This window comes from Xenopus laevis, chromosome 5S (genome assembly GCF_017654675.1).
Source record: "Xenopus laevis strain J_2021 chromosome 5S, Xenopus_laevis_v10.1, whole genome shotgun sequence".
NCBI classification, from domain to species: domain Eukaryota; kingdom Metazoa; phylum Chordata; class Amphibia; order Anura; family Pipidae; genus Xenopus; species Xenopus laevis.
The window spans coordinates 125,675,023-125,747,111 of NC_054380.1; the positions used below are offsets into that span (position 1 = coordinate 125,675,023).

Consider the following 72,089-nt stretch of genomic DNA (forward strand, 5'->3'; position numbering starts at 1 on the left):
AAACCCCGGGCCGGTGCTCCGATCAGCAGAAAACCGCACCGGCCCAGAGAGAGATCCTCTTCCTGCTTTATCCATTCCAAAATCAATTCTACAATTCCATACTTTGTTCAGATTCTGTTCCAAAGGCAATTCTGCAATTCCATACTTTGTTCTGATTCTCTTCCAAAGTCAATTCTGCAATTCCATACTTTGTTATGATTCTCCTCTAAAGTGAATTCTACAATTCCATACTTTGTTCTGATTCTCTTGTGATCATTGAAAAGTAGTTTGTAATTACGTGTCCATCATCCATATTTTTTATGGATACAATAGAGAGGTGGTTCTCTAATGCTTAATTTCAAACCCCACTTGAAGGTCCAAACTTTAATCAAAGACCTACTTGAAGATCAGTGTTTCCCCTTAGCTAATGAAGAGTAAAGATACAGAAAATTCAATCATTCAACCAAGGTTTCAAGAATAAAAGACTAAAAGGAGACTGGACATTGTCCCTAATTCACACCCTTAACTTGCTCTCAGGCTGGTTCCCCCTGCCACTGATCCAAGCCTTCCTAATTAACCATCCCCACAGTTTGGGAACCAGGGCAGTAATGGACTGATCTACTGGACTCAGTGGGTCCCGCCAATCCAGATCTACACCCCATGTCAAAAACTGTGGGTGCTTTTCATGCTCCTCCCCACAAATGTAAAATGTATACATAGTGCGGGAGGAGCTTTCAGATGAGCTCAAGACTGAGGCTGCTGCCCCTGAGTTGGCAAACCCAGTGGGCCCCCAGCCTCCCAGTCTGACCATTTTGGGAACTACTGCATTACAGGTGCCTCAGTCACTCACTCAATATATATTCATACTTCATGATTTAGGAATAAAACCATCTAATGAATTAAGGAAGCCCATATTTTCCATTATTTCATAATAGATGATCAGACATCTGCTGGGCTATATTATGTTTTAAAACTGTATTTCTCAAGATAGCTGCTGAGATTTACAGAATGCAATGCATTTTGATTTTTATAGAGTTATAAATGAGTTGCTTAGATTGTCAGGAATATCATACAATACAGTAGAGATGGCGCTGGGCATCTTCAACTACACTGTTTCTGCTGGGCTGTTTCCATAAAAAGTAAATTGATTTAAGGGTTGAGGTATAACATGTATGTATATTGCAATGCAATGCTTTCCATTATAGGAACACAAGCCCATTACAGTTGGAATTTGTGCTACAGGGATGATTATTGATTATAAGTTTTCTAATTATGATTTTCAGCACTGTATCAACCTAAAACCAGCTGTATACCTATTAGACTAGTGGGTCTATAAGAATTTTCTAAGAATACTCATTTAATCTTCTACATAATCCATTTTGAAGGTAAATTAGGGGGAGATGGGGTTAATCATTAATATGCTATAGGGCCCCTCACCAAATTGTTCAACTTGTGGGGGATGGAACCAAAAAAACACTGCTCTAAAGGAGAATTCAGCACGTAGTTTAAAAAACTAATTTTTTTTCGGAAATTTCATGACTTTTGGTGCATGTGCAGTGGTTCGGGTCTGGAAATTTACTGCGCATGTCCCGAAAATGCCGTCAATGCACGAAGATTACCGGAGAAGAAGAAGATGGCTGCCATGAACTGGCCAGAATCTGCACGGAGGGGTGAGTAAAAAATTCGGAGCATTTGCCAGGGGGGGGGGGGCAGGTAGGCTGCGGGGGGTCTACCCAGGGTGGGGGGGAGGGTTTTTTAACTACGGGTTGAATTCTCCTTTAAGGTGGCCATAGACGATGCCGCCAAACGAGCGGATCTCTCCCCCATATGCCCACATTGAAGAATGATTGGATCAGAATGGATCCGATACCGGCAGTTAGTTTGCGGGACCACATAGATGCACAGATGCGGCCACGATCCGATGGAATTTTTTAACCTGCGCGATAGAGATGATATCGATCGGGGAAGCCCGTCAGATGGCCCCATACACAGGCCAATAAGCTGCTGACTCGGTGTGTCGGCAGCTTTTATCGGCCTTAAGTCTCACAGATCTAAAGGAAGTCTCAGTAAACTGACTTCCAGACTGCCACATACAAATTTTATTGTCCCACCCATATTTTCCTAACTGCCACCCTTTCTATTTAACACTACCGTTTGTCAGCCATTCTATACTTAGAATTGTTTACTTATCCCTCCGTTACTCCATCCTCTGCCCAAGATCAACATCCTTTTCCCAGAGTTTCTGCCACATGGATACCCTTCCTCAGTCTCTTGTCTGTGTCAGGTTGAACGATCATGTCACTAACCTCCATTTATTCCTTCTCCTCACTCACTATTTGTGTGAACTACTCTGAGCCACCACTAAACTGTCACTATTTCATCCCCAGCTGCCAGACAAGATGTAACTTTTTACCTGTGGATTATTTAAATTAACGTGTTAGGATGCAATGCTTTTAGTACTTGCCTGGGTAAGGTAAGGTAACTGCAAAATGTTTAAGAAAGTGTAATTAACATGAAGACACATCTCTTTTTACCTACTCTTCCAGTCCAGTAGACACTCTCCATGGTGGCATTTTAGTTTACCATTACCAGCCCTAGACAAGCCAGAAGGTTCACTGCAGAAATGTATTATGACGACATGCCAGTACGTTCACTACAGAAAATGGACAAGAAACACATTAACCCTAGACATGTCAATAAGATCATTGCAGAAATGTATAGATTGAAAGCATTACCTGACTCACTATAAACCTAGTGCAATGATGAGATTACTCCAAGTGTATATCTGCTATGATAAAGACAAAACTCCAAGCTTTCTATTGGTGCAATGAAGACATTATGTCTAGTCTGTCACTGGTACAATGCAGAATGCTAAAGGACAAGAAAGTGAGTACTACAAGCATGTCACTGTTGCAATGATTTTTCTGATTACATTGTTTGCTAGTTGATACACACATACGCCTTTGGATTTCATGAGTCTGTAAGTTTCACTCCCCCATAGATTGTAAGCTCTGTGACCTCTATCCTCTTGTTTCCTTGACACTAAGCTCTTAATTTTTATTGTAACTGTTTTATTTGTATTTATTCTTGTAATGACCCCCATTTGTTCTATTATTTATTGTTCTGCTGTACAGTGTCTGGCTCTCAAGTAGTGATATATAAATTAGAATATTCACACATAAATACATTGTGACACCCACATGGCCTCAGCCCACCGTCTGCAAAAACACTAGAGCATTCAGACTAAATGAACGCAAAATAATTCAGCCTTCAGTGAAACCCACCCAGCATGTGCTCATTACTGAATCTGAGAGACATTAAAACTATGGGAACAATCCATAAGAATCTAAGGAAGGGAGTTTGTGATGAATTCAGATAGTTAGCATGGGGCTAATTATGAAATGTTACATAATGATATCTGGCTTTCTATATCTCAGCGCTGCACGTCTGCTCACAGTTACGCCTTCTGCATGGTCTGCAGTCATTTCCTGCAACAGTACCCTCCACACTAAAGACCTCGCTAACTGCCAGATGCACAGAGTACATGTTACTTCTTACAATTCCATAAACTGTCAATTCAGTGGTGAACCATAAAAGCACATGTGACAGAATGTAGTGACATTCTGTTCTCCCATACAACTGATTCATTCTGTAGCCTAGCAGCATCTGAGCCGGTCACTTACTGTAATGACCAGGGGGACTGACTGCTAAACCAAATGGCAACCAGATGCTAGCCTTAAAGGAAAACGACAGTGTCTGGACCCCAGTCACAAAGTCCTTAGTCTCTGCATTCCTCACCTTCTGCGCGCACCTCTCTTTCTAGTGCAGGAAGCGTGCACAACTCTTTCTATCAAGCGTCAGCATCAAGGGGGTTAAAGCAAAACTATACCCCCAAAATGAATACTTAAGCAACAGATAGTTTATATCAAATTGAATGACATATTAAAGAATCTTACCAAACTGGAATATATATTTACATAAATATTGCCCTTTTACATCTCTTGCCTTGAACCACCATTTTGTGACTCTATCTGTGCTGCCTCAGAGATCACCTGACCAGAAATACTACAACTCTAACTGTAACAGGAAGAAGTGAGGAAGCAAAAGGCAGAACACTGTCTGTTAATTGGCTCATGTGACCTTACATGTGGTTTGTATGTGTGCACAGTGAATCTTATGATCGCAGGGGGCGGCCCTTATTTTTTAAAATGGCAATTTTCTATTTATGATTACCCAATGGCACATACTACTAAAAAAGTATATTATTATGATAATGGTTCATTTACATGAAGCTGGGTTTTACACATGAGCTGTTTTACTCAGTATATTTTAATAGAGACCTACATTGTTTGGGGGGTATAGTTTTCCTTTAAGGAGAGGGAGTGGCAGGGAGGGGGTCTGCGTCGGCAGGGCCCAAAAGAGCAGGGACCCACTGGGTTTTTTCCCAAAGTCTCACCGGCCCAGTCCAACCCACTATACCCCCAAAATAAATACTAAAGTAACATATTATTATTAGGAGGCCTGTTCAAGAATCTTACCAAGCTGGTATATCGATATCTGCAAATCTTGCCCTTTTACATCTTTTACATTGAGCCGCCATTTTGTGATGGTCTGTGTGCTGCCTCAGAGATCACCTGACCAGAAATACTGCAGCTCTAACTGTAACAGGAAGAAGTGTGGGAGTAAAAGACTTTGGGGTTCATTTAGAAACTTTGCACAGGGCAGATTTGTTTGCACCGTGGATATATTTGCCCTGCGCATGGTTATATTTATAAAGCTGGATAAGAGTGGGGTATTAAATGTGCAAACAGAATTGCAATTTTTTTTTTTCGCACTGCGAATGTCCATGAGAGCTTTTTTAAATATGGCAAAAATCTTTGGTGGCGGACAAAATATTCGCAAAACAGTTTCGCATATTGCAAATTTAAATTGCTGTCGACACTATTTCCGCGCACAACAATCTCGCACAGTGGCCGCACTCACGCAAACACTCATCTCATTTGAGAGCCATTTGCGAAAATCTGTTCTCAATGCGTATTCGCAACAAGCGGAAAGATGGGCACAGCAGTGCAATATTTTAGCGGTCAGGAAATGTGCAATACAACCATTTGTGAATAAATATGCTCAGTGCGAACTTTATAAATTACCCCCTTTGTCCTTTAATTGGCTCATGTGACCTAACATGTATGTAAATCCTTGGTCTGTTTGTGTGCACCGTGAATCGTAAGATGCCAAGGGGGCAGCCATATGTTCTTAAAATGGCAAAATTTTATTTAGGATATGGCACATACAGGTAGGGGATCAATCTGGAAACCCATTATCCAGAAAACTCAGAATTATGGGAAGGCCATCACCCATAGACTCCATTTTAATAAAATCATTTATATTTTTAAAAATGATTTATTTTTCTCTGTTATAATAAAACAGCACGTTGTACTTGATCCAAAACAAGATATCATTAATCCTTATAGAGTTTAATTAAAGGGGAACTCTGGCTTCCAAACTAAAATTTGATAAGTGTGTACCCTGGCCTTTAGGACAGAGCCACCTGTTCTCCACATCTTACAGACAGCATGCAGGAACTACATAACCCACAATGCATTGCACATTGATGTTCCATTCATTATTGAAATCCCGTGTGCAGGGAATTGTAGAATTTGGAGGATACAGGCTGAGGAAAGCTGACTGCGGATACAGGGATACAAAGTAACAGTAGTCAGCCAGCTCAGCAAAGTAGTAAGACAGATCAGCAGGAGAGCAGGGGGCTAGGCTTAGGGAACTTTTCTAAACCATTTAAATCATGAAAAGTCTGCATATTTTTTAATTGATGTATATTGCAAAATTGCTTGAAATTATGTTTACTTTTCAAAAAGCTCAAGTTATGTTTTTGTGGAGTTCCCTTTAATGTTTAAATAATGTTTTAGTAGACTTAAGGTATGGAGATGCAAATTACAGAAAGATCCAATAAAATGGAAAGATCATGGAAAACCCCAGGTCCTGAGCATTCTGGATAATGGGTCCCATACCTGTACTATTAGAAATGTATATTTCTGTGAAAATGATTTACAGGAAGCAGAGTTTTACACATGAGGGTATTGCCACGTGGCATACAGTTTGCTGCATGGCGGCATATTTTAGCACAGTACTAGAGGTGGAAAGTAGATGAGCTGACATTCCTGAAAGGCTTATAGTGATTGGCTGCTTGTGACTAGATCCCAGGCAGTTTAGCGAGTCTCCTCTATGGACAACCAACATCGTCTCCTTGTGGGGAGAATGTGGGGTTCATTTATAAAGATAGCGTAGCACTTATTTATTCACATTTGTGTGTTGAAGGCCACGACTTGCGACTATTGTGGAAATTTAATTACGAGAGATAAAGAGGTAAAAATCAAAGTTTATTTGACACAAGCTCCGTGGATACTGAACTCACAAAGAGACAGAATCTTGACGTCTGGAATCACAAAGTTTTTATAAACTCGTATAAAGGGGTTGACCAGTGACAGAGCATAGAGGTATTGCTCCACAGCACAAAAAACAAAGAGCTGCTCTTACAGTCAAACAGGTGGCTCTGTCCTCATGGCAAGTGACAAGTGACCAAGGCTAGCTTGAGAACAGAATCCATCCAAGTCAGGGAGCTCATGTAGGGGATCTGCATACACAGAATTGTATTCTCTCTCGCTACACAATAACACAAGGGATGAAACAAAGGGCAAATGTAAACAGTGTTCTCTTGTTATAACTATAAAGTGCGACTGTGTGAAGAACTATTTTCTCATGAGTCGGAAGCAGCAGTGCTAATGGGGGACAGGGTTATGGATGTATTTGTGTGGCACAATGTACAAAAGAGAATGTACAGAAAAGTCAGGCGGGGGAGGCGCCTATGGATTGCAGCACTATGGATTGGATTAAGCACTATATTTTGCAGCACTATGGGTTGGATTCAGCACTATAGGTTGCAGCACTATAGGTTGGATTCAGCACTATAGGTTGCAGAACTATAGGTTGGATTCGGCACTATAGGTTGCAGCACTATCGGTTGGATTCAGCACTATAGGTTGCAGCACTATCGGTTGGATTCAGCATTATAGGTTGTATTCAGAACTATAGGTTGGATTCAGCACTATAGGTTGCAGCACTATCGGTTGGATTCAGCACTATAGGTTGCAGCACTATCGGTTGGATTCAGCATTATAGGTTGTATTCAGAACTATAGGTTGGATTCAGCACTATAGGTTGCAGCACTATGGGTTGCAGCACTATAGGTTGGATTCAGCATTATAGGTTGCAGAACTATAGGTTGGATTCAGAACTATAGGTTGCAGCACTATCGGTTGGATTCAGCACTATAGGTTGCAGCACTATCGGTTGGATTCAGCATTTGGCACTATAGGTTGAATTCAGCACTATGGGTTGGATTCAGCATTATAGGTTGAATTCAGAACTTTAGGTTGCAGCACTATAGGTTGGATTCAGTACTATAGGTTGCAGCACTATCAGTTGGATTCAGCATTATAGGTTGGAAGATTCAGCACTATAAGTTGCAGCACTATAGGTTGGATTCAGCACTATAGGTTGCAGAACTATAGGTTGGATTCAGCACTATAGGTTGCAGCACTATGTTTGGAGAGCGGAACGTTACTAGTAGTAGGGTCACTCAGTTCCATTGGCCACGCTAAAGGCTCTGGTTTAAAGTCCTAATAAACCTGAGAACTTTGTCCTGGGTCACTGAGTTCGTCCCTCCCCGGCTGACACGCTACAAGCCATATATGGCGGCGGCCCTGCAGCTACACACAGAGGACAAACACAACGCTACTACTGACTCGTGTGTGTGAGTAGGATTATTTTGAGGAATGTGGGCGGGTCCCTAAGTGACAGGCAGGCCCCTGTCCCGGACTCTCCTCCAGACGCTCCTCCCTTTCTCATGAGCACGACCTTTCCCCTACTTTCCAGCTCTCTCCGTTCACCCCGGCTCTGGCAGACACGTCCCGCCCTGGGTGCATGTCTCCTGCACGAGCTGATCACGCTCCACTATTTGCTGCCATTGGCTGGAGCGGAGGCCGGCTGCGCTCTCATTGGCTGTCGTCTCCCTTTCCTCTTAGAGCCGCGTTGTGTCCTCGCTTTGCTTCCTCCGCCCCCTCCTCCTCCCACGGTGCGGCTGTGAGTGAGTGCTGGAGCCGGCCCTCCCATGCAACATGACGAGATACATCCCCAATGCAAAGAAGGGGAAGCTTGTTATTGCTCATCAGCAGCCTGGCTCTGGCGGGTGGTACCGGGACCTGCAGCTCCATTGCCAGCCTTTGTTATACAATAGGAGCATCTGAACCTTGGCTTTTGCTCTGGCAGAGCCCACAATGCTGACTGTGTCCAGTGCCGACATGAACGACTCGGTAAGTCCTCTCTGTGTGTCCCATTGCCTCTGTGTCTCTCAAACTACACACTAGGGTGGGCTCTGTGTCATCTGGGGTCTACCTGTGTATTCTTTGTCTTACCCTATATATGTGTGTATGAGCGCCTTCCTTACTGTCTTACCCTATATATGTGTGTATGAGCGCCTTCCTATTGTTAGTCTTACCCTATATATGTGTGTGTATGAGCACCTTCCTTACTGTTAGTCTTAACCCATATATGTGTGTATGAGTGCCTTCCTTACTGTCGTACCCCATATATGTGTGTATGAGCACCTTCCTTACTGTCTTACCCTATATATGTGTGTATGAGCGCCTTACTTACTGTCTTACCCTATATATGTGTGTATGAGCGCCTTCCTTACTGTCTTACCCTGTATATGTGTGTATGAGCACCTTCCTTACTGTTAGTCTTACCCCATATATGTGTGTATGAGTGCCTTCCTTACTGTCGTACCCCATATATGTGTGTATGAGCGCCTTACTTACTGTCTTACCCTATATATGTGTGTATGAGCGCCTTCCTTACCGTCTTACCCTATATATGTGTGTATGAGCACCTTCCTTACTGTTAGTCTTACCCTATATATGTGTGTATGAGCACCTTCCTTACCGTCTTACCCTATATATGTGTGTATGAGCACCTTCCTTACCGTTACTCTTACCCTATATATGTGTGTATGACCACCCTCCCTACTGTCTTACCCTATATATGTGTGTATGAGCACCTTCCTTACTGTTAGTCTTACCCTATATATGTGTGTATGAGCACCTTCCTTACTGTTAGTCTTACCCTATAGATGTGTGTATGAGCACCTTTTAGTATGAGCACTGTTAGTCTTACCCTATGGGGGCCCTGCTCATGTTTAGTGTTACCTTATATATGTATGTATGTGTGTGTATGGGCACCCTATGTATTGTTTGTGTTACCCTATATATGTGTTTATGGGCACCCTTCTTAATATTATTGTTATCACATATACATGTATAGTGGGGCCCTGCTTATTGTTATCTTATATATGTGTCTATGGGCACCCTGCTTATATATAGTGTTGCCCTATGTGTGTATATGGACCCCCTGCTTATGGTTAGGGGTATAGGTGCATGGGTGTGTATATGTAATATATATGTTACAGTGAGTAGGTAGAGGAAGGGTTCTAATGCATTGGTAGATGTTACCAGTGTACATCATCAGTGTAGGAGAAGTCACCCAGCACAGTTGTTCAACTACAAATCCCTGCATCCCCCCTCCCTGACAGCTGAAGGGAGTTAAGCAAAGAAAGGGGCCACAGGTTGGGCTGTACAGGGCCCTTTGTGTGTGCCCCATTCATAGCACTGTTGTTGTTGCACTGGCTGCATGCAGATGTGCATTGGTGGAGCTGCTGGGACCTGGGGATGCTGTTTCTGTTGAGAGGCAGCTGAGAGGGATGCACTCGGTATTGTTGCTCGGTGCCTATAATATGACATAAGATGGTGGGTTGGGGGGTTGGAATCGCTTAAATCATGTTCAGATCTTTCATACATAGTGTTCGAGGCTTGTGCCCTATAATGACAGTCTGGGCTGTTTCCTACTCCTGACACCAAAATATCAGCTAAAGGGTTCGGCCAAATTGCCCTGCTTCTCTGTTATCCCCTCCAACCGCTTTCAGATGATTTTTGACTTGAGTTCCAGCCCCTCTGCCGCTTCTGACACGCCCAGTCCGCCTCATTTCCCCGCCCCTATTTGCATGGGCCCGCCCGCTTCACATGGCTATTTAAATGCATGACGTCTTTCGGATCTATATTTGGACTCCAAGGCCACGCCCCTTGGGAGGCCGGGCAGAAGTGGTGGGTGGGATTAGCATTGCCTGGAGCATCTTATTGTTTGTGCGAGCTGCTGTATGTGACAAAGAGAGAAAAAGGCGCGCTTATCAGTGTCTGATAAGCGCGGGATGGTATCAGTGATAGCCGGCTTGTGTAGCTGCTGTGGGAATAAAATATCCCTTTGGTACAGTCTCCTGCACACAATACACAGCAACCCAGTGGCCCTCAGCGCATACAGAAAGTGAAAAACATCCTGTGAGGAGAGGGGGCGGCAGTCAGCTGACTTGTACCGAAACTGAACAGGGTGTGGCTTCAGCAAACGGCATCTCCTCACTTGTTTGTCACAATTATGGTCTTGTGACTGGGGAGCAGGGTTGGCAGTTCTCCAGCCAAATTGGGCTACTAAATTAAAGCCCAGGCTGGTTTGTACTTTGGAAACAAGCCAAAGTTGTTCCAATCCTGTGTCTCCCAATGCATGTTGGGTAATGTAGTTTTTGTTTAACAATTTGCCAAGTTTTATGTAAGACTACAATACCCAGCATGCAATGGGACAGACTTGTGTAGAAGTCAGGAGTTACCAGATTTTGGGCTGTATCCCAGTCTCCCGTCCCTCCTAAGCGTTTTTGCATTTTCCGGTGACTTTCCTAAATTTTAGACAACTTTGGGGCAAAAATCTGCTGGCCACCAAAATGTCTTGAGGTTGACCTCTTCTACCAATATTTATTGAAATTGTATATGTATAAGGGCCCTATGGGGCCCCTATACATCCTGGGCCCCCCTCTGTAGTTCCGCCCCTGGTGGCGGTTGAATCTGTTCCATTTTGCTTCATGGAAAAATTTTAAAAAGCCATTTTTTTCATATATATTTATTTAATTTTTAGACTTTTTTCACTGCACATATAGTAAAAAAAAAAGTAGCCCAAAAATTGCACAATGAGTTATATTCACATATGGCAGAAGCCAGACATGGCACAAAGAACGTGAGCCTGGTCAAGTACTACAACTCCCAACATGCCTCTGCCAGCAGAGAGTTTTCGTTTAAAAATAAACCTGTCTGCAAGGCCAACATTCCTTTCCCAATGTATATAAAAACAATCACGGTTACACACGTCATGGAGGAGCCAAGAGCTTTAGTCAGGGGTTGTGGAACAATAGGGTAAGTCAATGTGCAATGGCTGAAGTTATCATTTGAGAACTCCCAACATCCCATAGGGACAGAAGGGCTGAAAGGGTGGCACTTGGGGAGAAAATGTGGCCTCTCTCCTACACACAAGAATCACAGGGCTGGAAAACCTCTGCTTTCATATTTATTCCTGGGGTTTCCGTGTCTTCCAGCTGGAATAAAGTGCAGACACAGCCTGACAAGAGCATTAGCCAGAGACTAGACATTCCTGTTGGAAGCAAATCCCTGCGTCTGGAAAGGTATCAAAGGTCAGGGGTTGGCCCTTTCTCTGCTGCCATAGACTACGTGCCAGTAGAAGGGATGGGGGGGAGGGTCACATGACTTTGTTCCCTCAGTAACAAGCAGTGTTTTTTTAGGTAGAAATCGTGCCTCTCGTTCTAATCTAGTCTGCCGGCAGCTCACGTAGGGACAGACCTCTGGAGGATACATCGGCTCAGTGCAGGAGACAAGGCGGCCATCATGGTGAATGCAGTTATTATGGTGGCAGGGAGCTGAAGGGACAATGATTGGTGCAGGTTATAGATACAAGACTTGTTAATTGGGAAGGGGGGTGCTTTTTCCTTCGTATACTGTCAGTGAGAGAGAGAGAGGCACGGGCTCCGGGGGGCAGAGACAGGCGCTTATACTGACACGGGTCATTTGAGGACAGAGCGACCTACTGCGGCAGCCCCACATGTTACGGACCAGAAGCAGCTCCCGACACCGTCCTGGTTACTTCTGTCCGTTCTTAACCTAGTGCCTTGCCCAAACTGCCATTAGCAAGAAACACAATTTTATGAAAAATTGAGGATTAACGAGGTGTTTGGCTTCAGTGCAAGGAGTCCCCCCCCCCATCATAAACACAATTCTACCCATATAATTAGCACCTATCATCTTCTTTTTGGTTTATATTCAGAATAACCACATCATAAAGGAGCTGGTGATGTCATTCACAATTGCAAATGTCGTGCTTAAAGGGACAGGAGGGCTTGTTCACACACATTAGAGACTAACCGGTCGCTTCTGGTTCATTTTGAATCGCTCTTAAATTGATCAAAGGTAGCTGTTGATTTTTTGCTATAGTTCATATTTAGATTATTAGGGTTGGTTTAATTGAATCATGCTGCAGAGGCATTGGGAAGGTAAGTAAGGATGGGGGAGCTGCCATATTGCTTTTCCAGACTTCACCTATAGAACATATATATCAGCCGGCTACAGTGGAGAACTCTATACTAATAACCCTTTCAGTTGGCTATTTGTAACTAATATCCGTTAACTCTTAAAGGGGAAGGAAACCTACTTGGCGCAACCCCCCCCTCCCGTTTGTTGCCCACCCTCCCTCCTCCCCCCTGGCCTACCCGTCCCGCTGGGCAAATGCCCCTAACTTGTTACTTACCCTTCTGCGCAGTTCCAGTCCAGGGAGTTCACAGACGACATCTTCCAGCGATCTTCTTCCTGCTTTGAACGGCGCATGCGCAGTAGGATCATTTCGCCGGTACGCTCTACTGCGCATTCGCGTGACTTTTGGCGCATGTGCAGTAGATCCGTACCGGCGAAATGATCCTACTGCGCATGCGCCAAAACGCCGTTCACAGCAGGAAGAAGATGGCGTCGGTGAACAAACCCTCAAACAAAGTGGTTTCCTTCCACTTTAAAGGAAAACTGTACCCCTCAAACAATGTAGGTCTCTATATACAGCTCATATGTAAAACCCTGTTTCATGTAAATAAACCATTTTCATAATAATATACATTTCGAGGAGAATGTGCCATTGGGTAATTATAAATAGAAAATTGCTATTTTAAAAAAAAAAAAAATAAGGGCCGCCCCCTGGGATTATATGATTCACGGTGCACACAAAGATACCAAACAAACTATATTTGTTAGGTCACATGAACCAATTAACAGACAGTTCTGTCTTTTGCTTCCACACTTCTTCCTGTTACGGTTAGAGCTGCAGTATTTCTGGTCAGGTGATCTCTGAGGCAGCACACAGACTATCACAAAATGGTGGTTCAAGGCAAGAGATGTAAAAGGACACTATTTACTTAAATATATATTCCAGTTTTGTAAGATTCTTTAATATGCCACTTAATTTGATATAAACTGTAATCTGTTGCTTAAGTATTCATTTTGGTGGTAAAGTTGTCCTTTAACAAAGCAAATGTGTGCAACAGGCTAAGTCTTAACTCCTTACAGGAGTGGGGTTCTAGGATTAGAGAACCTCAGACTTTGTGACTGCCCTCTGTAGGGAATTAGGAATACTAAATTGCACTGTTGGCCAGTGTATGAACATGTAATTACTGATAGTAGCCACATGGGATCGGGCTAAATATCAGAGGCCTAACTCTTTCTCCTCTTGCACAGGTGGACTTCATGGATATCTGTGAATCCATACTTGAAAGGAAGAGGCATGACAGCGAGAGGTCCACGTGCAGCACTTTAGAGCAGAATGATTTTGAAGCGGTGGAAGCGCTGGTGTGCATGAGTTCTTGGGGACAGCGATCACATAAAGGAGAGGTGCTCAAGATGAGGCCTTTAACTCCTGCTTCAGACTCGTCCGACTTCATCATGCATTGCGACTCTGCACAGCAGCTGGCCAAAGATTATCATTCCATCTCTATGCTGGTAAGTGCCCCATATTTGTCCATTTTGTGGAACACTTTTTAGTGTGTATGGTTTAAAACCTTATATCACCCAGAGGAAACCCACACAAACTTAAAGTGATACTGACGCTAAACATTTTCTTTTCAAAATATTGATCTACATTAAAAGTAAGAAAGGTGATGTAAAAGCATCCGGCAAATACTTTTATGGCAAAATTATAAATACCATTCAAAGAGAATGTTATGATTTATAATAAAAAAGGTTATTTTCTGATGTCAGTATCTCTTAAGAGTAAGGGGAGATTAGTCACCCCAGTGACAAATCTCCTCTAGTTCGGGGCAACAATCTCCCCGAACTGCCTTACCGCCGGCTAGAATTAAAAATCGCCAGCGGGATGGCACTTGCGGCACTTCGTGAGGCAACTTCGGGCGACGTCGGAAAACGAAGCAACATGAGTGCCATCCCGCTGGCTATTGCTTCCTCGTGAGGCGACTTCGGAAAACGAAGCACCACAAGTGCGATCCTGCTGCTGATTTTTCATTCTAGCCGGCAGGAAGGCAGTTCGGGGAGATTGTCGCCCTGAAGAAGAGGAGATTTGTTGCCGGGGCGACTAATCTCCCCTAATCTGCCCGTGTGCCCTTACCCTTAAGGGAGAATGAAACGCTACACAAATAATGCCTTGGGCAGAATTAGTCCTGCACTGCGAGTCAGCAATGCTTACCTTTTCTAACAGCTTTTTTCTGGTTGCCAGGGTCAAGGACCTTAGCAGCGAGACAGCATAGTAAGATTAGTTAGAAGAATTAGAATACAAGGAATATGAAACCGTTGAGGTTAAGCAGGGTGACAGTGATTGCTACTGGAAAGTTAATCTTTAGGGAAACTTGTTTTTAGCCAAGGCTATAAACCCATAGTATTTTATGTGGGTGTGAAGGAAGCATTATTCACGCTGAGCTGGCAGCATTATCTTGTTTTTGTTACTGGGCTGTTTACTTCCTCTCTACACTTTGATAATTCCATTTATTCCAGGTACAGCCTCCCCAGAGCCTGGCATTATCGTGCCATTATATCAAAGCTTTCCTAAACCCACAGGTGTATCTGTGCCTTTGTGTGCTAAGCCCTTGGCAAGCTATTCCAGAGATGACTCCCTTGTGGCTCTGGGAGCTGTAGTTCAGCAATGGAGTTAGATTCTATGATGAAGAATTTTAGTTCTATATGCAAATTTATTTAGTAAAGTTGATCTTGATGGGGCTCTACCTTTTACATTCTTTTTTTAATCTGAATACCCATGCTTCACTCCAAGGGATCCCTCTAATGCCCAAGTCAAATTCCCTTTCTGGCCAAAGCTAAAGCAATTTCCTCAGAAAAAGGAAACCATTAATATTATTATAGTAACTATTTAATATATACTAAAAAAAAAAATCTAACATACCCCAGTGTGCATTTTGCTTTGGCGAGCGGACTTCCACAATAGGCAGCAATACCTTTTAACTTTGTTAATCCTCCAAAGGACAAGTAAAGCCCCAGGATATCTCCTCACTAATATAGAAGTTGCATGAGGCTCTATATACATATTTTCCGGCCATAAAATAACCATATCAGGAGCAAGTTTTTCTGGGGTTTTAACTGATGAACAAAATGCATAACTTGTAAAATCTGCTTTCTTCCTGCATGCACCCACAAAGCTGTTATATATTCTTCCCAGTCTAGCAGCTTCATGAGAGACCCCCCCCCCCCACTTAACACCCACTTTTTACACCTTAAAGGAGAACTAAAGCTTAACTAAAGAAGTAGCTAGAAATGTTTTACTTGTGCTTCTGTACCAGCCCAAGGTAATCAGCACTTTAGCAGTAAAGATCTGTGTCTCCAAAGATGCCCCAGTAGCTCCCCATCTTCTTTTCTGCTGATTCACTGCACATGCTCTGTGCTGCTGTCACTTACTGAGCTTAGGGACCCACTCACAATATACAGTACACATAGAATAGAAATGTCACAATATAAGGCTGATTAGTAATTAATACAGATAATTACTACATGGCAGCTCAGAAACCAGTGCAATTAGCATCATAATTTAATGATGAGCCCTGTAGCATCAGCTTATATTACAGACCAACCTCATTATCTGCTGGATAATTAGTGACGACCCCTAAGCTTAGCTTCTCAACAGCTGCTCAGAGCCCACTGAGCATGTGAGTGTCACAGACACTTTCCAAGATGGTGACCCCCTGTGACAAGTTTGAAGTCCTGGATCATTGCTGCTATTGACAAGCTGAAACTTTAGGCTGGTGCAATAAGTTCATTATATAAAATAAGTAATTTTTAGCCATATTTATTTTTAGGGTTTAGTTCTCCTTTAATCTGGCCACTTGGCTGTTACCACCATACAGCTCGTGGTCTGCCTCCAGTAAAGCTCGCTAGCTCTTCGACTCTATTGGGTAACATGGTTCCCTCTGCTTGTGTGGGTGTTGCTGTACTGGAACAAATGTACAGCTGTACAAGCAGAAGGCAAAATGCATTTGAAAATAGACAATTTCCTCTTTGCACAAACGTGGAATACACATGTCTAATACAGCTATATCTAGTTGTTATTACATGCTATAAAATCATGTTTTGTTTCTTTTTTGCAGTGCATGACCCCACCACGCAGCCCTGAGTTTGCAGAACCTTGCATTACACTCCCACCTGCCTCCCAAGTGACGTATTGCAAGCCAGTAACTGTCATGTCAAGCAGTTCTGCCTGTTCAGTTAGCTCTTCGAGTGTGGACAAGCCACTGGTTTCAAGCATCCCCAAACTACCTTCTCCGGTGGTGGAAGTATCTACGCCATGCAGAGCAATGGCCACCAGCGTGATACGCCACACAGCCGACAGCTCTCCTTTCCGTTATGTACCTGAGGCACCAGCACAAGCAAAAGTACCAGCATCTAAATGCACTGCCGCAAATAAACACAAGTCTGATCATTCCAAACCTCCTGAAGAAGCACCAGCCCCCCAGAACCCTTTCCACATGCTGCATCGCCCTCAGCCCAAACACCCGTGTACTGACAATACAGATGCAGGCAGCCAGCAGTCATTTGAAAGTGATCAGTCTAAAGACATCAACCAGTTTCTTCCTATTTCTGTTCCTGTCTCCAGCCCCCCAGTGCTCTGTCAGATGATTCCAGTTACTGGCCAGGCAGGCGTTATTTCTGCCTTTATTAAGCCTCATTCCCAGCCCAGTTCTAATTTAGTAAAACCTATTCTCCCCCAGTCTTCCCCTGTTTCCCAGCCAGTGCTCATGGGAGCTCCAGTGTCTCAGGGTGCTTTAATGCTTGTGCTTCCTCAGGCTCCCATCCCACAGTCCCCGCATCAGTGTCCACAGACTCTCATGGCTGTAGGTAACACCAAGCTACTCCCTCTTGCTCCTGCCCCTGTGTTTATCGCTTCAGGACAGAGCAGCCCCCCCCAAATGGACTTCTCTAGAAGGCGCAACTATGTCTGCAACTTTTCTGGGTGCAGGAAGACCTACTTCAAAAGCTCCCACCTAAAGGCACACCTTCGCACACACACAGGTGAGTCCGGTGCCTCCAAAATGGAAGAAGTGGTAAAGGGAATTCACGCTTGCCTCATATTTCAAACTGACATTCAAAATGCTTTTTACAGTCATTTGGCCTCATTTTTGATCACTAAACAAAGCAGCACCAGCGCAGAAACCCATAGCAACCAATTGTTGATATAATGTCATTATGTAAATTGCAGTTGACTGAGCAATGCTGATTGGTAGCAACTGGCAGATATAACTGCATTGGTGCAAATCACTGGCGAACTAAGCAACCACACAGTGGTTTAAATTCTCTTTAGACGAGTTATAGCTGAGTTGCAAAATGTCTTAAAGCGGTTGGTCTGTTTCTGAGACATTTTTTTATTATTTGTGATTTTTCAGTTATTTAGCTTTTTATTCAGCAGCAATCTGGTTGCTAGGGTCCAAGCTACGCTAGCCTTGATTTGAATAAGAGACTGGAATATGAATAGGAGAATCCCGAATAGAAAGATAAGTAATAAAATGTAGAAATAATAATACATTTGTAGCCTTACAGAGCATTTGTTTTTAGATGGGGTCAGTGACCCCCTTTTCAAAGCTAGAAAGAGAAGAAAAAGGCAAATAATTCAATAAATAAATAAGACCAATTGAAAAGTTGACGATTCTATAACATACTAAAAGTTAACTTGACGGTGAACCACTCCTTTAATTTGTTATGGGGTAATGTAAACCAAATCAGTCAGCAGCGGCAAGCAGTTTCAAAACATAAACCTGATTGTTTGGTATAGGTAACTAGTTTTATGATATGACCCTGCCAGGGTTTGCAGTAGGCTGAATGTAGGCCACGATGAGCCTTACTGCAACAGCCACCCTGATTGATGTCCTGATATGGATGGTTGCTATGGAGCTAAGCGTTTGTTACAGGTTTAGGAGCTACAGTCCTCCCGATAACCACAAAAGTTGCAGCACTCGGTCATAATAGTAGTGATGTGCTTTATTCGCTCAGCTCAAAAAACAAGGCATTATTTCAGGCCCCTATCACTGAATACAGGATCAATAAACTATTAATCAATCTACTGCATGGAACAGATAGAGCCCACCCTGTGTGATAAGACCACAAGCTTTATGTTTTGTCCCAGGACCACAAGGCAGGGCACTCATTTCAGAAGTGACTCCACATAATATGTATCTAAGAAAGTCACTTAGGGCAGAGACACATGATGTGTCGGGCGACAAATCTCCTCTTCTTTGGGGCGACTAATCTCCCTGAACTGCGTTCCCGCCGGCTAGAATGTAAATCGCCGGTGGGATGGCACTCAGAGAGCGACTCGTGAGGCAACTTCAGGTGACTTCGGAAAACGAAGCACTCTGAGTGCCATCCCACCGATGATTTACATTCTAGGCAGGGAAAGGCAATTTGGGGAGTTTAGTTGCCCCGAAGAAGAGGAGATTTGTCGCCGGGTGACTAATCTCCCCGAATCTGACAGTATGTCTCTGCCCCAGTGGGAGTAAAGTTTGTTGCATGGCCACTGAGCACTAAGTCACAGCAACCCACTAGCCATATTCACAAGTCTATGACAAATCAAATAAAGGAATACTTGATTGGTTGCTGAAGGTTACTGGACCAGGGTATTACTATCTAATCCTTAAATCAAAACAGTTTTCTATAAGGCATATTCATACAAAATCACGGGGAAAGTTTCAGCTCATCAGCAAAAATGTATTTTTAATTCTATTTTGCAGGGGAAAAGCCGTTCAGCTGTAACTGGGAAGGCTGCGATAAGAAATTTGCTCGCTCCGATGAACTTTCCAGGCACAGAAGAACTCACACTGGGGAAAAGAAATTTGCCTGCCCCGTGTGCGAACGCAGATTTATGCGCAGCGATCACCTCACAAAACATGCCCGGCGGCACCTGACTACAAAGAAAGTGCCCACCTGGCAAACAGAAGTTGGGAAGCTGAACAGAATCTCAGACAAAATACAAAGCTCCGGGCCATCACTCAGCATGTTAGTGTCTATGCCCGCTCCTGTCTAAAACTGTGTGAGCCAATTGAAAGCTCTGAAACTCTCTGAAGCTCCAAAGACTTCAGCTTTACCCACCAATGTCCCTTCCAGTGTAACGCTGTGTGACACAACTTCTAAACAATGCAAGTTTTTTGTTTTGCTAACCTCACTTACAATGGCACCGCATCTTGTTCTGGCAATAAGCAAAGACTTTACTTCCAGCAAGCCTGCTGCATTTTGAGCAGACACTGCTTCCTTGACTTTCTACGTTATGAGCAGAAACCATATATATGTATGTATGTATATATATATATATCTCTGCATTTCAGGCTTTGTAGCAACTTCAGGGCATGTTTATATGGGAAGCAAAATAAAGATCCTGATCAATATTCATTGTGGCAAAATGCATCTGTGCACAGAATTCAAGGAAGTACTAGGCAAGCTTTAAGGAGGAAATGGTTGGCTTGGACCATAGGATTTCATTAAATAAAGTTTATACTAAGGCCCCTTGCACAAGCGATTTCAGGTGTTCTGGCAATCCAGTTTATTTCTCATTCCAAACACCAGAAATTCCACCCCGGATTGCTGGTAATAGAGGTGGTTGAACGACCAGAACTAGCAATTTCGAATAGGAAAATCCCAAAAAAGCTACATGTGTTAAAGCCCTAAGGTAAGTTCACGTAAGCACAGCAAGGACTAGTCTGTGTTGCTTATGGGAACCTGCATTAAATGAAAATTCAACCCAAAAAAAAAAAAAAAACCCTACCCTGGGTAGACCCTCCTCCCACCAGCCACCCTGGGCAAATGCCCCCAAAAGCCCTAATTTTCCATGAAATCACTCGAAACCTGTTTTTTTTTTTTTTTTTTTTTTTTTTGCCCTAAACTCAGCACAGACCATGATATCTTCAAATTTGAAACGGGACCTTTGCCATTGACTACCCCGACAGCTTGGAGATGGAGTATTTTTAAGATTCAGACTTTTAGCAGCCTTGTGGTATAATAAATCACCAAAAAATTTAGTTTTTTTTTTATTCCTCTAAAAATTTGTGTTTTCTAGTGAAAAAAACTAAAATTCGGGTTTTTTCATTCGGACTTTAATAAATAACCCCCTATGTGTTTAGCTCCATATCCTTTAACTTGGGCAACATTTGGAATTGCCATAAGTAGATCCTGGAGCCAATTCATATGTATAAATGGGGAAAATAAATGCTTCTACAGGATGTTTTTCCCCTTTAATATTTGGACAATCTATGACTGCTGCTTTGACCTTTTGGGTTTTTTTTATTTCCAATTCTGTCACTGTACAGTTCAATTTATTATATTAAAAAAATAAAATCTAATACCGGCCAGACAGTTAACTTTATTTTTAACTCCAGACAGAAGTTACAAGTTACTTTGTACGTTTATCAAAGGGAATTTGATACTGCTTGTTTAAGTATATTGCACTATTCTTTATATGTAATGTTCCAATGTATGTTATTGTCCTGTATGTATTAAATTGGGTTTCTTTTTTTTTAACACAGTCTTTGTGTGTGCGTGTGTTGTGCTGTACAGCTGTAAGAGGGTTGAATTGAATGACACAGCTTGTGTTAGTGGTGGGCTGCTCAGCATACTGAGTGGGGATGGCAAATACAAGTATGAGATCCGTTATCCAGAAAGCTCCGAATTATGGAAAAGCCGTCTCCCATAGACTCAGTTTTAACTAAATAATCCATTTTTTTTTAATTACCTTTTTCTCTATAATAATAAAACAGTAGCTTATACTTGATCCCAACTAAGATATAATTAATCCTTATTGGAAGTAACACCAACCTATTGGGTTTATTTAATGTTTACATGATTTTCTAGTAGACTTAAAGGAGCTCTAAACTCTAAAAATGAATGTGGCTAAAAATGACATATTTAATGTACTGAACTTATTGAAGCAGCCTAAAGTTTCAGCTTGTCAATAGAAGCAATGATCCAGGACTTCAAACTTGTCACAGGGGGTCACCATCTTGGAAAGTGTCTGTGACACTCACATGCTCAGTGGGCTCTGAGCAGCTGTTGAGAAGCTAAGCTTAGGGGTCGTCACTAATTATTTAGCAGAAAATGAGTTTCCCCTGTAATATAAGCTGATGCTACAGGGCTGATTATTAAATTCTGATGCTAATTGCACTGGTTTCTGTGCTGCCATGTAGTAATTATCTGTATTAATTACTAATCAGCCTTATATTGTGACATTTCTATTCTATGTGTACTGTATATTGTGAGTGGGTCCCTAAGCTCAGTAAGTGACAGCAGCACAGAGCATGTACAGTGAATCAGCAGAAAAGAAGATGGGGAGCTACTGGGGCATCTTTGGAGACACAGATCTTTCCTGCTAAAGGGCTGATTACCTTGGGCTGGTAAAGAAGCACAAGTAAAACATTTCTAGCTACTTCTTTAGTGTAAGCTTTAGTTCTCCTTTAAGGTATGAAGGTCCAAATTACGGAAAGATCCCTTATCCGGAAAACCCCAGGTCCCGAGCATTCTGGATAACAGGTCCCACACCTGTACTGTGATGGGGAAAGTAAAGCATTTACTTATAGGAGGCATTCCAGAAGGGATGGAATGAATGTCATTTTCTTTCACATCTGCATTTTCCTGTATCACTGCACCTGTGCTGGTACAATAGGGCTCCTTCATGAAGTTTGGACTGGTGCAAATAGCAATGTTTTTGCCTACACTGATTCTTGCTCTCCCAACCCCCCACACACATACACACAAATATTTATGGCACATAGTGTTTTTAGGTTCAACTCTTTGCTCCTGTGGTGGAGGGGTTATACCTGAATGCCGTGCTGGTAGGTGTTATTTGAGCCACCATGGAAAGGGTAATATGTGTGGGACATAGGGATACTCAGGGGGTTATTATATTAAGTCCGAATTTATCTCAATATTTTCTGCTACAAACTCCGATCAAATTGCTTGGGTTTTTTACAGTAATTAATATTACCGTACATTTTCCCAAAAAATTTGCTTTGTGGAAAAAAATCAGATTTTCGCGAATTTTTCGGACTTTTTCATCCTATTTTCACGATATTGCCCGAAACCCAGTGCATATCGAAAAAACATTGGGACTTCTCCCATTGACTTTTATGCAACCTCGACAGGTCTGAGATGCCGGATTTTCAGATCCATACTTTTACATCCTTGGGGTTTGATAAATTCCGAAAATGATTTTTTTAAAAAGTCAGATTTTATACAAAAAAACACGGATTTTTCGTGATTCTGCATTCGGAGTTTAGTAAATAACCCCTTCAGTCTTTGCACATCATTTAGGAAAGAGTGCCGGTAGAAAGGTCTACTTACTGCCTGCTCAGGTTAGGAATTAAATACAGGGATCCCTTACTCCACTGAGTACTGAGTTATGAGCAAGTACAATTACTGTATAATAACTAAAGGGTTTTTTTATGAAAGTCTGAATTTATCTCAATATTTTCTGCTACAAACTCCAATCAAATCCACTTGGGTTTTTTACACTTATTTATTGTTACATTTTCCAAAAAATTTGCTTTGCGGGAAAAAATCAGATTTTCACAAATTTTTCAGTCTTTCTTATCCAATTTAAACGATTTTCGAAATTTTCACCCAAAAACTCAGAAAATCATTGGGACTTCTATTGATTTCTATGCAACCTCGACAGGTCTGAGATGCCGGATTTTCAGATTCTGACTTTTCCATTCTCGTGGTTTAATATATTCTGAAAAATTCGTGATTTTTTTTAAAAGTCTGATTTTATAATAAAAAAAAAAGCATTCAGAGTTTAGTAAATAACACCCTCAGGGTTCAGTTTTGTTGCTCTTAGCTCTTTCAACGTTTTTTACCAGTTGGCTGTCTTCTTAAAGGGTCGTTCACCTTTGAGTTAACTTTTAGTATGATGTAGAGAGTGATATTCTGAGACACAATAGGTTTTCATTTTTATTATTTGTGTTTTTTTAGCTGTTTATTCAACAGCTCTCCAGTTTGCAATTTCAGCTATCTGGTTGCTATTATCTGACCCCTAGCAACCATGCACTGATTTGAATAAGAGATAGGAATAGGAGAGGCCTGACTAGAAGGACAAGTAATTAAAAGTAGCGATAACACTTACTGAGCATTTGCTTTTTAAATGGGGTCAGTGACCCCCCCCCCCCCATTGAAAAGCTGGAAAGAAGAAAATATATTTTCCATGGTTTGAGCCAATGATTCATGCTGTGAATTAGTTGGTGGAACAACATGACTCATACTGAATGGATCAGCATTTTCCTGCAAGATTTTGCTTAGGGGGCTGTTCCTGTTCTAGCATTGCCTGTGTGATTCCATTGCTGGATATTTACTGCTGGCTACAAAGCAATGACCACAGACTCACCACCCCTCCATTACTAGACCTTGCCCCTCACTGCAGTTATTTTGCTTTGCCCAACATTAGATCCAACATTAGATTACAGCCCCTTTTAGCTCATCACAAGTTTACAGAACAGCGGAAGCTTTGCCATATCAGGCAGCCAGCCTTCAATATATATTATTAACCTTCAGTCTGGATTCCCAGGACTTTCTACCAGAACAAATTCACTATCTCACCTTAAGTGCCATTGGGTGGGACCCCGACCCATCACTCTGGACCCCCACGGAGTAAACAGAAAAATGTGAAAGCATAAAGGGTGTTTAAAGGGTAAGGCATTTTTCAGTAGCAGTCTGCACAAAATGTCTCAATGTCTTAAATATATTGATAATAGGTTGAGTGCAGAGGACTCTTGTATTTGTCTATATGTATTTTGTGGTCACAGCCTCATTGCACCCCCGCCTAATGTTTTTAAAAATTAGTGGTGAGCACAACTTTCCCTTGTTTGTTATAGTTATACAGGAGCAGTGACCAGCTCCATGTTGTAGCTCCCACCCTTCCCAGCTATAGTCAGGTGATCCCACTGGTGTCTAATAAAAGGGCAGCCAAGTTTGGGAGTTTTACTTTGAAAGCAGCAACTAAGTTGCAGGTAAAACTTAGTCCCTTTGTAAAATGTTTAATGAAGCAATAGAATTCTTAATGAATCAGATGCAATTTGAGTGTAGGACTGCCAGACTTTGACGTAGTTGGCAGCTTAAATATATTGCAATATATGGACAAACAATCCCTGTTTTGTTTAAATGGTAAGGTAGGGTTGCCACCTGTCCGGTTTTGACCCGGACAGCCCGGTATTTTGAGGGGCTGCCCGGGTCTATACTTCCTGCCCGGTTTTCCAAATAAGGAAAACTGGGCGGGATTCCCTTGATTGACACGGCGATTGGCCAATCGCTGATCGCCACGTCATAGCCCACCCACTGACCCGGTCTCAGCCAGACATAAAGGTGGCAACCATAGGTTAAGGCATTTTTCAGTAGCTGTATGCACAAAATGTCTCAATGTCTTAAATATATTGATATTGGGTTGAGTGCAGAGGACCTCTTGTATTTGTGTGTGTGTATATATATATATATATATATATATATATATATATATATATATATATATATATATATATATATATATATATATATATATATATATATATATATATATACATATATATAAGCAGTGTATGGCACACACAGGGAGCATAGGGCAGGCAGAGTATGGCACACACAGGGAGCATAGGGCAGGCAGAGTATGACACACACAGGGAGCATAGGGAAGGCAGAGTATGCAACACACAGGGAGCATAGGGCAGGCAGAGTATGGCACACACAGGGAGCATAGGGCAGGCAGAGTATGGCACACACAGGGAGCATAGGGCAGGCAGAGTATGACACACACAGGGAGCATAGGGCAGGCAGAGTATGGCACACACAGGGAGCATAGGGCAGGCAGAGTATGGCACACACAGGGAGCATAGGGCAGGCAGAGTATGGCACACACAGGGAGCATAGGGCAGGCAGAGTATGGCACACACAGAGAGGATAGGGCAGGCAGAGTATGACACACAGGGAGGATAGGGCAGGCAGAGTATGGCACACACAGGGAGGATAGGGCAGGTAGAGTATGGCACACACAGGAAGAATAGAGTAGGAGACAGATGAACAGTTCATACTGTGCTACATACAGTGACACAGAGCTGGTGCCACTCCAGCACTCCTTGTTGTGAACAGGCGAACAATTTGGGCACTTTCAGTCTGGGTCTGAGATGGGAACAGAACAGGGCTTTAGGGGTGTGAACAATAGCAGTGTTACACATGTGATCAATACAGGAGTTTTTAGTCTGAATTTGAGGTGTAAATAATGCAGGGCCCAGTTAATCTCAGTGCTGACACCTTTTAAAGCTTACACAAGGTAAGAAATCACAGCAGGCAGGACATCATACTAAAAGTTAATGTAAAGGTGAACAACTATTTTAAGTGCTGGATATATAATTATTTCCCTCTTGCTTTACTACCCCTACCTCCTATTTTGGTGTTACAGGTATGGGACCTGTTATCCAGAATGCTCGGGACCTGGGGTTTTTCCGGATAACGGATCTTTCTGTAATTTGGGCCTTAATGCCTTAAGTCTACTAGAAATTATTTTAAACAATAAATAAACCCAATAGGCTGGTTTTGCTTCCAATAAGGATTAATTATATCTTAGTTGGGATCAAGTACAAGATACTGTTTTATTATTACAGAGAAAAAGGAAATAATTTTTAAAGATTTGGATTATTTGGATAAAATGGAGCCTATGGGAGACAGCCATTCTGTGATTCGGAGCTTTCTGGATATCGGGTTTCCGGATAAGGGATCCTATACCTGTACTAAACTAATCAGCAGTTTCAGTCTTGCCCAAGCTGCCATTGTCTTTCAGGCTGAATGCTCATCCCTTCTTTATCTGTTCTAATTCTCATATGGGATGCCTAATGGACATGTCCTAACATGTTTTCTCTGTGTTAGTGTGGGTTTAGTTTGGCTACTCTGGTTTCCCCCCACACTCAAAGAAATACAGGGGTCCCTGAGGAAAGCAACCCAATGGTAGTATGACAGAAGCCCCCAGTATGCTGTGTTTGACTAACGTATCCATGCTGGTCCAGAAAAGTCATGTTTGATAACATTTTGTCTACAGCTATTACAATATTAAATATTATAATATATAGCATTGTATGCAAACTGACCAGGAGTAAATTCCGAATCCTTCATGAAAAATTTGGCCAAATCCCATACCAAAACAGAACCCTAATTAGCATATGCAAATGAGGGCTAGGAAAGGTTAAAAATATTAACTTCCATGTTTGTGTGACGTGATTTTAAGGATAAGTGACTGACAGAGGCACCAAGTGGCACAGCCAGGTACTGCAAGAATCTCTAGTTTATTGAGTGAAGCATATGTTTGAATATTCAGCTATGAAAAAACCCAAAATAAGTCACTATGTTCCTATGCATGAGCTCCTTCTGCAATATCTTACATGGTAATTTCCACCACCTGGGTAGAGCTATATTCAAACTGGCTTACAATAAGTTGGTTTATATCTTTATTTATAATGTAACCCCTCCCAATAGAAATTGAACCTCTCCACCAACCTCAACAGCACAGTTGTTACTGGAAAGTAATTCGGCAAAAGCTAAAGGACTGTAATTCAAACATTCTTGCCTTTGCATAAATAGAACCAGCCTTTGGCTGTTAGGGGATGATGGGAGTTGGAGTTGAACAAATCAGGACTGCAGGTTGCCCAGCCTAGATCTAAATACTATAAATCACCAGCTTCGCACCCATTGGTTCACTGACTACTATATATATATATATATATATATATATATATATATATATATATATATATATATATATATATATATATATATATATAAAATAAGGCATTTACTTATTTCATCTGTATAAAAACAGAATTAAATCATTAGTGATCTTTCTAAAGACAAGTGTTTCCATGTGAGCAATGGAAAATATGCTGCTGTTGTTGTGTTGGATAAAGTGCATTTCCCCTATTGGTTTCTCAGTTGCTTTGGTTGCCCTTTTAACTGCGAGAGAAAGTCTCACTGGGAATACTGCCGTGCAATAATATCCATGAGCACTTCTTCAGATTTATTGTACTTCAGAGTTGGCTTTTCCTCTTCAGCCTCTTGTGCACATTGGAATCTGAGGAAATAGACTAATAATAGATAAGAACCAGAGGAAATTGTGATTTTAAATGAATATTAAAATATGGAAGGGGGTTTTTAAATATGTATAAAATCCGTGTTCATGAATAATAATTATCTAAAACAATTTGCATGAGTTTAAAAGCTATTCACATCCATCAAAATATAAAAGCAAAACTGTGTTCCCATAACCCTCCTAGACGTCCTCCTACTTTTGATCTGTTCAGGTCCCACAACCCTCCTAAATGTCCTTCCACTTTTGGTCTGTTCAGGTCCAACAACCCACAACTTTTGGTCCATTCCACAAACATCCTAGATGTCCTCCCACTTTTGGTCCATTCATGTCCCACAATCCTCCCACTTTTGGACCGTTCAGGCCTCACAACCCTTCTAGATGTGCTCTCACTTTTGGTCTGTTATGGTCCATCAACCCTCCCTCTTTTGGATTGTTCAGGTCCCACAACCCTCCCACTTTTTGTCCCACAACCCTCTCACTTTTGGTCCGTTCCACAAACCTCCTAGATGTCCTCCCACATTTGGTCCATTCAGGTCCCACAACATTCCCACTTTTGGTCCGTTCAGGTCTCACATCCTTTCTAGATGTCCTACCACTTTTGGTCTGTTCTGGTCCCTCAACCCTCCCACTTTTGGATTGTTCAGGTCCAACAACCCTCCTAGACATCTGAGTGGTTGTTGTTGGTTACTAGACTAGAAGCAGATTATCCCATTTGGCTACATTCCTCCAATTGATTTTATAGATCTAGACAGATCTTATTTATAACCATAGACAGACAAACTGGCCAATCGTAGGCAAATTTTCAGGGTTTTTTTATCACTCACTAGGACTAGGACAGCTGTAGATCTGCTCTTTTGGCAATGGTGCTACAGACAAGTGTATCTTTTACCCAGTTTGGACATCCATGTACTAGACCAGTGGAAGCCTATCAGGAAATGACCTCATAAATAAGCGCATGAGAATTTGAAAACTTGCTTGATAGCTATCTGAACAGCCTATAGATTTACCCCCATACCTGAGCCATACCTGCAGCTAATATCAGCCTATATACAGTAGAGTATTTTGGTCTGGCGTTGCCCTAGGCTCTGGACCTCTGCAGATCATCGGTTCATGTTCGATGACATCAGCAGATGCGACTATCTGCAACAGACCTGCACGTGACATCATTTCTGGCCCCAAAAGTTACCCCCTACCCTACTTCTCTGTTGACAGATTTCATTGGAAAGTTTTCATTTGCAGCAAAATAGTTTTTTTTTTTGCAAGAGTTTTATTTACAATATTGGCATCTGAGGGCCAGCCACCAAAGCTGCTATCCTAGGCATGGGCGCTCGAGTGCCTTTATGGTAAATACACCATGGATCCCACCTTTACACTTTACTGATAGGGAAGATTGTTGTTCTCTGCATCCTGGGTATTTCTGGTTTTCAGAACCTTCAAAATATAAATCAAATCATGAAATTAATAGCCAACTATAGAAGGTATTATATGGCAGATTCTGTACACTCAGTACATTAACTGGATCACCCCATTATGCAAGGTAAGTAAGACCCAGTATTACTGCTAAAGCTGCTAAAAAATACTTTTTCCTAATAGCTATAGTTTTTATTGTTTTTGCACTAATTAGGACAACATCTAAAACCGAAAATAAAGTTGCATTCTTGTCTGTACGAGCACAAATCAAAACAAATCACTAGTCCACTGTAAACCTTTATCATGAACTGCTTCTTATTTTAAAGGAACAGGAACAACAAAAAATAAAAGTATTTAAGGTAATTAAAATATTATGTACTTAATTATATATTCATATAGTATATTTCTTGCAAAATCTGAAATTGAAAGTACAGTCACATTCTATTTCTGGTTCCTGTGAGCTCAATCCAAACAAATGAACCATCCACTGAAAAACCCTCTATGTAAACAAACCCCTCCCTTCCCCCAGACTTGGGTTTGCTTTAAAGGCACAGTAACACCAAAAAGTGAAAGTGCTTTAATAAATTATAATGTGTCAAGCTTACCAGTATAATCCAGTCGTAGAAGGAGCAGGAGCCGTAGATAGTGAACCCACAAGCGCCTCACACAACCGCAACCCACCTGGAGTGGAACAGGGAGCAGGGTTGTTGAGAGTAGCCAATGAGACGATCAGCGAAGTACAAAAGGATTAAGGCAAAGTCGTAGTCAGGAAGTCCGAGGTCAAAAGGCAGGCAGCGAGATTCGTAATCGATGAGACAGGCCGAAGAGTCGAGACAGGCAGAAGAAATCGTAGTCCGGGAACAGGCAATGGTCAACAACAGGAATTCAGGAGTATAGAGACGCTAGGGTTTCAGTCAAACAACCTAATAACCAGGCAATGCATCTCTATCAGAACCAGGTTTAAATATTGTCAGTTTGGCGCCAACTGGCGTCTTTTCGCCGGCGTCGCCGTACTGACGTCACGTCCATCTTAGTCATTTTCGCCCGCGTCCTTGCGCCAGCGACCGCCGCCGGCGCCTTCGCGCCCGTCACCGGCGTCACGCGCTGGCGCGCATTCACGGACCCGAATCCTCACAATAATGTACTGTTTCCCTGCACTGGTAAAGTTGTGTGTTTACTTACACACAAAGATTGCTTTGGCTTATATAAATAGGCTGCTGTATAGCCATGGGGGCAGCCACTGAGGCTGAAAAAGGAGAAAAGGCACTGGTTACTTAGCAGATATCAGATACGTTTTGTAATAGAATACAATGGTATTCTCTAGAATGCATCTGTTATCTACTATATAACTTGAGCCTTAAATGGCTGCCCCCATGCTACACAGCAACTTGTTTATATAAACTATAGTAGTCTTTCTGAAGGAAACACACCCTTTTTACCAGTGCAGGGAAACAGTACATTATAATTTATTAAAGCACTTTCACTTTTTGGTGTTACTGTGCCTTTAAAGCAAACCTAAGTCTGGGGGAAGGGAGGCGTTTGTTTATATAGAGGGTTTTTCAGTGGACGGTTCATTTGTTTGGATTGAGCTCACAGGAACCAGAAATAGAATGTGACTGTACTTTCAATTTCAGATTTTGCAAGAAATATACTATATTAATATATAATTAAATATTAAATAAAACTAGAGGCACAACGTATGTTAAGCACAAGCCCTCATGTTAATAAAGGGGTTATATTGCCCCTTTAATTTCAGAGGGGAAAAGGGTGCAACCAAAAGTGCCATTGAGGTATCCATCCTTTTATTTTGGATATAAAAATGTTGCATTTGGGTCACCAACCCACCACCATATTTGTACATTTCACTGCAGGACTTTTTAACTTTGCTGAACTCTGGTTGGAGGTGAACTTTGTTTCTCAGCCTTTATCCATTGATGACTGCTGAGTTATCAGGTTCAACACCAGCTGGAGGCCTCAGGTCAGACATACCAACTCTAATGACTTATGTGTATTGACTTGTGTTTGTTTCAAAAGATCAACTTTCTTAGAATTGTCCTGCAGACACTGTCCACATGATTTACTGACAGAGGAAAAATGTGCTTCCTAAAATAGGTGTGGCAAATAGAAGTATGACACTTCTGCATTTCTACACAATGGAGTTAGTACTTCAAGAGAAATATCTTATGAGCATGACATGAGTGGAGAAGAAACCCTGGGCTTCACATATGGTTAAAAGCTTAGATTTAGTTTGATGGTAGCATGGTTCTAAGTTTTTTTTGTATGGCATTTTACTGAATAAATTGCACAAGGGTTTAACAATGGGATTAACAACAACAGCAGCAGATCCAATGGCTCTTGGGAGGCCTAAAGTGCAAAGGGTTTAACAGGGCTCCTGACCAGTAATGAATAGTGATGAGCGAAGTTTTTCGCCAAGTTTCGCCACAAAAATAATGCCCATAGACTCCAATGGGTGAAAAATATTGTCGCGTGTCAAAAAAAAATTGTTGTGCGTCCAAAAAAAATCTTTACACCCATAGACTTCAATGCATTTCGGCGAACTTTCGCTGCTGTGCGAATTTTCGGCAAAGAGAAATGGGTCAGATTCGCCCATCACTACTCCTGACTGAATTCCAAATAAAAATAACAAAAACATGGAATAAAGGGGATACCTTTATTGGTTAACTAAAATAATCATAGCAAAGCTTTCCAAACCTTTAGTTACTTTTTCAAGTTGAGTTCAGGTATGGGACCTGTTATCCAGAATGCTTGGGACCTGGGACTTTCCGGATAATGGATCTTTCTGTATTCTGGATTTTCATTCCTTACATCTACTAGAAAGCATGTAAACAATAAATAAACTCAAATGGGCTGGTTCTGCTTTCAATAAGTATTAATTATATTTTTGTTTGGATGGAGTACAAGCTACTGTTTTATTATTACGGGAAAAAAGGAAATCGTTTTTAAAAATTTGGATTATTTGGATAAAATGGAGCCTATGGAAGACAGCCTTTCCATAATTCTGAACTTTCTGGATAATGGGTTTCCTCATAACGGATCCCATACCTATGGGTGTTCTCTGATATATATACAACAGGAGTGTCCAAACTTTACTAACTACTTTTAGTGATGATGTCCCATTATGATCTACATCCATAAAAGCATTGTTAGCATTCTGTTCCATGGAAAATACTACTTAAATATTGATTTATGAGAAAATGTATATTGCTATATTTAACAAACAACTATTTCTTATGTAACCTTAACATAATAAATATCTGAATGAAAAGAATAAAACAGGAGGGTGATTGAGACAAGCTGTTTGTTGACAGTGTCTTGAGATCTACTGATCACCAGCTAAAGGTCTAATAGTAGATCCCCATCTACCTTTTGGGCACCCCTGATGTACAACATTCAGCTCATAGATCTAACGACCAACAAAAAGGAATGTCTATCTCTGTGTGACGTGTTAACAAAGTCACATACAAGGGGACATGGAAGGGACACACACACACATACACACACAAGTGTGCACTTATATATACAACTTTACTTTTCCTTCATTATAGTCTCTTCACGATCACATTTTTTTTTTTTTTTTTTTAAATGGGTGTTGGTCTGGGCAGTCTCCCCTTCAAAAGCCGCATGTGCAGGTGGCGGGGGAGGATCTATTCCAGATCGAAACCAAGGTTTTAAATTTTGATCACAGGTTATCAGGTTAGGGACCGCCGTATGGGGTTTACCTTGACGTGGTATGGCGGCTTACCAATTTTATGATCATAACTTTGTAACAAAAAACCCTGTTTTTCTTTTTTTTTAGACAGGGGATTATTGTATTTAAATATGTTTTTATATGGCCTTAGGAGTGCACCCACAACCCCCCTCTTGTACCTGAAATGTAGCCGGAAGCTGTGGCTGAGCTTCATGTGGTTAGTGCACCCTCATACCCACCCCTTTAAATTAACGGTGGCCCTATCTCCTTGTTGTTTTTTATTAATCCTTGGTTTGGGCAATTTCTCTCCCTTAAAAGCCACAAATGCTAGTGGCTGGGGAGGCTTTGGCCTTTTTATTATCAACGCCTGTGAGACACCCATTATATTTACTGCACTTATCACTAGGTAACACTTGCACAGACCCACACACATTACACCTATTACACTCCACATTTAGCTTTTCCTTTTTCATCTCCCTCTAAATCTATACTCACACCTGTACTTATACTCACACACATACACACACAAGTGTGCACTTATATATACAACTTTACTTTTCCTTCATTATAGTCTCTTCACAATCACATTTTTTTTTTTTTTAAATGGGTGTTGGTCTGGGCAGTCTCCCCTTCAAAAGCCGCATATGCAGGTGGCGGGGGAGGATCTAGTCCAGATCGAAACCAAGGTTTTAAATTTTGATCACAGGTAAACAGGTTAGGGACCGCCGTATGGGGTTTACCTTGATGTGGTATGGCGGCTTACCAATTTTATGATCATAACTTTGAAACAAAAAACCCTGTTTTTCTTTTTTTTTTAGGCAGGGGATTATTGTATTTAAATATTTTTTTATATGGCCTTAGGAGTGCACCCACAACCCCCCTCTTGTACCTGACATGGAAGGGACAACCCGATAAGATACAAGATAATGTGGATCAAAGTGAATGAAAAAAATTATGGTTAAATGAATGGAGTGTGAAATAAAAGGAATTCCACAACTGTGTTTCTGACTTAACCCTCAATCAACATAATTAGCCATAAATCCAAGGCCCAGGTTCAGTCCCTTTTCCAGAGATTTGAAAGTTTTCATTCATTTGTAAAAATAATGGCTGATCCCAATTAATAGGGAAAAAAGATAAATATATAGGAAGGCCGGTATTTTTTTCCAGAAAAGGTGGCAACCCTAGGGCCACCATCAGAAACTTTGGAGGTCCAATAAAACAACAGTGTCCCCCATGAACACAAACATTCAGTACCAACATTTCTGGTTACACCCCTTGTGTGTCCTATTCATATGCTCAACAATCAGTTAGGTAGGTTTTGTTAGGCAAAGGGTTGAACTTGTTGGATGTATTTTTTTGCAGTCACAGCTATTATGATACAAATCCACAAATCATTGTAAGGAAATGCAGTGGTGTAACTATAGAGGAAGCAGACCCTGAAACTGCTTGGGGCCAGTGGGACTGATCCGTTGCAACAATACATGTTAATGGAAAATGTTTTGTTCCCAAAGTTTAGGGGCCTAATTATTTTGCTGTAGGGCCCAATAACTAGTCAGTTATAGTTTGTATAAATAGTTAAAATAATTAATTAATGTGCTAATAAGTCAGTCAGTTTATTGGGGGGAAGTGGAATTTAGAGTCCAGCAAGCGGGTAAGGTACCTGTGGGTAACCTGCAAAAAAAGTGAGTTGCGGGTAGGATTTTAGGTATGTGGGTCGCAGGTCTCATCTATATTTCTTATCTTATTTACTGTATATTTTACTCCTTTTAACATTATAAAAACGTTTCTTCTGATGATGATGTCACTTCCCATTTGCAGCAATATTATGGGGTGCCGTTTGTCCCAAATACATTCTGTATAGAAAACTATCCCTAATACACAGAATGAATGTCTCTCATGTTATATAAGTATTTGTGACCACACACAGAGAAAAAAAATATACAAAAGACTTATTTCTATTAAAGAATGAAAGCAAAATCTGGTTAGTGCACAAAAGGATGTCATTATATCACAAACTCCATTCTGTACAGTTTAACAAGCAATCTGTCTCACAAATGTATAACCTCCATGTAACGAACGCACTTATGTGCAAAGTTACTTACAGAATGAATTATGTAAAAACAAAGTTGGACATAATATATAATAGTGTAACTAACTAGTGCTTGTCAAGCTAGATTTGACTGACAAAATAGATATCTGTGACAGAAAGCAAGATTTTATAGTACAGGATCCATTCTTTCCACAAAATGACAGTTTTGTTTCACAAAACAGATAAAATAACCATTCTGTGAAGCAACACTGTCAGTCACATTCCTGAACCAATAAGAACAAAGCTTATTGCCATATACAAACAAGATGAGAAGTGGCCAGCTCTGTTCCACATGGCCAAGGCATAGTATCTGACCTGCTATAGAGGGCGCCCTCTAATGTCCCCTGTGCTGCTGTGCTGCTGTTAAACACTACAGGTTCATAAATGGAAGTTTTTACAAATGGCTGAGAAATATAATGCTGCACTTATAATGAAAGAAAAGTATGCAAAACTTATATAAATATGATCATTTTAGGTGATATGGCTATTCTTATTGTTGTAAACTGCTTTGTGTGGCCATTTTGGTTAAGGGCATTCCTGCTGTTTTGCCATTATCTTATGACTCACTCCTGTTCTTCTTCCTGTCTAAGCTGAGAGTAATAATGGGACAGGCCACACCCACCTGCGATGTTGTAGCATGTAGTAGTCTCTTAATAATGTACTTAGCTATAGTTCAACTACTACATAATAGCTTTAGCCAGAGACTTGGGACTGATCATGTGCACACATACCTCCCAACTGTCCATTTTTCAGAGGGACAGTCCCTCTTTTGACAGCTCAACCTGAGGTCCCTCATTTGTACTGGAAAGTCGCTCTTTTCTCTGCACTGAACAGCCAGAAAAATAAACAAAATTTCTGACTTAATTGGCTTTTGGCAGAGAGGCCAGTACAGCTAACAGGTGCAACTAAGATGCTTTATAACAATTTTGAGATAAGAAAATAAGTAATTTTAACAGTTTAGATAAGGAGAAATATTTTCACATTTTTATAACCTGCCAAACTTTGTAAAATGAACATGGTAATTAGGGGGTGCGGCCACAAAATGGGTGTGGTCCAAAAAATTGCTGCACTACATGCAAAAGAATTTTTTGTCTCTCCTTTTATTTCCAAAATGTTGAAAGGTATGGTTCAACTACTACATAATAGCTTTAGCCAGAGACTGATCATGTGCACAGTGCATACCTCTCAGCTGTCCCTTTTTTGGAGGGACAGTTCCTCTTTTAACAGCTCAGCCTGCAGTCCCTCATTTGTACTGGAAAGTCCCTCTTTTCTCTGCACTGAACAGCCAGAAAAAGAAACAAAATTTCTAACTTACAAGAAGTCATCTGTAGTATGGGTACTTCAATGTGGTAAACAAATTACTCACCACGTAAGGGAAGTGGCCCAGGTGCAATGCCCTGAGCCCTCAGCATAGGGGGCGGATGAACAAAAATGTAAAAAGGAGCAGGCACTCAATGAACGCAGACTTCCAGCAGGCACCAATTCAAAGTGTAAAGATCTTTATTGTGTCCAAAATTTCTAACTTAATTGGCTTTTGGCAGAGAGGCCAGTACAGCTAACAGGTGCAACTAAGATACTTTGTAACAATTTTGAGATAAGAAAATAAGTAATTTTAACAGTTTAGATAAGGAGAAATATTTTCAAATTTTTATAACCTGCCAAACTTTGTAAAATGAACATGGTAATTACAGGGTGTGGCCACAAAAATGGGTGTGGTCAAAAAAATTCGCCGCGCTACATTACAAAAATTTTTTTGCCCCTTTTTACTTCCAAAATGTTGATAGGTATGACCATGCATTCTGTATAGTATGATGTGTAGGTTATATGAGCAGCCACTCCTGAGTACTGTGTGTAAACAAAAGGGTGTCATTTAGGCAGGGGCAATTTTAGGGGATCATAATCTATTTATATAGAAGCAACAAGCTGCACAATGCTTTATATTTATTTATAAGAAAAGACTCTAATCATGCCGTCCCTTACCTGCCCAGTGCTTAACCCTTTCACATCAGAGTGGGTCAAGGGGGGCACAACACTAGAGCAGAGAGCACAACTGTGCCCATGTCACATGCATGTCCAGGGCCGCCAGCAGGGGGGACAAGTGTTCCGGGCCTGAAGGGGGGCCCAGAAGTGCTGCATTTTTCAAAGAGCAGGGTCCCCTTTACGAGCGCCCGAGCCATGTGGCCATTTTGCATATTACAGAATGCGGAAGTGCCGAAAAGACGAAGCTGAAGTCCTGAAGCGGCGAAAAGACCCGAATTCACGAAAGGAGGTGAAGTTGAAGTCCTGAAGCCTTTTGTTTACACACAGTACTCAAGAGTGGCTGCTCATATAACCAACACATCATACTAAACACAATGTGTGTGCACATGATCAGTCCCAAGTCTCTGGCTAAAGCTATTATGTAGTAGTTGAACTATAGCTAAGCACATTATTAAGAGACTACTACAAGATAATTGGTGCAAGATTACAGCCAGGAGGAGACATTGGAGTCTAACTATCATATACAAAACTTATAACTGACTCTGAGAGTCAGGCAAAGCAGCCAGACAAGCACAGTAACTTGTGGTACATTTAATACAACATCACAGGTGGGTGTGGCCTGTCCCATAATTACTCTCAGCTTAGACAGGAAGAGGAACAGGAGTGAGTCATAAGATAATGGCAAAACAGCAGGAATGCCCTTAACCAAAATGGCCACACAAGCAGGTTACTACAATAAGAATAGCCATATCACCTAAAATGATCATATTTATATAAGTTTTGCATTATATATTATATATTGCAGCATTATATTTCTCAGCCATTTGTAAAAACTTCCATTTATGAACCTGTAGTGTTTAACAGCAGCACTTTTAGGAAAGGTTTGTTCATGTTTATTACTATGCAGCACAGGGGACATTAGAGGGCGCCCTCTATAGCAGGTCAGATACTTTGCCTTAGCCATGTGGAGCAGAGCTGGCCACTTCTCATCTTGTTTGTATATGGCAATAAGCTTTGTTCTTATTGGTTCAGGAATGTGACTGACCGTGTTGCTTCACACAATGGTTATTTTATCTGTTTTGTGAAACAAAACTGTCATTTTGTGGAAAGAATGAATCCTGTACTATAAAATCTTGCTTTCTGTCACAGATATCTATTTTGTCAGTCAAATCTAGCTTGACAAGCACTAGTTAGTTACACTATTATATATTATGTCCAACTTTGTTTTTACATAATTCATTCTGTAAGTAACTTTGCACATAAGTGCGTCCGTTACATGGAGGTTATACATTTGTGAGACAGATTGCTTGTTAAACTGTACAGAATGGAGTTTGTGATATAATGACATCCTTTTGTGCACTAACCAGATTTTGTTTTCATTCTTTAATAGAAATAAGTCTTTTGTATATATTTTTTCTCTATGTGTGGTCACAAATACTTATATAACATGAGAGACATTCATTCTGTGTATTAGGGATAGTTTTGTATACAGAATGTATTTGGGACAAACGGCACCCCATACAATATCACTTGTTATTTAATAGTGGTTGGCAGGTTGGGGATCTGGTTGGATCGGGTCAGGTAGCGGATCTAAGCAGGTAAAAATGTGGGTTGTGGGTCAAGGTATTGTTCCGGCAGGACTCTAGTGGAATTTACTTTAAGTATTTTTACTTCATTAGGGGGCAGCAGAGTTAAACCCTACCCACCTGGAAGGAGAAAACAAGATTAAAGGGCATGTAAAGTCTAAAATAGAATAAGGCTATAAATGCTGTATTTTGTATACTACATATAAACATGAACTTACTGCACCACAAGCCTAATCAAACAAATAATTTATGGTTTCACAGTTGGCTACAGGGGGTCACCATCTTGTAACTTTGTTAAACATCTTTGCAAGACTAAGACTGTGCACATGCTCAGTGTGGTCTGCTTAGGGATCGTCATAAACAAAGCTGCTTGAGTTCTGCATGGCTGCGAAGTAAGGCGGGGGGCTCCCCCTGCTGTTCATAAGTATGATTGTTTCCCTGCCCAGCAGTTAGGGACCATCTGACAATTCCTATCCACAGCAGTAAATGAAGGGAGAATTTCACTGCATACAATCAGGTTTCTTATAAAAATGGTACACTTTTTTTTAATTAAAGTATATTGGAGATAGGTTTCTTTTTTATTAAAGAAAGTAAAAATGGGATTTTATTTTTTTGCCTTTACATGCCCTTTAAGGACCAACAAGCAGGGTCGGACTGGACAAGGAATGGACACAGTAATTCAGATGCTGGGGCCCTGGGTTTGATTTCAGCCAGAGCACTATATATTTATATGTTCTACCAGTGCCGTCATGGGTTTCCCCATACAATCCAAAAACATACAGGCAGGTTAATTAGTTGCGTGTCAATGTGAGAGGGACAAAATCTGGCCATAGATGTAAAGATTTGTAAAAGATCTTTTCATTATCGTTAGACCAAGCTTATCTTGAAACGATCGTTTAAATGTATGATTTGTCCATCAACTAAAAAGACCATTTCAAGCGATATCGTCTAGTTGAAGCCAGGAAAACCGAGGGAAGCTGCCTGCTTGGCCCTGCAAACAATTGGACAATAGATACATAGAGCTATATAAAGAAAGCATAATGATATTAAAATAATAATTCACAATAAAGTAACATGGTGTTGCAAATAAGCTGGTGACAGTTTTTAGCAGAAATGCCAGTTGGCAGCTAACATGAACTACAATGTCCATCCCAGCAGCAGAAGTTTGTGGTTGTTTTTTTACAAAAGTACTAGCCTGACACTGCTGGTTTATGACAAATGCCAAATCTTTAAGGTTGTGGACAAACAGGAACATAAAACCGCAGAAACTGTGCTGCAAGGTTTTTTTTTATTCACAACATGTTTCGAGCTAGTGGCTCTTTTTCAAGTGCCTTGAAAAAGAGCCACTAGCTCGAAACATGTTGTGAATAAAAAAAACCTTGCAGCACAGTTTCTGCGGTTTTATGTTCCTGTTTGTCCACAACCTTAAAGATTTGGCATTTGCATTGCTTCTTATTTAGGACAGAAGCTGTGGCGCAGGAGCTTTATCGTGACACTGGTACAAACTTTTTCTTCTTTCTGCTGGTTTATGACCTTGTGAAATGGTTGACAGATGTGAAGCATGGGTCTCGTCTGAAGCAGGACAGAAAGAATTTGCTGTTGGAAAAAAGTGCAGTAAAACAGGTCCCCGACAGAGGTGAATGGGTTCCGAAAACACAGTGGAGTGCTTGACTGGCCATTGTTTATTGGATCTGAGGTATGTGCTCACATCCCCCAGGGATCAGAGATGAAGAATGAAGCTTCGGAAGAGAACAAAAGTGTTTGGGCCACTTAACTAGGTGACTGACGGACAGCCTCAGCAAGTGTATGAACCTGTTGCACCCTTAGTTTATGTAGGAAAGTCTTTGCTAAGTTCCAGATTTCATTAACTGAAACATCAGAAACCAGGTTAAGATACAAAAATGTAGTATACAGTATGTACCGTATATACTCGAGTATAAGCCGACCCGAGTATAAGCCGAGGTACCTAATTTTACCTACGAAAACTGGGAAAACTTATTGACTCTAGTATAAGCCTAGACACAACTACAGCCCTGTCTCCCAGCAGCTCACATTCTGCCAAAGCGACCCCCCAGCGATCAACCAGACTTCTTTGCAAAGTTGATGGTGACAGAGAATTGCCAAAAGGATTACTGTGTGCATTGTCCCACTGTCCCACTACCATGTGCAGAGGGTGCTGTTTGATATTGCCATCACTGTTAATCTTTCATATAACCAACAGAGGGCGCTGTGTGATATTGCAGTCACTGTTAATCTTTCATATAACCAACAGAGGGCGCTGTGTGATATTGCAGTCACTGTTAATCTTTCATATAACCAACAGAGGGCGCTGTGTGATATTGCAGTCACTGTTATTCTTCCATATAACCAACAGATGGCGCTGTGTGATATTGCAGTCACTGTTATTCTTTCATATAACCAACAGATGGCGCTGTGTGATATTGCAGTCACTGTTATTCTTTCATATAACCAACAGAGGGCGCACTATTATTCTTTCATATAACCAACAGAGGGCATTGTGGGATATTGCAGTCTCTCCCCAAGTGTACTGTTGGTATAGGAATGATTAAAAGTGACTGCAATCTCAGCTACTGGGGTCAGGTACTGCTGACCCGAGTATAAGCCGAGGTAGACTTTTTCAGCACATTTTGGATGCTGAAAAACTCGGCTTATACTCGGGTGTATATATATTGGTAGAGATACACAGGAGAACGTGGGCCCTAAAGGAGGCCATAGACACACATATAATATCATACAAAACTAATTTTTGAACGATGTTCGGTGCATGTAGGGTGGGAAAAAAGTCGACTCGTCGTTCGGGCTGGATGGAAAATTTTGATTGGGTGTCTTTGAAGGCACCCAAACATCGCCCATTGTTATTGCTGAATCATCAGATACAGGTAGAATTCTATTGTTTCTACCTGTTTATCTGATGATTCAGCTCCTCACGTGTGTATTGAAACAATCTTTCTTGTAGAGATGTTTTCCAAGAAAGATCGTAATTGTTACATCTATGGCCACATTAAGTGGAAAATAAAGGGAACTTTTATCCAGCTTTAAACAACAGTAATATTCAGGCCCGGATTTGTGGCGAGGCCACAAAGGCCCGGGCCTATGGCGGCAGAATCGTAGGGGCGATAAATTGGACATACTGTACCACCAGAGATTACATTTACCCGGAAATTTGTCACCCGCAGCCGCATCAAAAAAAAAAAATCACGCCCGACAAATCTTCCCGTGTGCCTCTATCCTGCTGCCTACACATCCAATATTACAACAACAAGAAAATACAGGAAGGAATTAAAATACAGGTAGGAATTAAATCTTACATAGTAGAGTCAATTATTTGCAGTGTAAACAATGTAATTTAGAAATTAAATCTACACCATAAAAATCACAACAGAGGTGCTATAAAGACATTGAGGGGTTATTATCCTCATCTTAAAGGCACAGTAACTCCAAAAAAGTGTTTTAATAAATGACAATATTATGTATCACCCTGTTCTGATAAAACTGGTATATTTGCTTCAAAAACTCTACTGTAGTTTATATAAACAAACTGCTTGTGTAGCCATGGGGGCAGTCATTCAATCACAGGATACACAGTAGATAACAGATAAGTATGACTATAGTTTATATAAACAAACTGCTGTGTAGCCATGGGGGCAGCCATTCAAGCACAGGATACACAGTAGATAACATATAAGTACTACTATAGTTTATATAAACAAGCTGATGTGTAGCCATGGGGGCAGCCAATCAAGCACAGGGTACACAGTAGATAACAGATAAGTACTACTATAGTTTATATAAACAAGCTGCTGTGTAGCCATGGGGGCAGCCATTCAAGCACAGGATACACAGTAGATAACAGATAAGTACTACTATAGTTTATATAAACAAGCTGATGTGTAGCCATGGGGGCAGCCAATCAAGCACAGGATACACAGTAGATAACAGATAAGTACGACTATAGTTTATATAAACAAACTGCTGTGTAGCCATGGGGGCAGCCATTCAAGCACAGGGTACACAGAAGATAACAGATAAGTACTACTATAGTTTATATAAACAAGCTGCTGTGTAGCCATGGGGGCAGCCATTCAAGCACAGGATACACAGTAGATAACAGATAAATTCTGAAGAACAGGGCCGGAACTAGGGGTAGGCAGAAGAGGCAGCTGCCTAGGGCGCAACAATTGAGGGGCGCTGGGCAGCTACCTCTAGACCAGACTCTACTACTCGCCAGACTTAACTCTCACTTATGCGAGCGTCTGCATCACGCAGCGCATATGCTTGTGTAGTCTGCGCGCATTTGCATCACGGCGCCCCATCAACGCGCTTGCATGTGACGTCACTGCGCAAGCGACGGGGGAAGTGAGGGAGAGCTACCCGGCTCTGTCGTCTAGGGCGCCCGGCTAGCCTGGCCCGCATCTGCTGAAGAATTCCATTGTATACTACAGAGCTTATCTGTTATCTGCTGTGTATCCTGTGCCTTTTCTCCTTTTTCAGCTTGATCCACTAGAGATATGTAAAGAGAATATTGTTAAGGTATTGGAAAAGGCATTTTCAGAAGGATATGTTACAGAAGATGAAAAGTTGTTTTTGGTGCAGCAATATCCCATTTGTCCTGTGCTGTACTGTCTTTCTAAGGTGCATAAAAATGTGAGCAATCCACCTCGGTAGGGCAATCGTTTCATCAAGGGGTAGTTTGTTACATCCAAATGGTCTATATTTAGACTTTCACTTACCAATCGATTCAATAAAGATTAATTTTCCCCCTGTGTGTACCAGCATCTACCTGATTATATACAGTGTATATATATATATATATATATATATATATATATATATATATATATATATATTATTTTTGATTTTTGGCTTTTGGCAGAGAGCCCAGAATATGTGGCAAGTGCACTTAGATACTTTTGTAAAATTTAAGATAAGCAAAGAAACAATTGTAACTATTTAAGATAGGTAGGTCTCTTGGAGAAACTGTGACTTGCAGCTTAAAGGGCAATTCACCTTCATTAGCAAAACTGTAATAACACATAAAAACCACAGAAATGTGTTCAAACTTGCCAAATTTTATAATAAGAACATGGTGATTAGGGGGTGTGGCCACAAAAATGGTCTCCACGCGGCAAATCTTTTTGTCCCTCTTTCTATTTCCAAAAAGTTTGGGGGTATGTCATAACCAGATGCTGAAAATGTGTGCATGTGCACAAAGGTGGGGGAAGGGACAGGGCCGATGAACGGCAGTGGGCCTAGGGGCATCTACTATGTAAATCCGGCTCTGCTTCTGTGCTGGCTATTTGTATGTATATTTTTATTTGTAAAGCGCTCCTTGAGGGCAAAGCACTGTACAACAACGAGGTCAGATATGAATTTTGAAATACGCCCTGAATAGGGGAAGTCTGCACAGAGTTCTGCACAATAATAACTGGTAGGCACTCAAAGAAGGACCTAAATGTTGGGTTGTAAAAAAACATCTTTTTCCTTTTTATTTCTACTAAATGTATGTACCCATGAACCTCCACATGGCAATGCATGCACTAACAGTCTGATTCATTCCTGAAAGGAACATGGCTATACCCAGAGGTTCAGTGTTTATCTTCATGGGTGCAGACTAAAGTTCTGTTTTAAGACCCACCACATTTGTCTACATACCAAGTGGTGTCCAATAGCCAACCTGCTTCCTGTTGTAGGTTTCTAAAAACCAGACCTGGTAGTGGTGGCTGGATGGATATCCATAAGTGAAACCAGCGACAGGTTCGATCACTTGGGAACTTTTGTTTTTTAACAATACTTTGCAGCCGCCTGCAGTCTAAATGACCCCTTCTGATGGGTACTGCTTACATGGTCAGAACTTGGGGGGTTTTCTGACAGATTTGTGGCTATTGTGAGATACCTAGCCTGATGGACGATAAACCAAAGCAACAACTGATTGGAAATATCACCTAAGGTGTCATGGGGTGGAATGAGCTGGAGATCATCACAAATCCGTTAGGAATTGCTCCTAGGTAAATACCCTTAGGACTTTTTATTTTTGTATTTTTTTAAGAAGTCCTACTAGCTTTTGTGAAAAAAGTTCCTTCCACAAATGTCCCATCAACACTGTTTGAATAGTAAAATCAAATAGCTTTCCATGTTTAAATATAGTCTATCCATTGACCCTAGTTGCATCCTATTAACTGTTGACCACCAGTGCTATATAGCTATATATATATATATATATATATATATATATATATATATATATATATAATATATATTATAATATATAGCACTGGTGGTCACAGTTAATAGGATGCAACTAGGGTGTGTGTTTGTGTGTATCTATAAAAAATGAGGGGTGTCCAAAAGGTAGATTGGGGTGATCTACCAATAGACCTTTAGCTGGTGATCAGTAGATCTCAAGACACTGTCAATAAACATCTTGTCTAAATCACCCTCCAGTTTCATGATTTTCATTCAGATTTTTATTACGTTAAGGTTAAATATAAAATAGATGTTTAAATATAACATTATACATTTTCTCATGAATCAATATTTAAGTAATATTTTCCATGAAAAGGAATGCTAACAATGCTTTCATGAATTTATATCATAATGGGACAACATCACTAAAAGTAGTCCTCGCATTAGTAAAGTATGGACACTCCTGTACTAATCCATCTGTAATAAAAAAACAACATTACTTACCCAACAATACATGATTACTAAGTGTTATCCACAACTTACTGTTTTGCTTCTGGTGTCCAGTTGTCTGTAATGGATATTGTGGAGCAGGGAAGCGGAAGGTTGTACCTGTGCTTGTATCGTCCATGACGTGTCAGGGTTTAGGGGTTTCTCTCCATAGATTTGTGGCCCTAACTGAGGGCTTGTAAGGTGACATCTGGATTTAAGAGGAGTCTGTGCCTTGAATTTAGGAGCGGTACCAGACAAACAGTCCTGGGAATCTTCCAACAACTCATCAAGCATCTGAAGATCTTCATCAATGACCCTTGGTATCAGTCTGCCTCTCTCCGACTCCTTCCCCTCTTTAGTAGGTTCATCTTCTGTTTTTATCTGGGAGACAACTGTTTCTTCTTGGACTCTGTTACCAACTGAAGGCTCTCTCTTGGACGGAGGTCTGGGCTGCTGACTGCGGACAATAAGTACACTGCTACTGTCCCTGCTGCAGCCACTGCCCATAACAGACTGTATGCTCCTGTGACTTTTTGAGTTAAAAGCCAATCACATGCCCTGGCTCTATGTCTGTCTAAGTGCCAGTTCTTACCATACTCATGTCATCAACCATTAGCCCATCTTACAAACATCTTTGGCAATGTATACAGTACAATGCACCAGCCCCATAGAGTTACCCTTTACTTTCACCTCTTTCATTCCCATATGCACTTTGCCTCCCTCACTCTCCCTTTCATACCTTCTTCCAGTTAAACATTAAAAGCATGTCCCTTGCACTGAAGAGAGCGCAGCTGCAGTAGGGGAATGTTGGCTCGGGTAGAGAAGTGTCATTCATATCTGGGCCAATAAGCAGAGCAGGGGAAAGAGACCAGCAGTACGCACAAAGGCAAATCTGAAACCCTAAACTCTGAAATTAAATTGGAATGGAAACTGGGTGTAACCTGTGGATTTATACCAGAGCTGAGACATCAAAAATATAAAAAAATGTACCAAACCTATTAAAAACAAAATTGTTAACAGTAACACCAAAAAAAAATCAAACATACCAGCTTCACCAGCACAGGGCAATCGTAAATTATATTTTAGTTAATTTAAAACAATTTTTTAGTGATACTGTTCCTTTAATGTAGTCAGACACATAAGCAGACAGAGATGCCTTTTAGTGGTGGTGGGACCTGACACAGCCTTGATTTTGATGGGTGTTTGGATGTTGTTCAACTACAACTCTCAGTAATCCTAGACAGTGTTTAGTTGTTGGTGGGGGCTGGGAGCCAATGCTACGGTACTATTTTTCACACTGTACACTAGCTGCTGCTGTACTGGTTTCTCACGTATTGCTTTGATGGACCCAACTATGAGTAGGCCCCAGCGCAGTCACCCCCTTTCTGTTTGCAACCCCCTGAAGCTACAAACAATGAAATCTGGTAGAAGGTGGAATGTGCTATTAAGTAGCCCAATTCTCACTCTTTTGCTAAATGTATTTGTATCTGAGAACCCAGAAGCCCATTGTATATACAGGTTAAACTGGACAATAACTCGATTGTCACATCATTGTGCATCCATGAGATAATGGCGTCTGTGTATCATACCCCCATTCTCACCGTTGACAATCCATGAGTTGATGAGGTCTGTTCATCTGATGAAACATCTATTATCACATCATTCTTCATCCATGAGATGATGGGGTCTGTTCATCTCATGATATGCCTATAATCACATCACTGTCCATCCATGAGATGTTGAGGCCTAAACCCAATAAAATACATCACGTATCATACCACTATCCATTCATGAGATAATGGGGCCTGATCATCTAATGTCACATCACTGTCCCACCATGAGTTGACAGGCCTGAACACTTGCAGCCATCACAAGGGACATACAGTAGTGAAAGCACTTTGGGGAAATGATTTAAAGGAGAACTAAACCCTAAAAATGAATATGGCTAAAAATGCGGTATTTTATATACTAAATTTATTGCACCAGCCTAAAGTTTCAGCTTTTCAATAGCAGCAATGATCCAGGACTTCAAACTTGTCACAGGGGGTCACCATCTTGGAAAGTGTCTGTGACACTCACATGCTCAGTGGGCTCTGAGCAGCTGTTGAGAAGCTAAACTTAGGGCTCGTCACTAATTATCCAGCAGAAAATGAGCTTCCCCTGTAAAATAAGATGATGCTACAGGGCTGATTATTAAATTCTGATGCTAATTGCACTGGTTTCTGTGCTGCCATGTAGTAATTATCTGTATTAATTTTTTAAAAGCCCAAAACATAATGTACAACATTTCTAGCTACTACTTTAGTTAAGCTTTAGTTGTCCTTTAAGGCCCAACACAAGGCAGTGACACTCATCCTCACAATGACTTTACTGCTTTCTTTCCACAGTCAATTAGTATTTTTATTTAGTGAATTTTACGGCTTTCCCATCTCCTCTGACTTTGTATCAGCACAGCCCCTACAGTTTACGTACAAAGAAATAACTGCATTGAAATCTTTGATTGCACTATGCATGCAAATGTGCATTTAGCCTCTAGAAATCAGCTGTGTATCCAAAGTCTGGGGTTAGGCAAGGTAATGCAAATTTGCACTTTGACACTCTGATCTTATTGAATGATACCATGGGTCAGTCAGAAGTGTATTTTCTAAAGGGTAACCAAGAATTGGGCTAGAATACAACTACGGTTTGGGAATCTAGACAAGCCCAAGGGGACCACAATCCGATCTGCACCTCCAAATACGTCCCTGGTATCTCTGGGGCAAATTCGCCGCACTTCGCCGCACTTCGCCGCACTTCGCCAGGCGTAGTTTCGCCAGCGCTCTGCAAATTCACTAAAATCCGAAGTTGCGCTCAGGGGTAGCGTAAGTTTGCGAAGTTGCGCTAGCGTTGATTCGCTATGTAAAGCGAAGTTACGCTAGCGAAGGCTAATTTGCATACAGCGCCAAATTCTAATTTCAATGGAGGAATACGTATCAGCACTGCAAATGCCTAGAAAACCTTCAAATCATCAAATAAAAATTTTATTTTGCCCTACACATGTGCCCACTGTCTAGGTAAGTTGCCATGAGTCAGGAAATGTAGGGGGAAGGAGGGGAGCCCCTAAAAATTTTTCGATCTTTTTCAGCCTATCACCCATATTGTAGAAAACACGCCAGCGTTTTTTTGGACTTAGAAAAAATTTTGACTTTTTTTGAAACAATCCCTATCTACTCTATTGCGCTTCGCCAGGTCTGAGGTGGCGAAGGAAGTCTAGCGTAAAAGGTAGCGTTCAGTACACTGCGCAAGTTAGTGAATTTGCGTAGTTACGTCGCTAGCGAAACTTCGCCAGGCGTAAGGGTGCGAAGTAACACTAGCGAAACTACGCCAGCGTTCGTTAGTGAATTTGCGCAGTAACGAAATTGACAAACGCTAGCGAAGTAACGCGTTCGGTGCTTCGGCGCTTAGTGAATTTGCCCCTCTGTGTCTCGTTTTTTCTTACATAATCTGGGCTGCTGTCCGTTACCTGAGCTTAGAGACTGAGTTACAATATGTAGGGGTACATTTACTAAGGGTCGAAGTGAATTTTCGAATTCAAAAACTTCGAATTTCAAAGTAATTTTTGGGTACTTCGACCATCGAATAGGCCAAATTCGACTTTGACTCGAATTGGAAAAACGTTGAATATTCGACCATTCAAAAATCAAAGTACTGTCTCTTTAAAAAACTTTGACTTTGACATTTTGCCACCTTAAACCTGCCGAATTGCTATGTTGGCCTATGGGGACCTCCTAGAACATATAGGCAACATTTGGCTAAGTTTTTAGAGGTCGTAGAAGTTTTTTTTTTTTTGAAAATCGTTTGATCGATTAAATCTCGAATCTAAGGATTTAATTGATCGATCGAACGATTTAACTTCGATCGCATATGGTCATATTCGTCCAAAAAAAACTTCGACTTCGAATATCGTACTATTACAATTCCATGGTCGAATTTCGGAGTTTTTTCACTTCGAAATTCGACCCTTAGTAAATGTAATTAAAATCTGAGTTAGACTAATGACTGATAATTATATTTAGGATGGAAGAATACAGTGCCTACAAATTCAAAATATGTATTGGAAACATATATAAATATTAAAACTAACGTATATCAGAATGACCTGAATAAAAGCACTTGGTAGAATTATTTTTTAAAGTCAATCAACTCCGGTTTTTGTGCTGTTTATTTGTACATGTAAACATCCCGATCCGTAATGTTGAAATGTTTCCGGCATTATATGAACGTTAATATAGAAAAAAACGCTGCTCCTGAATAGAGTTGAAGAGACTGTGGTCTGAGTCTCAGTTACAGATGTTTTTAGTAGATGTTTAGGGTGGGTTTCCTGAATCCATGCCTGCTGCGTCTCATTCACAGACTGAGTTTATTTGGACTCTCTTGATTGGATTTCAACAAAGGCTTCTTTTATAGAAAACTGGTTGTTTCAAGATGGAAGTAAAATCTATGAAGAATCCTCCCCTATGCCTACACTGCAAAGAAGATGATTATTCATAGAGCGCCAACGTATTGTGCAGCGCTGATCACAATAGATTTAGTAGAAAAACTTTAGCAAAAACAAAAATGTTCCAGGAGCAGTATTATAGTTATGCCATTGCATGTGTTCAAAATAAAATAAGAATAAGCAAGTTTTCCAGCAGAAACGGTGATTATGCTACAGCTTGGAGTGGTTGTTGACCACATGCAGTTCATAGATTTTGCACAAAATTCTAAGGCTAGCCCCACATGGGGCCGATTTAAGCCCCTCACCGCGAGCAGTATCCTCCTTCCTTCATCTTTCGTGTCCAGAACCCTTGTGGCGGTTTAGGTGTGAACAAACTCAGCATTTCTTCGATGAAACCATAGATCTGTTATTTGTAGTACTTTCTAATTTTTGGGAAAATGTGCCTTTGATGTCAGGTTCAGGAGGCCCAGTCCAAAACTGCATATTTAAGGAACCCATAGGAGCTGCCTTTAGTCCATTTGTGGCACAGGATTTTATGTCAAGGATGCTTTAATAAATGGGGAAAAGAGCATGTGCCTAGTTCCCACCAAGAAATAGGACTCACACGTGAACAGTGTGCTTTCAGGTTAATAACGTGTTGGGATGGAAGTTAGTTCCCTAACTTGCTCAGGCTGTGATCTGTGGTTAGCATGTGGACCTACCTACCTGCCCCAAAAGAAGAAGCCCCTCTCTAAAGCAAACTACAGATCAGAAATCAAGCTGTACATAAGAAGAAGGTAGTGTACTTTGCACCCTGCAAAGCTGTATTCATGGGGGACAGGTGGGTTCAGGCAGGCATGAAGGCATTCTCCTACCCTTTCTCTTACTTGTGGAAGTTAGGGGTCAGTTCCTAATTATATAAGTTCCAATATTTTTGACCCATGCAAATACATCTGACTTGTAGGATGAAAGCTACAGATCCACCTCCATCCTACAAAATCTCCAGTACAGGTTAGCCCAAGGGTTTTTTTTTGTCATAAATCCAATGCTGTGATTAGTTTAGAAGGGTCAATATAATTTATGGTGTTGTCTGATAGATGGCCAGGTCAAAGGGGTCAAGGCTGATTTCTTCCCATTAAGCATTGAATTAAAGATGTAAGAGAAAGGTATAAGATAGGAGATGGCAGTGGAAACATGGTGGTTCTGAGAGGTACAGAAGATATGACCAGGGGAAAGAGATGTGCAGAGATGTAGTGGAAATTGGAGTGTAGGGCTTTGAGGTTCATCATAAGGATTTTGAAACTTACTTTGTTTTGCAGGGAGTCATGCTAAAGATTGTACAAACAGGTTCTCCCCTAGGTGAGGAGAATTCTTGCTACTGAGTTTAAAATTGACTAAGGAGGGGAGTACAGTTGGGAACTTGGTTAATTGTAGGATGCAGAAGTTGAGGTGGAACTGGATAAAGGAAAGAATGAATTACTTGAGACCATAAAAAGTAGATCTTTTTAATAACTATGTCAGGTTTTTGCCATTGTTATTACTATGATTAGAGAAGGAAAGGTACAAATAACCTGCTAGAAGATCTGGGTCAGTGGTTAGCAAAAAGAGAAGCGTATGTGACATACTCCCGTGAGGAAGTAGAAGGACAACCCTAAATGGTACCACAATAACACATAACAACCAATCAGTGATGTTATTTTTTTTTATCCAACTGCCGGCAGAGCATTGAAAGCAAACGCCTGATTGGTTGCCATGGGTTACTGCCCAGTGTTTAAATGAACCTATGAATATGGTTTAGGGAAATCTGCCATGAAACACCAGCAAAACACTGTCACCCAAAACATGGCTACATGTATAACATGTCAGATTCCACTAACACCCTCTCGTCTTATACAGGTATGGGATCCATATCCGGAAACCCATTATCCTGAAAGCTCCGAATTACAGAAAGGTCGTCTCCCATAGACCCTATTTTATATACACAATCTTTTTCTCTGTAATAATAAAACAGTGCCTTGTACTTGATCCCAACTAAGATATAATTAATCCTTATTGGAAGCAGCACCAGTCTGTTGCTTTTTTTTATGTTTACTTGATTATTGAGTAGACTTAAGGTATTAAGATCCAAATTGCAGAAAGATCCCTGATCCTGAAAGCTCCTGGTCCCGAGCATTCTGGATAACAGGTCCCATACCTGTTTATATACACCACTGGGTGCCTAAGCAGATGTGCTTCTGAAACCATTTTTGCATAGACCTCCATTAAAGGCTTGTTAATAAATGTGTGACTATGTGACGCTGCCTGTAAAATTTGTTTATGATCTGCACTAAAATAATATGAGGTTAGATATTACCTTTAATTAATATTATACCAATTCCCTCCTGGATCTTGTCCCCAGGAGCTTACACATTACACAGCTGCATGCCAAAACTCTACCCTCTCTGATATTAGTCACTCATCCACTTTAGCCCCATAAAACAAGTTAATATTTACCAGAATTCTCTGAATAGTTAATTGTGTCTGGGGAACAGATTGAAAACAACCGGAATGGCACATTTGTGATACTGTAACCGCAGCCAATTTGATCTTTATCTTTCGGTTTTCCATAGCATTGATTTTCTGCATGGAACTCTTCCATCAGATGAAATTCAGGAATGTCTAACCCTTATATTTCATCCTCACAACCTCAAGTTATCTGGGAATATAGAGGTTGCACTTTCCAAGCCACTGACACTCAGGGGCTGATTCACTAACTTCGAGTGAAGGATTCGAAGTAAAAAAACTTCGAATTTCGAAGGTTTTTTTGGGCTACTTCGACCTTCGACTACGACTATGACTTCGAATCGAAGGATTCGAAGTAAAAATCGTTCGACTATTCGGCCATTCGATAGTCGAAGTACTGTCTCTTTAAAAAAAACTTAGACCCCCTAGTTCGGCAGATAAAAGCTACCGAAGTCAATGTTAGCCTATGGGGAAGGTCCCCATAGGCTTGCCTAAGTTTTTTTGATCGAAGGATATTCCTTCGATCGTTGGATTAAAATCCTTCTAATCGTTCGATTCGAAGGATTTTATCGTTCGATAATCCTTCGATCGTTCGATCGAATTTTCTGCGCTAAATCCTTCGACTTCGATATTCGAAGTCGAAGGATTTCAATTCCTAGTCGAATATCGAGGGTTAATTAACCCTCGATATTCGACCCATAGTGAATCAGCCCCTCAATGTGAACCCCTGCTTGTAAGAGTTGTGGCATAGTAATGTGCTGAACTTTATCAAACTGCAGTCCAACAACTTCTCGTTATGGGTCAATGTTGAGCTTTAAATGTTTAGGGGGCAAAATCTATTAAAATCATGAGGTCAGGCGAATAGATTTATGGAACCTTTGGGCAGTCGGAGGCCATAATAAATCCACAAAATGACCACACCTGCTTCATGGACCTTCTTTTTAACAGTACCACAAATGGGGGGGTGTACATGTGTGTGTGGGTAAAAGACGAGTCGGAAGGAGCGGGTCAGGAACAGGTGGGGGGGCGAGCGTGGCCTAACACAAGAAATTGGCCCATGAGTTATGACATGTCAGGGCTGAAGACACAAGAAAATCTAACAGTGTGAAACACACCCAAAATATCATAACGACAAACAGCTATGAAACCAAATGTCAGGATTAATTAAACCATACGGTTTTGCACTCAAAATGCACTAAGCAAATATGACATGAGACTGTGCCTCACCTACTTTTCCCTACACAGTGCCAGCATGGTTAGATAATCGCATGGCAGTTCTTACAGTTTAACCCCTGCCTGCAAAACACTTTTTTAACAAAGAATCAATGACTTTATAGTGGCACATACCAACTCACCTACCAAAGTGCACCCAGTGTACTGAGAATGGCTGCCACGCTTTCTGCCATATGGAGATACTGTAAAATGTGATCCAAACAGCACCTACCTTCCCTTACTGGGTCACACATCAATTGTGGGGTGTACTTTAGTTTTGCAACTGCCTGAGATTAATTGTGCTGGTAAGAAAGTGTATATACTTAAATATTAGATACAGTATATATACTTATATACTGTTATACTATGAGTTAGGGATTAAACTATGCCTTGTTTTATAATAATCTGACATGTGAACTAGTGGGTAATTGTCTGATGGCATGGACATTTTTGGATAGTACTGCTCTAGTGTAATCCCCCCTGATTAAAAGAAGAACATGTTGTGTTTTAAATCATGTTTATATAATAAATGACAGTTTATTTGCAGAGCAAGTATGTACAGTATTTTAAGGGAGTACATATACCTGAAATTGCCAGTAATGTCCCAAATGCAAAAGTTGTGTTTAATCATCACCATCTATTTCATTTCCAGACAAATCTTTTGATCTTAGCCTTACAGTAATATCACTATTTACCAGCTGAGGGCAGTAAATCTTTTCATTTTGCTACTGACCAGTTCAATAAAAGCTTTTCCAGAAGACATTGTTGCTAAATAGTAAATAGTGGAGTTACATGGGCTTTATCTGCTTTGTTTTCTTTTCCCAACCAATCCAGGCCAGACTGTACAGTGGAACTGCAACTGCATTGTACATTTACCTGAAGTGATGTGTTCATTGTTTCCCTGGAAATATTGTTTTGTTACTAGAAAAATACAGAGATATTATCTTTGCTGCAGGCTGCATTTCTGTTGCTTTTGCAATAAAACAAAAAGTTTGATCCTAAATGTATAGATGTTGTATAATCTAGGTGGGAACTAAGGCTATTGAGTGGCACATGAGTTGACTTATAGGGGCCGATTCACTAACTGAAGGATTCGAAGTAAAAAAACTTCGAATTTCGAAGTGTTTTTTGGGCTACTTCGACCATCGAATGGGCTACATCGACCTTCGACTACGACTTCGGCTTCGAATCGAAGGATTCGAACTAAAAATCGTTCGACTATTCGACCATTCGATAATCCAAGTACTGTCTCTTTAAAAAAAACTTCGACCCCCTAGTTCGCCATCTAAAACCTACCGAACTCAATGTTAGCCTATGGGGAAGGTCCCCATAGGCTTTCCTAGCTTTTTTTGATCAAAGGAAAATCGTTCGATTGATGGATTAAAATACTTTGAATCGTTCGACTCGGCTTTCCTAAGTTTTTTTGATCGAAGGATATTCCTTCGATCGTTGGATTAAAATCCTTCGAATCGAACGATTCGAAGGATTTAATCGTTCGATCGAAGGAATAATCCTGCGATCTTTCAATCGTACTATCTGCGCTAAATCCTTCGATTTCGATATTCGAAGTCGAAGGATTATAATTCCCAGTCGAATATCGAGGGTTAATTAACCCTCGATATTCGACCCTTGGTGAATCGGCCCCTTATATACCTATAGTAGTGAGAACTAAGCACAACTTTTCCTTTAGCTATGATATAATACATTAGTACTCACCAGCAACACATTGTAGCGCTCATCATTCCCAACTGCTCTCAGGTGCCCAATAGAAAAGGGCAACCATGTAGGAGTTTTAGGGTTATTGAGTAGAGAACTTTGCCTTCATATTAAATAATACATGAGACAATAATCCCCTTTACATTGGTATATGGTTTCTAATTTCCAAATTACCCATTGCAAATCAGGATATCTTTGGGACATCTGCCATTGACTTCTACATGAACTCGGCAGGACTGAGTTGGAATAATTTTTATTCGGATTTTAAACGCCATCCGGGTTTAATAAATCACGGAAAATTCAAGGTTTTTTTTCCTACGAAAAAATTGTGGTTTTCCCCTTTAAAAGTTCAACCAGACAAAAACAAACTTTGATAAATAATCGCCTTGGAGTCATGAATGAAAATTTTGTCCCATCTGATATGAAACAACAGACAAGTAACTGTTACTTGGTTATGGGTTGCTATGATCTGGGGTAATATTTGCACCGTTTATAGCTGCTAGTGGTAATTTTTTAGCAGTTCAGTAACCCATTGCAACCTATTAGCAAAAAGCTTTGAGCATTTTATTCTTCTTAATTGTGAATATGGTTACCCTAGGGGGCAAAAACACAGTATGCTGTACCCAGTCTAAGTAAGTTTCAGGAGTGTGCTCTGCCTCACCTTCCTTCACTTAAAGGGCATGTAAAGTCTAAAATAGAATAAGGCTAGAAATGCTGTGTTTTGTATACTAAATATAAACATGAACTTACTGCACCACAAGCCTAATCAAATAAATAATTTATACTTTCAAACAGGGTCGAACTGGGGGGCCCGGGGCCCACCGGGACTGCTGGTCCAGGGCCCCCCTACTCCGCACCGAGTTCGGCCGCTCGAACGCCGCCATGCGTATGCGCGAGCGGCACTTCTCGTGCGCATGCGCGATCGGCGCTTCTCGTGCGCATGCGCTTGCGGCGATGCGCATCGGCGAAACCTTTTTTTTCTCCAAAATGTTTATATGTAGAGGGGATCTGGCCCGGCGGGGGCCCACGAGGGTCGGGGCCTACCGGGTTTTTTCCCGGTGTCCCGCCGGGCCAGTCTGACACTGCTTTCAAAGTTGGCTACAGAGGGTCACCATCTTGTAATTTTGTTAAACATCTTTGCAAGACTAAGACTGTGCACATGCTCAGTGTGGTCTGGGCTGCTTAGGGATCATCATAAACAAAGCTGCTTGAGTTCTGCATGGCTGGGAAGTAAGGCGGGGGCTCCCCCTGCTGTTCATAAGTATGATTGTTTCCCTGCTCAGCAGTTAGGGACCGTCTGACAATTCCTATCCACAGCAGTAAATGAAGGGAGAATTTCACTGCATACAGTCAGGTTTCTTATAAAAAAAGGTACATATTTTTTAATTAAAGTATATTGGAGATAGGTTTCTTTTTCATTAAAGAAAGTAAAAATGGGATTTTATTTTTTTGCCTTTACAAGCCTTAGGGTGGTGCCACACAGGGAGATTAGTCGCCATGGGGCAGGTCTGGACTGGGAGTCGAAATAGGCCCTGGCATTATATGTACAAAGACGCCCAAACAGGTCCCAGCAGCCCACTAAATAGTGACTTTCTATAACACCTGATAGCAGCCCCTCTGGCATTTGCCTGAACCAACAGATTGCCAGTCCGGGCCTGCCCAGGGGAAGAAACTTCAGATGACTTCGGAAAACCTAAGCGATATGTATGGCATCCCGCTGGTGATTTGCATTCTTGGCGGCAGGAAGGAATTTTGGGGAGACCCAGACCAAATAATAGACCATAAAGCAGCATGAAACCAAAAAGTCAAACTACTCATAACTATAAAGGCTTTTTGTGCATTCATATAGGTTAGTGATCCAGTGCTATATGTTAGTGGCTGAGATATGTGCCACTACTGAGTTCACTCTATGGATATCTAATCTGATTAATGGTTCTCCAGTTCCAAGATGATTAATAAACCCACATCATTAGTGACCAACGCCCCACAGCTGCTTCTCTCCCTGCACTGCAGCCACTGAGGCATGGATAATGACAAGAATTAGGCAAGAGAACAAAATTTACCGGCACACAAAGTGAGTGCAGCAGGAGGAACCGTTGCTTGTTTATTTAGAGGAAAAATTGCAATGTTTTGGGGCTACGTCACATTGTCAAGCAAGGGTGCTTTACAAGCGGGCATAGTGCTGAAACAGGTAATTTATGCCAACCACCTCATCCTACGCATGCAAGCACCCCTCTTCCCTCCATTGCAGTCACACGGTCTGCTTCCCAGTAGCAATGGCCACTGACAGGGGTGTAACTACAGAGGAAGCAGACCCTGCGGCTGCAGGGGGACCCAGGAGGCCCTAAATAATGAGCAATTTCAACATATATCGGTAAAAAAACGGACAGCCTCTGGTTATGTTGGGAACCATAACACATAGTGGGGATCAAGTGAATGCACCTCTGCACTATCCCCTGTATACTATACCCCAAGTTTCATCTTTCATGAGTGTCTCTAGGTAAGAAATCAGATCAATTAACTATAGTGGACTCAGACCTTGGTGGCACAGTATTTCACTGACGGATATGCAGTTTCATGAAAAATGTCTTATTTCCACTGGTGACCAGTAGCTTTTACTGCAGCCACATTGCATCATCCCACTACTATGTACTTGAAGTGGACATTGATTTTTGTTATTATCAAGGATTAAGATAATTCTGTTTGCCAAAAAGATCTGTAAAAACTGAATTGTAGAGAAGATGGGACTTTTAAGAAATAAATAACTTGCTTGAATTGACCTTTGAATGTGGGTTTATCTGAAAGGGATGCAGAAAAATGCAGAGGGTGCATATTGTGTTTTACTGGGGTGGTTCATTTAGGACACTTCCATAGTTTGGAATCCAAAGTTGGAACCTTTCACCAAATTATTATTAATATTATTATTAACGTATTTTTAGAGCACCAATATATTGCGCAGTGCTGTAAAATAAATGCGTTTATACAAAGAAATCACATTAATTACATACATAGAACATACAGTTACATACATAACAACCAGTACAGGTACAAAAGGTGAGGAAGGACCAGTGCAAAAGAGCTTACAATCTAAAGGGGAAGGGAATGAGACACAAAGTGTGGGAGTGGGCAAGATAAAACATAAGTAGGTGAGAGATGTAGCATATGGTATTGCATTTGGTAGTTAAGCAGAGTGAGTGTAGGCTTCTCTAAATAAGTGTGTTTTAAAGGAGAACTAAACCCCCGCAATGATAAGTCCCCACTGCCCCCCTCCGTTGGGCCCCCTCCCTGCCTCCCCCCTGCACAGTTTTCCCCTTAGAATTCTGCCCCCTCTTGAAATAGTGACCGCACATGCAGAGTGAGCGCAGCGGAGCTCACGGGCACCATTTTCTTCTCTTCGGTAATCTTTGTGAAGTGATCGGCATAATGGTGCATGCGCAGTTGGAGCAATTTTCTGGTTTCTGACAACTGCGCATGCGCTAAAAGAGGCGGAAATTGCTGAAGCGGAGGAAGCTAAACAGGGTACACACCTCCCAACATTTTGGAAATAGAAAGAGGGACAAAAAGATTTGCAGAGTGTTGACCATGCCCATTTTTGTGACCGGACACCCTAATTATCATGTCCATTTTACAAAATTTGGCAGGTTATGAAAGTTTGAACACATTTCTGTGTTTTTATGCGTTATTACCGTTTTGCTAATGAAGGTGAATTGCCCTATAAAGGAGAAGGAAAGCTACGGAGGCAGTTTATTGCCAATAGATTAGCTGCAATAGTGCAAGCTAGAATTATATTTATTCTGTAGCTTTAACATGCCTGAGTAAAAAGCTCTAGAAGCTCTCTTTGTTTGTTTAGGATAGAAGCTGCCATATTAGCTTGGTGTGACATCACTTCCTGCCTGAGTCTCTCCCTGCTCACTTATAGCTCTGGGCTCAGATTACAGCAGAGCAGGGGGGGGGAAGAGGAGCAAACTGAGCATGCTCACACCCGGGGCATGGAGGTTTAAGCTGAAGGCAGGAAGCCCATTGCCCATCTTGGCACATTAAAGGAAAAGCTATGGAACCTGCACAGGGTGTTCTGTGTTTTGATACAAGGGGGATGCACCATTAGGCTAATAAACAAGTGCATACCTTTTTAAACACAAGGGATTTCCCTAGATTGTGATCATTTTGCTGTCATTCTGGTTGTTGGTACTTAGTACTTGGTGAGTGATGAGAATTTTCAGTTCTTCCAAAGCTGGTTTTGCAACTGTTCAGTTTTTTTGAAATAATGTCCAGAAAAACAGAATGAAAAACCTGGAGCTGTCTCTGGGGGGCACATTTACTTAGCTCGAGTGAAGGAATAGAATAAAAAATACTTCGAATTTCAAAGTATTTTTTTGGCTACTTCGACCATCGAATTGGCTACTTCGACCTTCGACTACGACGTTGAATCGAACGATTCGAACTAAAAATCGTTCGACTATTCGACCATTCCATAGTCTCTTTAAAAAAAACTTTGACCACCTACTTCGCCACCTAAAACCTACCGAGCATCAATGTTAGCCTATGGGGAAGCCCCATAGGCTTTCCTAGCTTTTTTTGATCAAAGGAAAATCGTTCGAATAGCGGTAAATCCTTCGACTTCGATATTCGAAGTCGAAGGATTCTACTTCGACGGTCGAATATCGAGGGTTAATTAACCCTTGATATTCGACCCTATGTAAACGTGCCCCTGGAAGTTAGGGACTTTTGACGACTATGCTTGTACAATCATGGTAAGCGACCTGTGACCAATGTCAGTGTTTTGAAATACAGTACAAGCAGCAGCCATCAATATATCTAGTGTGCAATAAATGTCGAAACTACTGATACACCATCATCAGCATTTATTTATATAGCACCGACAAGATACGCAGTGCTCTACCTTAGTTATAACAAACAGAGAATAAACGGAGGATAACAAACAAGGGTTACAGACTACAATAGGATTAGAGGGCCCTACAAATTAGAGTTTACAAAGTAAATGTTAGAGTACAATTGAGACATTAGGATTTTAGAAACAATTTGTGATTTATGATACAGCAATGATTGATTAATTAAGGTACATTGAATAAGCTTCTCTGAACAGGTGGGTCTTTAAGGAGCGCTTGAAAGTTTGGAAAGAAGGAAAAATTCTGACAGCTCAAGGCAGAGAGTTCCAGAGAAAAGCAGATGCCCAAGAGAAGTTTTGTAGACGAGAATGGGCAGAAGTGATGAGAGGAGAAGCGAGGCGAAGATCAGAAGCAGAGCGAAGGTTGCGTGAAGGAGAGTATTTGGAGATCAGAGGAGGGGCTTCATTATTAAGGGCCTTGAAAGTGAGTGTTAGTAATTTGATTCTAGAGGAGATTGGGAGCCAGTGAAGGGACATGCATATGGGAGCAGCTGATGTTGAACGGCGAGATAGATGAATGAGTCTAGCGGCTGATACACCAATATTTTACTATATCTATAAACTTTAAAAACTGTACCAGGGGGTCCCCAAAAGGGGCTTGAAATAGAAAGGTCTGACAACCTCTGCTCGAAACAGAGTCACTGACTATAAAGCGTGCTTATGAAAAACCTAGTGCTGGCTGTTATGCAACACTGAACACAAGGAGCCTTTTCACTGGACTCCTGCATTACAATCTAATCCTTCATAGCTGAGCTGCTTGTGCTAAATATGATAGTTTCTCCTTCACCGATAGAACTGGGGCTTCTAGCAATGCAGGAAAGTTGGGGCCTCCCAAATCAGTGTTTCCAAACTAACTGCAGTACAGGCTAAGGCTGGCAATCTGTTGATTCCGGCAAATGCCAGGGTGCTGCTCAGTGGTATAACTAGATGTTATTGGGCCCCACAGCAAATTCAAGTTTGGGCCCCAAAACATTGCTAAGTTGACCAGTTCTACTCAGATATAATAAAGTTGCCCATTAATTAGGGTCTGCTTCCTCTGTAGTTACGCCATTGGGGCTGCTGAACGATGCCATAGACCAGGGGTCCCCAACCTTTTTTACCTGTGAGCCACATTAAAATGTGTAAAAAGTTGGAGAGCAGCATAATCATGCAAAAACTTCTTAGGGGCGCAAAATATGGGATTTGATTGGCAATTAGTATCCAATTTCTGGACATGCAGGAGGCTCTGATTGGCACTACACCTGGTTTTTATACAACTACAGCTTTCCTTCAAGCCAGTAAATCAAAAATAAGCACCTGCTTTGAGACCACTTGGAGCAACATCCAAGGGGGCGATTCTGGCCCCTCAGACGCCTGAGGCAGTTTGCTGTTGCCTCCCCTTCCCGGTGCGCTCACCTTTTTATGCCGGAAGGGGTCCATGAGGGTGGTGGAGAAGGCCAGGACGCTAGCACAGAGAGCATAATTGCACTCTTTGCCCTAGAAGAGCCGAATTTCCGGGTTTGAAAGCGGGAAATTCGTCTCTTGAAGTACCAGGAGTGGCATTTTTGCCTCCCCTGGTACCTAGTGTGGCGCAGTGCCGCTGAGGGTCAGAGAGCAACATGTTGCTCATGAGCCACGGGTTGGGGATGACTGCCCTAGACAGTAACTACTATTTAGTGGCCTATTATCAGCAGTAAATTCACTTTATTCCAACAGGTTGTGTTTATGCCCCAAATTTGTTTTTTTATCCTAGGAGTCTGTTCCTGTCCAACGTACACGGTATAAGGATTATAATGAGAAATAGATGATTTCAGACCAGGAGAAGTGCAGTACTTTGCTGCAAGCTGTCCTTTTATTAGACACTACATGTTTATTCACACTTGATAAAGGGCAACTCTGCTCGAAACATGTAGGGGCAGATTCACTAAGGGTCGAATTTCGAAGTAAAAAATACTTCGAAATTCGACCCTCGAATTGAAATCCTTCGACTTCGAATATCGAAGTCGAAGGATTTAGCGCTAAACGTTCGTTCGATCGATCGAACGATTTTTCCTTCGAACGATTCGAAGGATTTTAATTCAACGATCGAAGGAAAATCCTTCGATCAAAAAAAGGTTAGCAAACCTATGGGGACCTTCCCCATAGGCTAACATTGACTTCGGTAGGTTTTACCTGCCGAAGTAGGGGGTCGAAGTTTTTTTTAAAGGGAAAGTACTTCGACTATCGAATGGTCGAATAGTCGAACGATTTTTCGTTCGATTCGTTCGATTTCGTTCGTATTCGAACGAATTTAACCAATTCGATGGTCGAAGTACCAAAAAAATACTTCGAAATTCGAATTTTTTTCATTCGAATCCTTCACTCGAGCTTAGTGAATCGGCCCCGTAGTGTCTAACAGGACCGCCATCAGAAATCGCAGGGCCCCATACGACAAAATTTCCTGGGCCCCCTGGGCTGCACCCACCGCAAGCCCCACCTACAGGTCCGCCCTCCCCACCCCCACAGGTCCGCCCCCCACCACACAGTAAAAAAACAATATTGGTTTTGGTGGCTAGGGTTCCCACATGTTAATAAAAAATAAAAAGATATTGGTGGTCAGGGCTCCCCATAAAAAAACATTTGTGGCCAGGGCCCCCCCATTAAAAAATATCGGTGGCTAGGACCCCACATGAGAAAAGAAAAATTGGTAGCCAGGGCCCCCCCCCCACATTATGAGAAAATTGGTGGCCAGGGCCCCTTAAACGTCCATGCCTTCCTGAAGTCAGCAGCTCTCAGAAAGATGGGGGGCCCGGCTAATCAAGTAAGTGTGGCGTGGCCGGGCCCCCCTTACCCTCGGGGCCCCTACAACTCTCCCCCCTTGATGGCTGCTCTGGTGTCTAATAAAAGGATAACTTGCAGCGAAGTACTGCGCTTTTCCTGGTCTGATTCCATCAATTTCTCATTATAATTCTTACTATTTGGCCTACTGGGGGCTTTTGCTTTTAGGAATCTGTGTATGCGAAATGACAGGGCGTATTTGGACTACCAGTCCAGACCTGCTGTAGCACCTCCAGCTGTTGTTGTGCTACAACTCCCACATCACCCAGTTGCCAATGCAATTGCTTTTTAAAACAAAAACAGCTGGAGGGCTGCAGGCTGGACAAACCTGATGTGAAAACTGGCGAAATATCTAGCAATTGTGTGACAGACTTTTAGATGTGCTTTGTACTATTATCTTTATTTTAGGTATGTTTTATTTGTTTTGTTCTACATGAGCTGTTTGTACTTATATTATATGAACAGTAGCTCTAGTAGCACTATATAAAGATAAAAATATATAAATAGGACAGGGGTTATATAACTAGCCTCAATACTGCCGTGTCTGCTGCTTTTTTTTTTTAGAGAACAATGAAATGGTTTCATAACGCCTCCATGTTGGGTTGTTGTGTAACTGCGGCCTCGCCCGTGGGGGTGGCAATCTACAGACGTGCAGCAATACCCTGTTTCCTTTATCATTACAATTCGATATTATACGTGTACATATCTATATATATCTAACAATATATCGGCTCCCTTTCTTCGTACAAGGCGAATGTTCTGTCATCTGAGGTAAAAACACGAAAGCATCGTATGTAGTAGATACGCAGCAACGCTTGTACGCGCTTAAAACCCGACGTGAATGCTGTCAAAGGGGATTTTTATTAAAACTCATGTTTTTTGCCACATAATATTTAAAGACATAAGAAGAAGTACAATTGTGTACAAATAAGTTAAAAAAAAAGAAAAAAGGCGCGCTTTTTTTGTGTGCCGGCGTAGCTGACAGCTGTTGGGGCTTTCCCACATCCTATTGGCTGTCCCAGTACCAATAGCGTCTCGGTTCTGACGTCAGAAGCGACAACGACACCGTTTTCACAATTCTAATTGGCTGCAAGACTTCCTTGGCGCCAAATCCGAAATGAGTATAAATATTGCAGCCGGCGCGCTTCTTTCTCTCATCTTTCCACAGCGCGGTTGTTGTTCTCTTTCTTTCTCAGGGGTGTCGGGCAGGGATTTTACCTTGTTTTTACTTTACCTTTTCTCTCATTCCTTCGTCACTTTTAATCGAGCAATATGTTGTCTGCCCGTAAGCCTTTCGCTGAGCTTAACGAGAACGTGTCTCCCATGAAGAACCTGACCCTGACAGAAAAAGAGAATACGGTGAGACCTCTTCGAATGCTAATCCCTCACTGGTTACTAATTAGTGTCTTTATTTGCTTCTAACCTTCTGCTTGTGTTTTCCAGCCGTCAACCCTTAACAGCAGCCGCGTCCTGGCCAGCAAGACCGCCCGAAAGATCTTCCACGAGACCGAAACGGTGAGTTTGAGGAGGGGGGACATGATCCTAAATAATGTGATTGTAACGTGATGGATCCTGGGAAATAGTCTGAAGGGGACAGTCTTGAGAATAAGTTGTTCATTAACGGGTTAAAAGTTGACTTGCCCTACCTGTTTGTGGAGGGCGCCAAAGCAGCTTCTCTTAAAGGTACAGTGGCGCCTTTGTTTTAGCGCCAAGTGTTAGTGTGGGGGAGGGTACTTGGTCTATCCCCGCCAATCACTATTGAGTCAGAAGCCCAACTGTCAGCGATCTCTGCTTTATGTTGTACTACAATACCCAGCAAGCCTTTTAAAGCTTTATTTAAAGGGGTTGTTCACCTTTAAATTAACTTTTAGTATTGAGATCCTGAGATTTTATTTTTTCTTAGTTATTTATTCTGCAGCTTTCCAGTTTGCAATACCAGCAATTTGGTTGCTAGGGTCCAAATTCCTATAGCAACCATGCACACATTTTAATAAGAGACTGGAGTATGAATAGAAAGATGAGTAATAAAAAGTAACTATACATTTGCAGAGTTTGTTTTTTTTAATAAGGGGTCGGCAACGCCCATTTAAAAGCTGCAAAGAGTCAGAAGGAAAAAGGCACTAACTATAAAAAATAAAGATCAATTTAAAAGTGACTTAGAATTGGCCATTCTGCAACATATGAAGTTACCTAAAAGGTGAACCACCCCATTAACATTTAGTAGTTAAAAAAAAAATTCTATAGGGTTTAATTTTTTTTTTTTTAGGCTAGTGATTCATTATCACTTGCAGTCTCTTGTATATATTATATGTGACTTTTATGCTTGGAGATTAATTTAGACTGTAATCTCTCTGGGCCAGGGACTTCCTTCCCATTGTCTCTTACCACATAGCATTTAAGATCCTTGTCCTGATGTGACTTCTGTTTTATTTAGATATAACACTCAATAAAACCAGCAACACTAGGATTTTTGGTGTAACAAGTAAACTTGTATTAAGTGCATCTACAGCTTCACCAAAATTCCCAGTGTTGCTGCTCTTCTTGAACACTACATACAATTTTTTATTTTTTTTCCATGCACCTCAGTACTAAACTGTTTTTCAAGGGACCAGAAAAAAATGTAAATCAGGGAAATGTATTATGCATAATATATAGGTGGGATTTCAAAAGAATATAAAGTGAGGGAAACTTAAAATCCACGTATGTAAAATGGAGGTTCTACTGCAGTACACTTAAGTTGGGTCATATATACATAGGGCTGCATACTCAAATTTTTTTTTTTTTTCCCTACTTGTTCATTCTACAGTGAAGCTTACATTTTACCCCCTGATTGTTTTCACCTCACTGTACACCAGGAGTTCCCATACTTTACTAATGCAGAGTCTACTTTTAGTGGTTGTCACATTGTTCTACATCCATAATTATCTTTCTGTTCCATGGAAAATATTACTTAAATATTGATTTATGAAAATTTATATTGCTATATTAGGAATTGCATCTCCCACATTATGATCTACATCCATTCTGTTCCATGGAAAATGTTACTTAAATATTGATTTGAAAATTTATATTGCTATATTTCAGAATAATTTCTTAAATAACCATAACCTAATGAAACAGGAGGGTGATTTAGATAAGCTGTTTGTTGACCGTGTTTTTGATCTACTGATCAGCTAAGGGCAGAAATACTGAACCGAATCCTAATTTGCATATGCAAATTAGGGGTGGCAAGGGGAAAAATATTTTACTTCCTTGGTTTGTGACAAAAAGTCAAATTAGGGTTCGGCCGGGCAGAATCTTGCTGAAAAAGGCCGAATCCTGAACCGATTCCTGGATTCAGTGCATCCCTAACGAATATATTATGCATATTACATTTTCCTAGATTCTACACCATTGCTTTCTGGTACTCTGGAGAATGCAAAATTGGGATTCAATTGTATTTACTACACAGTAGCAAACTACATGTACATCGCACACTGTATGTAGGTGGTTATATTCAAATATCAAAAGTTTAGTTGCAGTATTCATGAAATCTTTATTATAGGTTCCTCAGATTGGTTGGGAAACAGACATGGTTGGGAAACAGAACTGTGGTTGTGCAATATTGCATGATTTGAACTTTATTAAAATGGAGTTGCTTTTTAAAACAAAAATAGCTGGAGGGCTGTAGGCTGGACAACCCTGATGTAAATATTGGCAATATGTAACTTGCTGACTTTGCTTACTCTAACTTTAAAATGTAAGTAAATCTCTGAAATTTTACTCTCGTCTCAAACCAAGCTGGAAAAGACCTAGCCATTTATTTTTCATAAAGCAAGCTGAAGTCAAAAGGGGTAAACTTGGCACTTTCCTGGCAACTGCTGATTTATTCTGCATCTTTGCATTTTAGCCTAAGTCTAAAGCCCCAAAAAATCCTAGACTTGAAGATGAACCACTTTTGAAGGATAATCCACATAGATTTGTGATCTTCCCCATCCAATATCATGACATCTGGCAAATGTACAAGAAAGCAGAAGCTTCATTCTGGACTGCTGAGGAGGTATGCTGCATTTTTACTATTGCATTATGCTTTTCTAATTTTACTTCTCTAAGTATAATTGCATCCTGTACAGATGCCACACATTTTAGGAGTGCAATGAAGGATTGTCATCACAGAAATTAGCAGATGAAATATGAGTACTCTTAAGAGTACACAAACAATCTATAGCTACTAATGGAAGTTTTCAGTTTATTTAATTCTTGGGGCTGTAAAGGACTTATTATTTGATTATCTTTAGCCCTGCCAAACATACCAGATTCACTAAATAGCTGTTAAAATTGATACAATAGCTGCTATGACTCCGTAGATTGAAAAGCATGATTTTCAAAATAAATAAAACTGCAAAAAAAGTTACCATTTCTTTCTATAACTTAAATGTAAGATGAGCAACCTCTTTACAACTTTAGCTACCTTTCACCTTCATTCATAAAAAGAAAAAAATACCTGTCATCTCTATTGCTTCTGGATTCTTGCATTGCTATTGGCAAAGCTTTAATGAGCCTTGTTCCCCCCACAGGTGGATCTGTCTAAGGACCTTCAGCACTGGGAGTCCCTTAAGAAAGAAGAAAAATACTTTATATCTCATGTGTTGGCCTTTTTTGCAGCCAGCGATGGCATAGTAAATGAAAACCTGGTATGTAACCTGAATCACTGTAGCACAATGGCATTTAATGGCACATTTCATATTGCATTAGCAGAAAACTTATGATTACAAGCATTTTTATGGCTCCATAAATGTAATTCAACTAGACTGACTGGCTAATATAAACACCCTTTCCCTTATTTGTTTGGGCTGCTCTAGACTGCACAGAGCAAAGTATTTTGCACTAAATACAATTGTATAAACTGACAGCATTGTGCTAGCATCCCTTTCATCATACTGAAATAAGCAGAGCTCAGAAGTGCCCCCATATTTATATAGTAATCTAATACTAGTCTAATGCCTGCCTGGCATGCTTACAAAGTCTTCAGATTTAAAGTAACATTTTGACATGTAACTAATATATCCATGACTTGGTCATAAAGCTTTGACTGGTTTATTCTAGGTGGAGAGGTTTAGCAAAGAAGTGCAAGTTACAGAGGCTCGCTGCTTTTATGGCTTCCAAATTGCAATGGAGAATATTCATTCAGAAATGTACAGCCTTCTTATTGACACCTATGTTAAAGATCCCAAGGAGAGGTAGGTCTGAAGCAGATGGTTACTGCAAATCTCATTGTGTAAATGCTTGGTTTGCCTTTAGCTTATTTTAGAATTGAAATTCTTAAACTAATTCTAGGTTTTGTTTCACCCTTCAGGGAATACCTTTTCAATGCTATTGAGACACTGCCTTGTGTGAAAAAGAAGGCTGACTGGGCTCTGCACTGGATTGGTGACAAACAAGCAACCTTTGGTAAGTTTGCATATAAGTGACAGCTGATCTAAGAGCCTAATACTTCAAAAGTGCAGTGTTGGAAAAGTTCAGGTTCACTGGAGGGCACAACTGAGTAATGGTGGCCATAGACTCAAAGATTCGCTCGTTTGGCGACATTGCCAAACGAGCAGATTTTTCCCAGATATGCCACTAATCAGCATGGCTAATTCGAACGATCAAATTACAATGCGCCAAGGGGTGCCGACCGGTCTGTTAAAAATCCAACCTTCCCGATCGATATCGTGGCCAGATATCGATCCGGAAGCCCCCACACGGGCAGATAAGCTGTCAAATCGGTCCAAACGACCGATATCGGCAGCTTTATCTTCCCGTGTATGGCCACCTTAAGTGTCTTGTTTGTATCCACCACTTTAATTTAGTGCAAAGCTTACAACCTTTATGGAATCATAATAAAGAGGGGGGGCAGTTTAGCACCCTATTTTGCAAAACTCTCCCAACATGTGTAAGTAAATGCAGTGTTGGTCATATTTGAACCACTTGATTGATGCATTTTATTTGTGTAGGTGAACGAGTTGTTGCATTTGCTGCTGTTGAAGGTATTTTCTTCTCTGGCTCATTTGCATCCATTTTTTGGCTGAAGAAACGGGGGCTGATGCCTGGACTCACTTTCTCTAATGAACTTATTAGCAGAGATGAAGTAAGTTGGATACTAACTCTTAAGTTCTATAAACACTGCCTTCTGAGTAGGTTTATTTATTTTTTTTCCTCATTACCTGCCCAGGGTTTACATTGTGACTTTGCCTGCCTTATGTTCAAACATCTTATACGCAAACCTTCAGAAGAGCGTGTTGTTGAGCTTATTACTGATGCTGTTCAAATTGAACAGGTAAGTTATTACTGTACTCTTAATCATCCCCAAAAATCATGATAATGTCTTAGAACTAGCTGTAGTTGCCTTGTGCTGGTACAGAAGCCCAAAACATTTCTAGCCAGCTTTAGTTCTCTAATATTGAAGTATCGGCTTTATAGATAATTTGAAACATAATATTTAGCAATGCAGAATAATACAGCCCAAGCCTCGATCTATTTATCTCTTTTTAATGGCCATTCTGAGCAACTTTGGAAAGTCTAGCCACTAGTTTAACGACAAGCTGTTCCAACTACCGATTAAATGCAAACTGTTTCTGAAATATGTAAACCTATAAATGGTTGCTGTTCAGTGGCAGATATGACACTAGTAATATATTGCGTTTTTTCTTTCTAGGAATTCTTAACTGAAGCTTTGCCTGTAAATCTCATTGGCATGAACTGTACTTTAATGAAGCAGTACATTGAATTTGTTGCAGATCGTCTTCTCCTAGAGCTTGGCTTTAAAAAGGTAATTGATCTGATCTAGCAAATTGAAGCCTTATTCTGGGATTCCTATCTTAATCCTATGGGGGGGGGGGCTTCCTGGAATGAGCACTTGTACATACTTACATAGGGGCACTAAACTAGTTTTTAGTACTCCTAGACTGATGGATGCAGTCTCTTATGAATGGAACACCAAACCATTGCATTGCAGATCTTTAGCTATACCTAGTATTGTATAATTACAAGAGGTAGCCTTATGAAGAAACCAGTAAAGGAAGGGTTTAGACTAATGTGGCCAAGAGGGGGGTGGAATGAGACTGCTGCTATATTAACACATAGCATAATACTGGGTGGGTTTAACTTGCTTTTCTGACCAGCTCAAACCTAGAACAGAGGGCCATTAATTAAAACCTGACAGCACTAATTATGAAGATTCTGCATTAATATGATGCAGGTCTGGTAATGGAATGCAGACTGCTATTGGTCTAGAACAGTTTTAATAGGGCACTCTTGCTAATGTCTTTACATAAAGTGTGGGGGGGGGGTCTTTGGCAGGTGCACAGAAAAATGCATGATATGTTGGAAAATACAAGATTAGACTTGTTTTGTAGGCATAAGTATTAGATATTTAAAGAGCTGAAGTTGGCTAGGCAAGGTGGCTTCTTGATATTTTGCATAGCATTAACTTAATAGCCATCATGCTAAGACCGACATATCTTTACCTTTTTAGGTTTTTAAGGCCACAAATCCATTTGACTTCATGGAAAACATCTCATTGGAAGGAAAGACTAACTTTTTTGAGAAGAAAGTTGGAGAATACCAGAAGATGGGTGTTATGTCCAAGGCAAAAGACAACACTTTTACACTGGATGCTGACTTCTAAGTATTGACTTGTACAGTAACATCTCTTAACTTGAAAAGTACTTCCATGGCCTGGTGCAACCGGCAGTATGGGGACAGTATAAGCTGCAGTAAATATAGAAGCAAAGACTGAACTGGTGGATTTTGCTTTCCCTTGATCCTAGCTTAGCCACTCTAGCCTGTACTTCTGGAAGCGGTGGAACAGGACGTACACTAAACACTCATGGGTACAGAAATATTGTACAGCTTGTTGTGTGTATTATACTGGGTGCTGTGTACTCTCTGGGGATGGGAAAGAAACTGCTTTCCTTAATTTTTTTTATTTACTTATTTTATAAAGCCGCACTTTAAATAAACAAATGAACCCTTTTCTTGCTGTCTACTTAAATACTTGCTGCGTCGGATCAACGCTGCGACACCATCAGACAATGCATTCACTTTATTTCCGTTGCATGCGATTTGACGCTTGGGTTTTTGCGCGTTGGGTTGCACAGAAAACGCCAGTGTAGTCAAAACGTTTAGAGCGGTGTTTCTGGTCAGGTGATCTCTGAGGCAGCACACAGACCATCACAAAATGGTGGCTCAAGGCAAGAGATGTAAAAGGGTAATATTTAATACCAGTTTGGTAAGATTCTTTAATATGCCACTTAATTTTATATAAACTGTTGCTTGAAGGAAAACTAGCCCTTAAGCAACAGCTTATCTCTTTTTAAGTGGCATATTAAAGTTACCAAACTGAAATATATATCTAAGTAAATATTGACCTTTTAACATCTCTTGCCTTGAACCACCATTTCGTGATGGTCTCTGTGCTGCCTCAGATCACCTGACCAGAAATACTGCAGCTTTAGGGTAAGGACACATGAGGAGATTCAGGGAGATTTTGTCGCCTGGCTACTAATCTCCTTGTCTTTTGAGCAACTCTCCCTGAACTGCCTCAGCGTTTTTCCCCATAGGCTACAATGAAAAGTCGCCTGCGCTAATGCACACGTGGCGATGCGTTTTCAATAGTTGCCTGAAATTGCCTCAGAGGCAACTTTGGGCAACTATTGAAAACGCATCGCCACGTGTGCATTAGCGCAGGCGACTTTTCATTGTAGCCTATGGGGAAAAACGCTGAGGCAGTTCAGGGAGATAGTTGCTCAAAAGACAAGGAGATTAGTAGCCAGGCGACAATCTCCCTGAATCTCCTCGTGTGTCCTTACCCTTAACGAACAGGAAGAAGTGTTGGCACAAAAGACACAACTCTGTTAATTGACTCATGACCTACCATGTATAGTTTGGTTGTGTGCACAGTAGATATAAAAGACTAGGAGAATACAAAGCTTGAGTGAGGAGCAGAGGAATAATTTGGAAAGTAGGTCTAAGGTTTCTGGTTGTCCCCTGGAATACCAGTCCGACAAGGCTAGCCCTATGTAGAAGTGCAAAGGGTTGCCAACTTCTAGTTACTTAGTTTCCTGTGAGGCTTTTGGCCATCTAGTGTAGGGGCCACAATAGAGTTGAGGGGGAGCAGTTTAGTGTATGGCTGTGGGATGTCTGGTTTCCCCTAGTTTATAAAAAGGGAAACATGCTTGGTTCCCACTTGCTGCAGGAATTGGTGTTGTAGGGCCTGGGTAGGTAGGCCCAGTACAGTTCTATACACGTTATCTAAATAATAGATATTAAGTTCCTGATTTGCTAAAATGTGGTACTTTATTACTAATGCTCAGTGTATCATCTCTGCACCAAGGAAGCCTGTCCATCCCGCTGATGATAAATATCCCAATGTTTACAGCAGCTCTTGTAACCTATCCATGCCTAGAATACTTTAAAACCAGGAAATG

General features: G+C 41.1%; 3 protein-coding genes across 4 annotated transcripts; 2 read left to right on the forward strand and 1 right to left on the reverse strand.

Moving 5' to 3' along the window:
• Nucleotides 1-8,154: 8,154 nt before the first annotated feature.
• klf11.S (Kruppel-like factor 11 S homeolog) lies at nt 8,155-20,235 on the forward strand. Of its 2 annotated transcripts, none has more exon segments than NM_001091346.1 (4): nt 8,155-8,366; nt 13,716-13,976; nt 16,580-17,501; nt 19,214-20,235. In NM_001091346.1, coding segments are annotated over 4 exon segments (1,488 nt in total). In that variant the 5' UTR covers nt 8,155-8,354; the 3' UTR covers nt 19,507-20,235.
• A 7,031-nt stretch (nt 20,236-27,266) lies between these two features.
• LOC121394320 lies at nt 27,267-45,924 on the reverse strand. The gene is made up of 3 exons (XM_041565055.1): nt 45,107-45,924; nt 28,964-29,016; nt 27,267-27,567 (listed from the first exon to the last, which is right to left on the reverse strand). The coding sequence occupies exons 1-3, from the start codon at nt 45,557-45,559 to the stop codon at nt 27,465-27,467; spliced, it is 609 nt and encodes a 202-aa protein (XP_041420989.1). The 5' UTR covers nt 45,560-45,924; the 3' UTR covers nt 27,267-27,464.
• A 17,911-nt stretch (nt 45,925-63,835) lies between these two features.
• On the forward strand, nt 63,836-70,635 carry rrm2b.S (ribonucleotide reductase M2 B (TP53 inducible) S homeolog). Its single transcript, NM_001085900.1, is given in 10 exon segments — nt 63,836-63,999; nt 64,084-64,155; nt 66,530-66,679; nt 67,197-67,313; nt 67,726-67,859; nt 67,976-68,070; nt 68,616-68,749; nt 68,834-68,938; nt 69,317-69,430; nt 70,136-70,635. Coding segments are annotated over 10 exon segments (1,161 nt in total). The 5' UTR covers nt 63,836-63,912; the 3' UTR covers nt 70,289-70,635.
• The last annotated feature ends 1,454 nt before the right edge of the window (nt 70,636-72,089 follow it).

Coding starts and splice junctions, on each gene's coding strand:
- klf11.S (XM_041563979.1), top strand. Junction 13,977..16,579: donor ATCATTCCATCTCTATGCTG/GTAAGTGCCCCA, acceptor TCTTTTTTGCAG/TGCATGACCCCACCACGCAG. Junction 17,502..19,213: donor ACACCTTCGCACACACACAG/GTGAGTCCGGTG, acceptor TCTATTTTGCAG/GGGAAAAGCCGTTCAGCTGT.
- LOC121394320 (XM_041565055.1), bottom strand. CDS start 45,559: ATGGGCAGTGGCTGCAGCAGGGACAGTAGCAGTGTACTTATTGTCCGC. Junction 29,017..45,106: donor TGGACACCAGAAGCAAAACA/GTAAGTTGTGGA, acceptor TATATTTTGAAG/GTTCTGAAAACCAGAAATAC. Junction 27,568..28,963: donor AACAACAATCTTCCCTATCA/GTAAAGTGTAAA, acceptor CTATTTCCTCAG/ATTCCAATGTGCACAAGAGG.